This window comes from Rousettus aegyptiacus, unplaced genomic scaffold (assembly GCF_014176215.1).
Source record: "Rousettus aegyptiacus isolate mRouAeg1 unplaced genomic scaffold, mRouAeg1.p scaffold_m13_p_9, whole genome shotgun sequence".
NCBI classification, from domain to species: domain Eukaryota; kingdom Metazoa; phylum Chordata; class Mammalia; order Chiroptera; family Pteropodidae; genus Rousettus; species Rousettus aegyptiacus.
The window spans coordinates 73,940,310-74,001,257 of NW_023416312.1; the positions used below are offsets into that span (position 1 = coordinate 73,940,310).

The 60,948-nt window shown below is 39.1% G+C and overlaps 2 protein-coding genes across 2 annotated transcripts; one reads left to right on the top strand and one right to left on the bottom strand.

The window, feature by feature from the left end:
• Positions 1-29,694: 29,694 nt before the first annotated feature.
• Positions 29,695-35,700, top strand: LOC107508049 (rhox homeobox family member 2-like). Its single transcript, XM_016139573.2, has 4 exons — positions 29,695-29,797; positions 29,959-30,325; positions 31,398-31,443; positions 35,237-35,700. The coding sequence occupies exons 1-4, from the start codon at positions 29,716-29,718 to the stop codon at positions 35,561-35,563; spliced, it is 822 nt and encodes a 273-aa protein (XP_015995059.2). The 5' UTR covers positions 29,695-29,715; the 3' UTR covers positions 35,564-35,700.
• Positions 35,701-54,623: 18,923 nt separating this feature from the next.
• LOC107498716 (rhox homeobox family member 2) lies at positions 54,624-58,763 on the bottom strand. The gene is made up of 4 exons (XM_016122172.2): positions 58,543-58,763; positions 58,015-58,381; positions 57,466-57,511; positions 54,624-55,087 (listed from the first exon to the last, which is right to left on the bottom strand). Exons 1-4 carry the CDS (start codon positions 58,622-58,624, stop codon positions 54,761-54,763), a joined length of 822 nt encoding a protein of 273 aa, XP_015977658.1. The 5' UTR covers positions 58,625-58,763; the 3' UTR covers positions 54,624-54,760.
• Between the last annotated feature and the right edge of the window lie 2,185 nt (positions 58,764-60,948).

Below are 60,948 nucleotides of genomic sequence, written 5' to 3' on the forward strand. Positions count from 1 at the left end.
CCTCAAAAAAAAAAAACCAATGAGAACTTCTGGAGATGAAGAACACACTAAAGGATGAAAAATGAAATAGCAAGCTTGTGAAATAAAGTAGACCAAATGGAAGAAAGGATCAGTAATATCGAAGACAGAAATCTAGAAATAAATTGGAGGAAGAAGATAGAGGCCAAAGAATGAAAAATAATGAAAGAGAAATACAAGAACTAGCTGATACCATCAGGAGAGGAAACATAAGAAAAATTGGAATTCTTGAAGGGGAGGAAAAGGAGCAGGGATTAGAAAGCATTTTCAAACAAAGAGTCGATGAGTATTTCCCAAATCTAATGAATGAACTTGAGCTTGGAATGCAAGAGGTCAGCAGCACACCCAATGATCTCAACCCAAAAAGGCCTTCTGCAACACATTATATTAAAATTATAAAAAAAACAATAAACCCAAGGGAAGAGGATGGGGGGAGGGGGAGGTAAATGGGGTAAAAGGTGTCAAATGTGTGGTGGCAGAAAGAAATCTAACTATAAGAGGTGAATGCACAATGTAAATATATACATGCCTTACTGTTAAAATGTACAGCTGAAACTCCTCAGATTTTGTTAAGCAATATCAGTATAAAAAATTAATTAATTCATTAATTAATAATAAAATAATAGTAAAAAAAATAAAATAAAATACAACCTAATCCCAAAAATAAAGAAAAAAAATAAAAAACAATGACGAAGAAATATTTCTCAGGGCTGCCGGGGAAAAGAAGACAGAACCTATAAAGGAAAACCCATTAGGTTATTGTAGGACTTCTCAGCATAAACATTACGAGCCAGAAAAAAGTGGAATCAAATATTCAAACTATTAAATGAAAGGAACTAACTACCAGCCAAGAATAATGTATCCAGCAAAGCTCTCCTTTAGATATGAAGGAGAAATTAAGTCCTTTCCAGACATACAAAAATTGAGGTAATTCTACAGTACAAGGCCTACATTACAGGATATTCTGCAAGGGGTCAGCTAACCAAAAACAAAATGACACACACACACACACACACACACAAACACAAAACATAATTAGGAATAAAGCAACTAGCAGGCAGATAGAATCAGAGGAGTGCAACCCTTACTAAGAACAGGGCATTATAACTTTAAACAATAAGAAGAGATTTGCTATAGCAAGATAGTAATGAATGGTCAGCATATATAGGGACAAATTGAGATAACAATGACCGAAAAGGAGAGGATTCAAAGACCCACATTCACAAAGGGAAATGGAGATAAGGCATACTTAGAAGAAAATGGAATACTATACACACACGCACACACATACATATATATAATTAACCTCTATATATTCATAATGGTAACCACGCAACAATGACTCAGAACTGAATTATAGAACATAAAACAAGAAGGACCAGAGGGAAACCCCAAAAAATCCAACCAAAATAAAAGATAAACCACACAAGGACAAAGAAGCAATGGAAACATTGAGCTACCAGAAAACAAAACATAAAATGGCTATAAAAAGACCTCATATTTCAATAATCACCCTAAATGTAAATGGACTGAAATCAACAATAAAAAGGCACAGAGTTGCAGATTGGATTCAAAAAGAAAACCCAACCATATGCTGCTTCCAGGAGACACATCTTAATTCTAAAGAGAAATATAGACTCAAAGTGAAAGGGATTCAGAGAAAAATTGGAGTAGCAGTACTAATATCAGATGAAATAGACTTAAAAATAAAAAGGTAAAGAAAGATACTGAGGGACACTTCAAAAAAATAAAGGGAATCATGCACCAAGAAGACATAACACTTATTAATATCCGTGTTTCCAATCAGGGAGCCCTGACATATATATATATATATATATATATATATATATATATATATATATATATAGTTCTATTAGTAATATATATTACTAATAGAACTAAAGGGAGAAACAGACCAAAACAGTATCATAGTATGGGACCTAAATACGCTACTGTCAGATATGGACAGATCGTCCAAACAGAAAATCAATAAGGAAATAACATACTTAAATGACACATTAGACCAACTGGTCATAAATACATTTACAAGACCTTTCATCCCAAAACAGTTGCTTATATATTCTTCTCTAGTGCAGATGGAACATTATCAAGGACTGACCACATACTGGGACACAGAGATAGCCTCAACAAATAAAGAGGGTTGAAATCATACCAACCATATTCTCTGATCATAATGCTTTGAAGCCAGAGATCAACTGTAAAACAAAAGTGGGAAGAACCACAAATACATGGAGATTAAATAACATGTTACTGAAGAATGACTGGGTCAGAGAAGAAATAAAAAGAGAGATCAAGAGATACATAGAAATGAATGATAAACATAGTACAACATATCAAATCTTTTGGGGCACGGCAGAAGAGGTCATAAGGAGAAAGTTCATATCATTACAGGCCTATCTCCCAAAACACGAATGAGCCCAAATAAACAACCTAATGCTTCAACTTAAAAAACTGGAAAAGAAAGAACAAATGAAGCCTAAAGTCAGCAAGAGGAAAGAAATGATCAAAATTAGAACAGAAATAAATGAAATTGAAAACAACAATAATAATAAAAAAATAGAAACAATAAACACAACAAAGAGCTGGTTCTTTGAGAAGGTTAATAAAATTGACAAATCCCTGGATAGACTCAATAAAGAAAAAAGGGAAAGGATACAAATAAACAAAATCAGGGATGAAAGAGGGGAAACGATGACAGACACCAAAGAAATACAGAGGATCATAGAAGAATATATAAAAGTATGTAACACCAAATTTAATAACCTAGAATAAATGGACGAGTACTTAGAAATATACAACCTCCCTAGACTGAATCAAGAACAGGAAAATCTAAATAGATCAATCAACACTATGGAAATGGAAACAATCATTAAAAATCTACCAAAAAGTAAAACTCTAGATCCAGATGGCTTCAACAGTGAATTCTACTGAACATTCAAAGAAGATTTAATATCTATTCTCCTGAAGCTCTTCCAAAAAAATCAAAGAGGAGGCAATACTTCCCAACTCATTCTATGAGGCCAATATTACCCTGATACCAAAACTTGGTAAAGATAACTCAAAAAAAAAACCCTACAGATCAATATCTCTCATGAACACAGATGCAAAAATCCTAAATAAGATACCAGCGAACATAATACAGTAACATATTAAAAAGATTATATACCAAGATCCAATCAAAAAATGGGCAGAGGATCTGAACAAACACTTTTCCCAAGAAGACATACAAATGGCCAACAAACATGAAAAGTTGCTCAACATCGCTAGCTACTAGGGAAATGCAAATCAAAACTACAATGAGATACCATCTCACATCTGTTAGAATAGCTATAATCAACAGGACAGGCAATAACAAATGTTGGAGAGGATGCGGCAAAAAAAGGAACCCTCATACACTGCTGGTGGGACTGCAAATTGGTACAGCCACTATGGAAAACAGTGTGGAGGTTCCTCAAAAAACTAAGAATTGATCTACCATATGATCCAGCAATCCCACTACTGGGTATTTACCCCAAAGACTTAAAAAATCATATCCATAAAGATATTTGTACACCGATGTTCATAGCAGTATTATTCACTGTGGCCAGGACATGGAGGAACTGAAGTGTCCCATGATAGAAGATTGGCTAAAGAAGCAGTGGTACATATATACAATGGAATATTACTCAGACATAAGAAGAGATGAAATACTGCCATTTGCGACAACATGGATGGACCTTGAGACAATCATGCTAAGCTAAATAAGCCAGAGAGAAAAAGTTGAAAATCACATGATATCACTTATATGTGGGATATAAACCTAAAAGCAACAATTGAACAGGAGAAACAAGCAGAGACTCATGGACATGGACAATAGACTAGTAGTTACCAGAGGGAAAGGGGGAGTGGGGAGGTAGGGTAAAGAGGGTCAAACATGTGGTGACAGAAAGAAATCTAACTATGGGAGGTGAACACACAGTGTAAAAAAAATATATATATATATATATATATGTATATCTGTTAAAATGTACAGCTGAAATCTGATTTCATTAACCAATGTCACCATAAAAAAATTAAAAAATAAACAAATTAATTAAAAAGCACAGTTTAATCCATAGTTAATTTTTTTTCTTATTGCATATTACGGATATTATATGTTATATATGACTTTACATTCTAATACAGAATAATGAATGCATGAATGAATCAAATAAAAAGGGCACAATACAGAGAGAAGGGAATCTGTTTAAATGGTGTAGGTGGAAGAAAACAAAAAAAAAATCCCTCATTTATATCCAATAGTTTATTGTGTTAATTTTATCCAGAAATATTGCATGGGGCTAAATTAATGTGAATTCTTAATTCAACAGAATATGCAAGAACCAGTTTAGCACCCTGCAATATTTCTGTCTGATTCCCTATTGGAACTGAAATTTTGGTGTTACTGAGTGGGTCTATGGAACTTATGGGACATCCTTGCAAATTTCTTCTGTTTAGAATGATGAACTAGAACCTGGATGTTTCTTGGGGTGTTGGGACTGGGGACTGGACTAGAAACAATCATATTTTGAGCTGTCTCTTTGTCTTAACTTACTCTCCTTTATTGTTTTTCAATGCTGGTGAAATTCCTTAAGGTGACCTTTGATTTAAAAGGAGGGTGGGTGAGAGAGGAAAAGATAAAAGGCAGCTCTGTTGCTTGACCTTTTGATGGGGGCTGTGGAAGATATTAGGAATTCATTTTCATGTGAACCTGTTTTTTTCCTTTCTTTGTATCTTTTGTTTCATAAAGCCCAGCTAGCTAGAGTCACCTCCCACTGGCTATCTCCAAGTCCAGCTTACCCTCCTGCTCCCTGCCCCTGCAATACTCTGTACCTAGCCGTCGACATGGATTTCTTTCTTCTCCTAGGTCTCCAGGTTCTTTACTCACTTCTGATTTAAAAATGGCCTTTGCTTCACTCCTTCTTCTATAGTGTTCAAGGGTAATGAGACAGAGACTTTTCCTTGGTTTCTATCTTGTTTCCATTTCCCCCACCCCCAAACCAAGATTCTTAGGCCTGAAAAGAAAATCATGTCCCAAATCTGCATTTCTCATACAGGCCCTAATTTTATCTGGAGGATGAGCTTTGGAGGGAGCCTGCTGTACCAATATGGTCCCCCATGCCTGAATACTACCTTTTAAATCACTTGTTTCCCCTTGTTTATGAAACACAAAAGAGTGTGCTTCCAGAAAGTCATTTATATTCCTATTGGCATAAAGAAGGTTTCCAAGCTATTAGCCTGCTTTTCTAAAAAATTAATCCAGCATATGTACATAGCAGGCTGTTGTTCATGAGCTGTGCTGCCAGATGGCAGACTTGGCTTTGCAAGTAGATTGGAGGAAATGATGGCTGTGGTAGCAGAATCACATCAACCTTTTCTGAGATGGGTACAAACTGCAACACCCCCTCAAGGCTCTGATGTCCAGTTTACAAGAGTGAACACCAGAATAGTGCAAGCCTGGGGGGTGGGTGGCTTAGTGCTGAGGCTGAGTGAGAAACCATGAATCAACAGCACTTTGAAGCAAAGAGTTTTGGGCAGGATGGGGGTGGTAAGTGTTGAAGAGCTGAACCTGGGTGTACATAGAGTGAGTCTAGGCCAGAGGAGGGCATGACTACCCAGAGGATGGCCTTCTCTGGGATGAGTTCCACATACTTTCTCTTGCAGGCCACTCTACTACCCTGGGTTTGCATTCCCTCATCTGTAATATGAAGGGAATGAACTGAATGCTACCAAAGTCCCCTGAAATAGAGGGAGACTACCGTGGTACTTCACTTGGAAGAGCAGCATGAAATGATGAGACTGGTTCTCCAGCATTGCCAACCTTTTACTACAAGGCCCTCAAACATTTATCTCACTTGCCAAATTAAGATACCTTGTGCGAAGTTTCCAAAAAAGAAAATGAAAATATGACTCTTAAGAAAGATGATCTGACTAAGGCAAGGTCTCGCTCTCACTGGAACACCCTACCTTACTGCCTTGGCTTAATGGGAGGAAGCATAAGGCAAGTCTTAAATGAAGTTACAGCATGCAGTTTTCTTAGGATGAAGGGTAGGCACTGGGGATTGTGTTATCACAGCAACTGACTCCAAAGGTGTTCACTTCATTATTAAAGTATAGGAACGCTATGGATTTTTGAACCTTGATTTTGTATCCAGAAACTTTACTGTATTTGCTTATTGTTTCTAATAGTGTTCTTGTGGAGTCTTTAGTGTTTTCTATATAGAGAATCATGTCATCTGCAAATGGTGATGATTTGTCTCCTTCGTTTCCTATTTGGATGACTTTTATATCTTTCTCTTGTCTGATTGCACTTGCTAGGACCTCCAATGTTATATTAAATGACAGTGGCGCTAGTGGACAGTCTTGCCTTGTTCCTGATCTTAGAGGGAAGGTTTTTAGTTTTTCACTATTAAGTATAATGTTGGCTAAGGGTTTGTCATATATGTGGCCTTTATTATGTTAAGGTACTTTCCTTCGACATCGATTTTGTTAACTGTTTTGCTCATAAATAGATGCTGTACATTGTCAAAGGCTTTTTCTGCATCTATTTATATGATCATATGATTCTTATTTTTTAATTTGTTTATTTTATATATAATATTCATTGATTTGGGTATCTTGAACAATCTCTGTGCCTCTGGGATGAAGCCCACGTGATCATGGCATATAATCTTTTAAAAATGCACTGTATTCGGTTTGCTAGTTTCTTATTTAGGATTTTTTTTCCCTCTTTAATTCCACCCCTCTTCGCCCCTTCCCCACACTTCCACCCATGACCTATAGATGTTGCTATTTCTTCTTAAGAACTGGATCTCTGAAGGCAGGGTATCTCCTCCCACACGCTCATGACTTGCACTTGGGGCCTGGCACCCCTGGCACACTTGGGAGGCCTGGCGCACCTGGGGTATGGGACACAAACCCAGGACATTCTGCGTGGAAAGGAGATGTGCTAACCACTACACTATGGATTTTTGCATCTGTGTTCATGAGAGATATTTGTCTGTAATTTTTCTTTTTTTGTGTGTTATCTTTAGCAGGTTTTGATATCAGAGTAATATTGGCCTCCTAAAATGAGTTGTGAAGTATTGCCTCCTCTTCAATTTTTTGAAAAAGTTTAAGAAGAATAGGCATTAAATCTTCTTTGAATGTTTGATAGAATTCACTGGTGAAGCCATCTGAACTTTTACTTTTTGGTAGGCTTTTGATGATTGTTTCAATTTCCATACTGCTGATCTGTCTATTTAGATTTTCCAGTTCTTCTTGATTCAGTCTAGGAAGGTTGTATGTTTCTAAGTACAGGTCCATTCCGTCTAAGTTATTAAATTTGGAGTTATGTACTTTTTCATAGTATTCTTGTATGATCCTTTGTATTTCTGCAATGTCAGTCATAATTTCCACTCTGTAATCCCTGATTTATTTTTACTTGTGTCCTTTCCCTTTTTTTCTTTAGTGAGTCTAGCCAGGGGCTTGTCAGTTTTATTAACCTTCTCAAAGAACCAGCTCTTTGTTGCATTTATTTTTTCTGTCTTTTTTTGTTTTCAATTTCATTTATTTCTGCTCTAATTTTGATTATTTCTTTCCTTCTGCTGACTTTAGGCTTCACTTGTTTTTTTCTTTTCTAGCTTTTTAAGATGAAGTGTTAGGTTGTTTATTTGGGCTCATTCTTGTTTTTGCATGTAGGCCTGTAATGATATGAACTTTCTTCTTATGACCGCTTTTGCTGTGTCCCAAAAGTTTTGATATGTTGTACTATCATTATAATTCGTTTCTATGTATCTCTTGATCTCTCTTTTTATTTCTTCTCTGATCCAGTTATTCTTCAGTAGCAAGTTGTTTAATCTCCATGTATGTGTGGTTCTTCCTGCCTTTTTTTGCAGTTGATCTCTAGTTTCAAGGCACTATGATTAGAGAATGTGGTTGGTATGATTTCAGCCCTCTTATATTATTGAGGTTATCTCTGTGTCTCAGTGTGTGGCCAATCCTTGATAATGTTCCATGTGCACTAGAGAAGAATGTATAAGTAGCTGATTTGGGATGGAAGGCTCTGTCCATGTCAATTCTGTCCAGTTGTTTTAATGTGTCATTTAAGCATGTTATTTTATTATTGACTTTGTTTTTTGATGATCTGTTCATATCTGACAGTGGGGTATTTAGGTCCCCTACTACAGTGGTGTTTTGGTCTGTTTCTGCCTTTACTTTTGTTAGTAATTGCTTTACACATTTCAGGGCTCCCCACTTGAGAGCATAGATATTAATAAGTGTTATGTCTTCTTGGTGCATGATTCTCTTTATCATAATCAGTACCATTCTTTACCTTTTTTATTTTGAAGTCTATTTCATCTGATATTAGTACTGTTACTCCCGCTTTTCTGTGAATGTCATTTGCTTGAAATATCGCTTTCCACCCTTTCACTTTGAAACTATATTTGTCTTTGGAACTGAGATGTGTCTCCTGAAGGCAGCATGTGGTTGGGTTTTGTTTTTTGATCCATTCTGCACCTCTGTGCCTTTTGATTGTTGATTTCAGTCCATTTACATTTAGGGTGATTATTGAAATATGAAGTCTTCTTATAGTCATTTTGTCTTTTGCTTTCTGGTAGCTTGGTGTTTCCATTGCTTCCCTGTCCTTATGTTTCTGTTTTCTTTACTTTGGTTGGCTTTTGTGGGTTTTGCCTCTGGTTTTTCTTGTTTTATGTTATATACTTCACTTCTGAATCTTCTGTGTGTGGTTACCATTACAAATATGTACAAATATATATACATATATATATAGTCATCCATTTTCTTCTGTGCAGGCCTTATCTGCATTCCCCTTTGCATATATGGATCTTTGAATCCTCCCTTTTCAGTCATTGTAGTCTCAATTTGTCCCTACATATGCTGAACGTTCATTACTATCTTGCTATAGCAAATCTCTTCATATTGTTTAAGTTTATAATGCCCTGTTCTTAGTAAGGGTTGCGCTCCTCTCCTTCAATTTGCCTGATAGTCACTTTACTACTAATTATGTATTTTTTGCCATTGTTTTAGGTGAGCTGACCCTTTTTAGTATTTCCTGTAGTGAAGGCCTCATAGTGGAGAATTACCTCAATTTGTTTATGTCTGGAAAGGTTTTACTTCTCTTTCATATCTAAAAGAGAGCGTAGCTGGGTACATTTTTCTAGGCTGGTAGTTCCTTTCACTTAATATTTGATTACACTCCTTTCTGGCTTGTAAGGTCTGCGCTGAGAATTCCGAAAATGATCTATTGGGTTTTCCTTTATAAGTTATCATCTTCTTTTCCCTTGCTGCTTTGCGACTTCTGTTTTTGTCATTGATTTTTGATCATTTTAATACAATGTGTCTTGGTGAAGCCCTTTTTGGGTTGAGATAATTGGGCGTTGTGTTCACTTTTAGAATTCCAAGCTCCAGCTCATTCCTTAGATTTGGGAACTTCTTGTCAACTATTTATCTGAAAATGCTTTCTAGTCCCTGCTCCTTTTTCTCACCTTCAATAATGCCATTATTCTTATGTTTCCTCTCCTGATGGTATCAGCTAGTTCTTGTGTTTCTCCTTCATTATTTTAATTCTTTGGTTTCTCTCTTCTTCCTTCTGATTTATTTCTAGATTTCTGTCTTTGATATCACTGATTCTTTCCTCCATTTGGTCGACTCTATTTCCTAAGCTTGCTATTTCATTTTTTAACTCTCGTAGCATGTTCTTCATCTCTAGAAGTTCTCATTGGTTCTTTTTGAGCGTTTCTATCTCCTTGCTCTGCTCATCTAGGTGTTGTTGTTGTTGTTTTTTCAATTCCTGTCTTATTGATATGATACATTTCCGAACTCACTGAGTCTTTTCAGAAGTACCATCCTGAAATCTCTGGTATTTTCTATGTCTGTAAGTTTATTTTCTGGAGATTTTTCTCTTTCTTTCTGAGCTGCCTTGTCACCTTGGTTGTTCATAGTGTTTGATGGACTATTTCTCTGCCTGGGCATTAATGGAAGTGTATTCTGCTTCTTTTCTCCAAAAAGATTTATTACATAAAGGTCTTTCTTTAGTCTGTTGCAAAGAAGGTGCTTTTCTTTTGACTTCCAGTAGGTGACATCTAAACCTCTTGGATCCCTGCTTTATATAAAGCCTTAAAAATGCCTTTTTATTTTTTGATAGATATTTATTCACACTCGCTACCCTGAGTTTCAGTTCTTGTCAGTGTTAGCAACAGTTTTGGTAGCATTTGCTCAGATTCCCCTGGAGCTCCGCTGTGTTCAGTATGGGTGGGTATAGTTGTAGGGTCCCTCTGGATTGGGTTTGAGAGCTGCGGCTCAGGCCTAGTAAAAATAAACAGTTGTTTCTCTTCCGTCTCACTTCTTTGCCTTCTGCCCTGAGGCCTCGGCCCTACCACTGGCTACGCGGAGCTCAGCACTTTCCCAGGCAGTGCTGTTCAGGGAACTTGCCACACCTTCTCCACTCTCCCTCCTCCCAGATGTAGCTTTAGGAGCTGTGAGAGTCAACTTCTTTGTTTCTCCCAGTCCACTGCCCGACACCCAGGGTTCTGACCTGTGGTAGCTCTTATGAGCAGATCCCAAGCTCAGTCGTGCTGGTATTCAGTTTGAGTGTTTTTTGTTGAGCTTTAGATGTCCAGCTTATTGTTGTTTCAAGGCGAGAGATCTGGGAACATCTCTCACTCTGCCATGTTTCCAAAGATCCTTTGTATAGTATCTTGCACCTTCAAAAGTATATGCTTATTCCCAGCCAGCAGGCAGATAGTTAGTATTCAAACTAGCTACCAAAGGCACCAGAGAGATCTGCTTCCTCACTAACCTCCACCTATGCCTTACTGTTAAAGTGTACACCTGAAGTTCATTGGATTTTTAAAGATATGTCAAGATAAAAAATTAATTAATTTAAAAATAAATAAAATGATAGGGGAAATGAAAAAAATAAATGATTGACAGAAAAAAATAAAAATAAAAAAGAAGAAAAGTGTTTAACACTAGGAAATCAGAAATTTTAGTTTCTAAATCATCTGGTGAGAATGGCAATGGGCATACAAAGGAACATTATTGAATTTCCCCTACTCCCAACAAGGCCTGTGTTCTCTAGGTAGTAGTTAACATCCTTCTTTCTGCAGAGGCTCAACATTATACACAACCACTTTGGTCACATTAGACACCCACAAGTGAGAAATGTCAGAAAAGGAATAAAAATTAGTGGACACCATAGCAAAGAGTATGTTTTCCAAAGAAAACAGAGCCTCCCTTTACACTGAGAAACTATAAGCACTATGAAACTGATCTTTGATTAACTCCCATGAGAGGAAATTGATATCATCATGGCATCATCTCTGCAGTCATTGTGATCACTTTAAAGTATGACTGGTGTCCACAGTTAATCACTTTTAAAATTAAACTCCACAAAAAGAGCCTCACATTGCTAAAGATTATCCAAAAACAGAGGTTCAAGTGAAAGGAACTTAATGCTTTTTTAAAAATTAGACCTGGCCTCTTTATTCTCCTATCCTCATTTTTTTTTACTACCCTGGCAGTTTCCATCATGAGGAGAAGGTGGTTTAGGGTAGCAGGAGCAAAATAAAGTTATGACTGCTTCTTTACAATGAGTGATTATTCTGGAATACTGTTCAGAGACCATCCCCTTACTCTTTCTTTGAGTAGCATTAAACCAAAAACTTCCCTTTTTAGTGGTCAGCAGCACTATTTTGGGTTCTCTTAAGGATGATAGGCAACTTCTGGTCTGGTGTGGGGAGGGGATAAAGGGGAGAAGAGCCCTTTTCTGACCTTTATGGAGTCTCCTCTTGTGTTTCCTTGGAAGCAGCAGGACCTTCGGGCCAGAATGGTTCCTATTTCCCACTCTGCTCCACAAAAAGGGAGGGTGGTGAACAGAATTTTGAGCATGCTGGATGAATGTTTGGTAGCCCCCTTCCCATAAAACCCTGTGGATAGCCTCCTAAGAAGATTTTCTTAGAGTTCACTGCTCAGCCTGAACCTGTCAGCATGAATGGAGCTCACTCCTGTATGGAAACACATTATTCTCTTACTAAGGACTCACCCTATCCAATCTTGCACATATCTGTGCCCCCAAAGGGGCAGGGTGAGCATGGGGTGATGGAAATATTGATGGAGGAGGATATATGGGTCAGCGCAAACTCACCATGGACACTTGGGTAATTTCTATGATGTACAGGACCTACTGATAGTGATTCAGGGAGGTCATCTCATGAAAGGAGGCCTCCTTGTTATTCTGTTTAAATGGCACTTTTTAAACAATTCCCATAAGTCGCACAAGGTCGTTGCTATCGATCCATTGCCTGGTAACTTGATAAAGAAAGCTCCACATCCTGACATCTGACTATCAGCTATTTAGCTGGCTTCTGTCCCCTCCTCACTGGGAATAGTGTCACCTTGTTTGTTGGGGAATTTGGGCATGGTAAATAGTGGGCCTTATTTAAAGTCCAATTGAGGGGAACGGATCCTTATTTGAAAAGCCTATTTTCTGTGTGAAGTAAATAATAGGGAAAAAACATACCGGCTTTTTAGACCAAAGATTTTCTTCTAGGATGTCTAAGGGGTCATTAGTCCTCTGAAACTTCTTGAGAGTTAAAAAGGTGGCCTGGTAATGGAGGCCTAGTTATGGGGTCTCATGGAGTTTGCGGCCTATCTAGCTGGGGCATAAGAGTTGCTGAAACCTCCAGGCGTTGATATTTTAGCCTGTACTGTTAAGCACTGTTGAGACCAACTCAACCCAAATTAACTAAAACTCTCAAAAGAATCTTTGACCACCCAAAAGTTGTGAATTCTGTATGCTCTACCCTGCCCTACCCTATAAACCTTCCTCACTCAGGTCAACTCACTTCACTCTGGCTACAGTTCCAGGCCCGTGAACTCAGTCTGTGGTATTAGGATGCCAGTACTCAATGGTCTGCTTTGTCGGGCTTCTTTTCAGCCCATCACCAGATCTGTAGCTAATTTCCATCACTGAATTCACACAGGCACTCTGTAGCCAAGCTAATAAACCCATCCTGATTGTCTTTTCTTTTCTTTCTTTCTTTCTTTCTTTTTTTTTTTTGGAGAGGGGGGCAAATGTCACTTTGATACAACTTATGGTTTTCTTTGGTCACAAGTTGATCCCATGACCTACAAATTAGTCATCATTGCCTGTGAGAATGAAAAGTATTTGAAATTAGCACAGCTATGAATCTACCTGAAATGAGGGCCACCTTCCCGCGACCACATTCCACAAAACTCACCTCTTTAAAATAGTACCACCAAAATGGAAAGAAAAATCCTTAGACGTTAGAAATTCCTCAAGAGAATATTCACTTATGCATTTCATAGAGTCATAACATTGCATTTGTGTAGTATCTGAAAGGCCTATTTTGACTGTATGCAATTCTCTAAGCTTTTCATCCATCTTAGGTCAATTGATAATTTTTGCTTGTTTGTTTTATTCTTTAGACAAACTTCCAAAGCTTGTAAACTAACCACCTCCACCCCTGGTTCTTGCCATGTGACTATTCTAGCAATGTTCTCAGGTAGATAACCATATTCCAGAAAATTTAAATTTAGGGCTGCCACTCTCCACAGTGCCTTACCAAACACTTAAAAACAAAAGGAGAACCAGGTAATTGAATTTTGAAGCTATCGTCCCTCATCGGTCTCAGCTTAATTAAATACACATTAGTTATTCACGTAGTGTTTTATGGATAAGATACTCCATCACCCTAATATTTATAAATTCACTCATTTAGCTAAGAGCTTATGCTTGGTTTGAAATATTTTAGTCCAATACAACCTTCTTATAACCTGTTCCTCTGTGCATTCATTTGAATACTTCGAAAGTCAGGCTCGACACAGAAGTGCTCCTTCAAGGATACCAGTTTTAGAGGGAGTTGAACTTTATTGAATACACTAATGGAGCTTAGGGTAGGCCACCCCAAAATATGCCAAAGTGGCATATTGATTATTTTTAATTAATGTTACTTGAAAAACAGCTGGTGCAAGAAGAACACACTGGCCCTCCTCGATCTGTTACCCTGAAAGCAGGAAGTAAATCTCCCATATGAAAGATACCCTCCCTGCTCCAGGAGTTAAAGAGACATTGTTATCACCAGAGATAGGGAATTCAGGACCAAGAAGCCTATATGAACAAACCCTGTACATTCTTTACTAATTTACTACACCAAGCTGAAACTCTGCTTAGATTCTTCACTGATTAAACATCCAAGCCTAAGTTTCTTTGTCTTGTCAACTCTTTACAAATTTATTGTTTGTCTAAAAAATATAAAAGCTGCCTGCTTTGGACATTTCCTTAGGTCTATTTCTGTAAGACCTCTGTATGTACAAATTAAAATTTTTTTCTCATGTTAATCTCTCTTGTGTCAATTTACTTGTTAGACCAACCAAAAGAACTAAGAAGGGTAAGGGAGAAATTTCCCCTCTCCTCAAAAATATATGTATGCATGTATATATGTATATGTATATAGATATAAATATCTATATGTTTGTAAAAGTATATATATTTAATTTGTACATGGAATAGGAGATGGGGTTTATTTTTCTTTTCCTTTAATAAATCATGCTCTCTCTTTTAATGGGAAATAACCATAAGCTGGAGTTCACATATCCTATTTCCCCCCACAAAGACTCCTAAAGTCAAAACTTATTTGCCAACATAAAAAGACAACAAAAGACACCAACTTGAGGAGGTCCAGAGCACAAGTGTCCGAGTCCCAGAGCAGGTTTTAGAATGGCTGCCCTGACAACTGGCTTTTCTTTCAGGTTTACTGACCTGCACTTTGGCTTCAGTCACATCTATGTGTCTTGCAAGCTCCTGTCTGTGGGGAGAAAACCACATGTTTAGTGTTTAGTGTTTGGAGTTGTGAATTAAATGAAATATATGGATATACATTTTATGCTTGTTTTAAAATCTGCATTCTCTCCTCAAGATCCCTCCCACCACTAAATAAACTTCTCTGTCATTCCCAGCTCCAGGCTTGCTTTATAGATGGTTTCTCCCCTCAAAATTTAAGGTGGCATCAAAAACTCAGTAGCTAAGATAAATAATTTTAATGAAGTATTTAAAAATATAAATATTAGGAGGGAGGCAAGATGGCATAGAAGGTAGTGGCTGTGCACACTTCCTCTAGTGACCATACCAAATTTACAACAAAATTACAGAGCAACCAGAACATGGAGTCAACAGAGGTCTGGCCAAACAGAAGCCCTATAACTACCATCAAAATGGTAGGAGGGATGGAGACGTGAAACAGCTCAGTCCCCCAACCATATGTGACTATTGAGCTCCCCCACCTGAGGAGTGAGGAGTCCTGGCCACACACAGGGCTCCTCAGCCCAGGGTTCCAGAGCCAGGAAGAGAAGTCCCTACAACCTCTGGCTGTGAAAACCAATGGAGGTTATGGCTGAGTGAGAAGAAGGGCTGAGGGAATTGGAGACCATTCCTTTTAAAGGGTTTGAACCCAGCCTTACTCACTGCCGGACTCACCCAGCCTTCCTCACTGCCGGACTCGCTCTGAACTCCAGAACTGTGGTAGCTGCTCCAGGGGCACCAGGGACATACAGGGAGGTATTGAATTTCAGGTTTCAGGGTGAGAGCTCTAAAGACATCTTTCTCCCAGACACTGGTGCAGGCAGAAGCCATTATTTCTCCCCCACCCTAGCCTGCAAATGCAGGTGCCATGAAGCTGGATAACACAGGTCACTCCACCCAGAGGATTCCTTGAGATTCCACCTCTCCCTATTTGTAGCCCCACCCCCCACTCACTTCCAGTGATTTGTTCCATAGAAATGGGCTGTCTTGGCTCCTGCTTCAAACTTTCACAAAAACTCTTAAAGGCTCACAAAACCTAAAGAAGCAGAATCTGACCTTGGTGGACTCTGTACCTCTTGCTGAGCAGCCTCAGGCCCAGCACTAGTGGCAGGCAGCCTTGGTTTTGGACTTGACCCCTTGAAGCACATATAAGCCCAGCGCGGATGGCAGGCATATGTGGATTGCTTGGTGACTCTTACCAGGTGGCCCCAGAGGTTCACAGGCTGCCACTGAACTTGGCCTGCAGTTAGACCCCTGACTCCACCAGGACTGTGCCAAGGGGCCCCACAGCACACCTACTATATAAAGACACTCTACTAAGACCAGGACACTTAGGAGTCTTACCTAATACATAGAAACAAACACAGAGAGGTAGCCAAAATGGGGAAACAAAGAAGCATGTCCCACATGAAAGAACAGAACACAGCTCTAGAAAAAGAAGTCAACAAAATGGAGACGAGCAATATACAAGATGTAGAGTTCAAAACACTGGTTATAAGGGTGCTCAAGGAACTTAGGAGAAGAGTAGATGAACTCAGTGAGAACTTTAACAAAGAGATTGAAAACGGAAAAACGGAGATGGAAAACATAATGGGGAGCCAGTCAGCAATGAAGAATAGATTATCTGAGATGAAGAGTATATTAGAGGGTATCAACAGAGTGGATGAAGTGGAGGATCGAATCAGCGACTTAGAGGATGGCGTGGCAGAGGGCACCCAATAAGAACAGCAATGAGAAAAAAGAATCCCCCCAAATAAAGATAGTTTAAGAAGCCTCTGGGACGACATCAAGCATAACAATATTCATATAATTGGGGTACCAGAAAGAGAGGAGAGACAGCAGTGAATTGAAAACCTATTTGAAGGAATAATGACAAAAGACTTCCCTAACCTAGTGAAGGCAATAGACATACAACCCCAGGAAGTTCAGAGAATCCCAAACTAGATTAACCCAAAGAGGGCCACATCAAGACACATCATGATTAAAATGCCAAAGGTTAAATACAATAGAGAATCTTAAAAGCAGCAAGAAAAAAGCAATTAGTTACCTACAAGGGAGCTGCCATAAGACTGTCAGCTGATTTCTCAATAGAAACTTTACAGGGCAGAAGGGATTGGCACAAAATATTCAAAGTGATGAAAACACAAGACCTACCTACAACCAAGATTACTCTACCAAGGAAAGCTATTATTAGAATGGAAGGACAGATAAAGAGCTTCCCAGGCAAGAAAAAGATAAGGAGTTCATTATCACCAAGCCAGTGTTACAGGATATATATATATATATATATATATATATATATATATATATATATCTAAGAATGGCAATAACTACATATCTATCAATAAGTACTTCAAATGAAAAAGAATTAAATACTCCGATCAAAAGATAGGGTGGCTGAATGGATAAGAAAATAAGACCCTTACCTATGCTGACTACAAAAGACTGACTTCAGATTAAAAGACACACACAGACTAAAAGTAAGGGGATGGAAAAAGATATTTCATGATAGACATAGAGGGTATTGTGCTGAGTGAAATAAGTCAGATAGAGGAAGTCAAATGCCACGTGATTGTACGTAAATGTGGAATCTAAAGAGCAAAACAAACAAACAAACAAACTGATAGATACAGAGAACATTTTGAGGGTTACCAGATGGAAGGAGGGTTTAGGGGGTCAGTGAAAATGCAGGAAGGGATTAAGAAGTACAAACAGGTAGTTGCAAAATAGTCATGGAGATAGAAAGTACAGCCAATAATATTATAATAACTATATATGGTGTCATAGGGGCACTAGATTTACTGGGGTGATCACTGTGGGTTATATAGATATCTAATTACTATGTTGTATACCTGAAACTAATATAATATTGTATGCCAACTAAAATTGAATAATAAAGAATATTATTAAAGTATATAAATATTAATGCAAGAAAATCTATGATAAATAAATCATCAAAATTTTAAATAAAGAAAGAATTCAGAACTGCAGTTGCTTGACAGTACCTTATTCTCCTTACCCTGATTCCAAAAAATTTATTTAACAAAACAGGCCACAAGCATGGGCAATATAAAAAAAAATCAGACTGCATCGAAATCAAAAACTTCTGTGCATCGAAAGGACACAATCAGTAGAATGAAAAGGCAACCCACGGGATAGGAGAAAATGTTTGCAAATCTTATATCTGATAAGTTTATACACAGACTATAGTAAGAACCCTACAACTCAACAATAAGAAAGCAAACACTCAGATTAAAAAATGAGCAAAGGAGTTGAATAGACATTTCTCCAAAGATGATGTACAAATGGCTGCTAAGCATATGAAAAGATGTTCAACATCACTAATTAATCATTAAGGAAATGCAAATCAAAATCACATTGATACTGCCTCATCCAGTTCAGATGGCTGCTATCAAAAAACAAACAAACAAACAAACAAACAAAACTACAAAAAACCAAAAGAACAAAATACAAACAAACAAAAACCCCCAAATCAGAAAATAACTAACCTTGAGGAGGAGAAGGAGAAATTGGAAACTGTGCACTGTTTTTGGGAATATGAAATTGTACTCCCTTATTCCACTTGCATGACATTCTTGTATGGGTATTATACAATAGTTTTGGTTTTGCAGGATAAAGAGTTCTGGAAATGGATGGTGGTAATAGTTGCACAATAAAAAACGTACTTAATAGTTGCACAATAAAAAACTGTACATTTATGAACGACTAAGATAACAAATTTTATGTTACCTTTATTTTACCACCATAAAAAATTAGAAAAAAATTAACCTTATAAGGAATAAAAATGGGCAAAGGACTTGAATAAGCATATTAAAAGATGGTCAACATCAGTTAAAAGGAAGCGTATTAAAAGATGGTCAACATCATTAGTCAAAAAAGAATGCAAATCAAAACTATAAGATACCACTTCACATCCAGTGAGATAGCTCATATCATAAAAACAGAAAAGTACAAGTGTTGACAAGAATGTGGAGCAATTGGAATCCTTGTGACAGCTAGTGGAAATGTGAAGTGGTGCAGCCATTATGGAAAACAGTAGAGTAGTTGCTAGTTGCTCAAAAAGTTAAAAACAAAATTACCATATGATCCAGCAATTCCTGGGTGTTCACAAAATAATTAAAAACAGTAACTCCCAACTGATTTTGTGCACCCATGTTCACAGCAGCATTTTTCACAATAGCCAAAAGGTAGAGGCAACCCAAGTGCCCATTAATAAATGAATAGATAAACAAAATATTGTATTTACTTACATACAATAGGATATTATTCAGTCTTAAAAATAAGGAAATCCTATCACATGATACAACATGGATTAACTTTGAGGACATTATACTAAGTGAAATAAGTCAATCACACAAAAAACCACTATATGATTCCACTTACATGAGGCTTGTTAAACAAATTCATAGAAACAGAAAGTAGAAAGGTGGTTGCCAGGGCTTGAGGAATAACAAGTTGTTTACTGGGCATAGAGTTTTAGTTTTACAAAACGAAAAGAGTTGGAGATTGACTGCACGATATGAATGTACTTAACACTACTGAACTACACAGATAGCAAATTTTATCTTTAAGTATATTTTACCACAATTAAAAAAAAGACTACTGACCAGTAATCAGACTTGATTCAATTAAGGACTGTATGAAAATAGTTCCCTTGATACACAGAAGGCATCCTCCTCTCCAAACCCTGGAACACAAGTGGCTTTTTTGGCTTAAGAAGGGAAAGAGGAGGCCCTGGGAGAAAAAGTGCCTAGAAATAAACCTGAATCCCCTTGGAGAAATGGACTGGAGCATGCCACTTACCTTGTGTATTCAGTGTGTTCGAAAGTACTTTCCAGCTCTTACAGCTGCACTGGCGTGAACTTATTGTACTGGATTTGGGGCTGCCTGTTCTGCAGAGCTATTATAGCCACCACGTGAACCATCTCAGCCTGTTGTTGCCAGGTCTCCCAGTGGCCACCACCGCCCTCATGGTTCCCGTGGTCAATGTTGCCTTCCTGGTCGCCTTTGTGGTCGATGTTGCCTTCATGGTTCATGTCATCCATGAGGTCCAGATCTCCTTCCTCAACGTGGCCTTCTTTGGCTTCTGGTGCTACACCTTGCACAAATTCAGATCTTATTTCCACTTGGCATACTCCCAGGAAGTAGAAGTAGTTGTTCCTGGGTGGAGGCTCCATGGCTGAAGCGCAGCAAAAACCATGAGCATCCATAAACTGTGCTGGTTCGTAACAGAGCTGCAGAGGCTGAGGCCGGTTCTCTTTTTGGTGCCTGATGCGGGTTACAACTGGTCTGTGGTAAGTTCAATGCCTTTGTGCTCTCCTTTATACAATTTCTGTTGGCTTTTTTTTCACCTCCTTTTGCATTGGGTGGGACTTGCTTAGGTGAGAAAGCAGATGGGATGTGGCCAAAAACTAGGAGTACTATGGGAAAGAAGGTGTTGTTAGTGGGCATGGGTGTGTGGAATCGGAGTTCTAATTTAAAGCTCCACTTACTACTCTCAACTCTAGCAGAGTGTCTGCCCTGAGGAAGGGGCTATATTAGGTTATAAAAACCAATTTGGGGGTGAGAAGTGAGAAGGGAGAGAAAATGTAGGGTATGAGACCTCACACTAACTTCGGGAGCCCTTGTGGAAAAGTTTGAAGAATGTCTTATGGTCCAGCCCTCCACATTTGGCCCCTTGCACATGCCACAGGCTAGTAATTAAGCTGGAATGATTAACTAAGGAGTTTCTTGTTCTGAGTTTCTGCAAAGACACTGAAAACAGAGAAGGCCATGTTCCTTCCTCAGGATGCCAGGAGTGGGATCTCGGGGCTGGATTTGCACAGTATTCTGGGCAGATGCGTTCTGCAAGAAACCCAATGCACCCTTATAAGAAAGTTTAAGGATTTGAGTTTCAGTCATGAATCCATGACAAAGCGCAAATGTAGACCCCAGCCCAGTGCTTAGTGCACTCAAGAATGCTTGCATTGATTGCACGGGTTCTGTATACCACAGTGGAGTGTGCATCCTCTGCTTCCTTCCGCTCCAGCTTGTCTGGTTGCAGGAACTCTGTACAAGCTCAGGGTTCCCTGTGGTGGGCTCCAGCTATGAAACTAAGTGAGTTTCCACCTGTTCCCCCTGCTACCTCCTTCTTTCCTCCTCCTTCACTTTTTCTGGAAATATTGTCCTGATCACTGATCACTTGCTGAGGAAAAAAATTAAACTTTATTTATTGTGAAATAAAAGAGATCCAGCCCAGATTGAGAGCTGTATGGTTCTCCCTTCAAGATGTGTGTTGTACATACTCCATGAGGTGTTAATATGCTGGATGTTGAAAATAACTTCTAATAATGTGTCCTGTGCTTGGTATCATACATAATTTATCCTATTTTTACCATCACAAACATAACTGTCTTCGGCATCATTTATGAAAGTAATTAAACCATTTTTGTGGGCCCTTAAAGTTATAGGGCTTAGGCACATCACTGACTCCTAACGGATAAGTGCTCCCTACTTTGTTTTGGAAGGATGGCTAAGAAATAAGCTAGAAAATGGTGATTGATCAATTCTCTCCCCCCGCCCCACCACCCTCCCTCCCTTTCCCTCACCCTCCCTCTCTGCACATAGGTTTGTTTTGGATTCTCCCCACCCCATACCCAGGGTTAGATCCTCGTTTCCTACATGAAACTTCTTCTAGGAATATAGTGTGAGGACAGGGCCAAGGCAATGCTTGAGACACAAAAGTCTCCCTGATTTACAGCAAACATGGCACATGGTTTTATATCTAACTGTTGAGGATTGGTGTAGCTTTCCTCTTTTCAGAGGAAATATTGGCAGCAGTAAGGCTGTTTGTCACTCACAGATTTTTTTCAGCCCTGAAAGGTGATTGCAAAGATGGTGTGTCTGCTTTGCCAATGCTTGCTGTCAATCCAGGGATATAAAAACTTCTAAAGCCCACCTCTGGCCTTCAGTCTGGTTGTTTCAAATAAGTAGTCATTGATTTTCCTCCTTAATGTCTGTATGCCAATCAACACAGAGAGCTCTCTATTCTGCCAGCTGTGCCCAGTATCTGCAGTTGCATATTTTCTCTCTTGGTGTCCACCTCTATAGTACTTGGAAGCCCTTAGCCCTTCTTCACAAATACTGAGATCAGTGTTATTCATGTTTCATTTCTCATCCTCACTTTTGGACAATTTGAGAAAAGAGAGCAGAGATATTTTTTGCTGTGATATCTTAGCGTCTCCTCTTACTTCTTTTAAATTTATTTGTCCATATTTTGATTGATTGTAAACACTTAGCCCTGTGCTGGCGCACAGTAGGAGCAAAATAAATGGTGGATATTATCAGCTATCAGTTTTCAGAAATCTCATCCTGTTCCCTCCCATCCAGCTTTATTATTTTTTTATTTCACCTATCCCCCACCCCCTCCCTTTTGGCAACTATCAACTTGTTCTCTATAACTATGTATCTGTTTTTGTTTTGTTTATTCATTTGTTTTTATTTTTAGATTTCATATATAAGTTAAGTCATACCATATTTCTCTTTCTCTGTCTGACTTATTTCACCTAGCATAACACCCTCTAGGTCCATCCATGTTGTCACAAATGGCAAGATTTCATTCCTTTTTTTGCTGAGTAATATTTCAAGACACACACACATACACACGCGCACACACACACACACACACACACACACACACACACACATATATATATATATATTCTTTATTCATTCCTCCATCAATGGACACCTAGGTTGCTTCCATACTTTTGCTATTTTAAATAATGCTGCAGTGAACATAGGGTACATATATCTTTTTGAATTAGTGTTTTTATTTTCTTTGGATACATACCCAGAACCAGAAGTGGGCTTGGTCATATGGTAGTTCTATTTTTAATTTTTTGAGGAACCTCCATACTGTTTTCTAGAGCAGCTGCACTAATTTACAATCCTACCAATAGTTCCTGAGGGTTACCCTTTCTGTACATCCTTGTCAACACTTGTTGCTTGTTGTTTTTTTTGATGATAGCCATTCTGATAGGTGTGAGGTGATATCTCACTGTGGTTTTCATTTGCATTTCCCTGGTGATTAGTGATTTTGAACATCTTTTCATATGTATGTTGGTCAACTGTATGTCCTCTTTGGAGAAATGTTTTTTTACGTCCTCTGCCTATTTTTTAATAGAATTGCTTTTTTTTGGTGTTAAGCTGGAGGAGTTCCTTATATATTTTGGATTATCAGCCCTTTATTGGATGCATTATTTGAGGATATTTTCTCTCATTCAGTAGATTGACTTTTTGTTTTGTTGATAGTTTTCTTTGCTGTGCAAAAACTTTTTACTTTGTTGACTGATCCACTTTTAAAACAATGTCAAGGAATGACAATCCCACAGTCTCTCTCTGACTTTAACCAAGATGTTTCCTCCTCAGTCTGGCTCTTGGAGATTATGCAGGCCTCTCCTTCTCTTGGCTAGAGATTTTTTGTAATTCAGTTTTTAAATTTATTTTCATCACTTTTTCTTCATGATCCAGATATTTTTAAATGCAAAGAAAATGAACATCCCATCATATATCAGGGACTGGCCTTAACAAAAATTCCAGACCACAAATGAGTTATACAAATGAAAATATCAAATGGAGATACAGTTATCAAAAGTACCCAACATATTAAAAGTTCACATTTATTTGTTTAGAGCACATAAAAGTCAGCTTGCTAACCAATTGTGATTTTAAAGAACTATTGCAGAGATTTGAAGAAAATGGATTTATTAGTTGACTCATAAAGAGGTTAAAGAGCTTGAAACAAGTATTAAAAACAAAGAATGGTGTTAGGCTTTAAATATTACCAATTTTGGTAATAAAATTATTCATTTTTAATAAATGAAACAACAGAACTCAATACTGGTCCAACAGTCTTGTCTGTACTTTTCCTTTAAAGTGACAAACAGAATGCAAGTAATCAGAAAGCACTAGCAGGCATCAGTTAATCCAAGATACTAACTTCTTAGTTCCAAAGTACTTTCACAGAAAACCATTTGAGCAACGTGGGGGATGGGAGCAATTTATAATAACTGGAATTTCATGAGAGTGTGTGTATGCCAAGTCTCATGAAGCTATTTTTAAATTAATCCTTTACTTGATCACTTTTTTTTGTACTCAAATACTAGTTTTTCTTTGAATTTTTTCCTCAGAGTATAAAAAGTATGAAATATAAACAAGCTCTTGCATTTCACACTTAGAAGTGTACAATTCAAGCATTTTATAGCTATCTTCATACCTATAAATCCCATCAAATCTTGGATAATTCAATAATACACAAAATATCAAGGCACAGAAAGAACTGCAACCCACTTCTTTTTGTTACACATAAGATTGAAATATTCAAGATTAGTTCTTAGGAATCGTCCAGGTGGACTTGCAATTCCACAATTCTGTCAATCCATGCTCAAAATAAGTTTATTGAGCTTATAGGAGTTTTCTTCCTTAAAACAACAAAAACAAAAACCCACAAAATATTGCCTTTTCTACAATGCTATTAAGACTGTCCCCCATAGATCACTCAATTGCTATTGTCCAGAGTGGTATATCTTTGAAAATATCTGGGCATAAATATTTCACATATATTTCTATAACACTTGTGTAGTACTTACTATGCACCAGCCATTGTTCTAAATATTTTCCAAATATTTTTCTTCACTACAACACTAATTATGAAGGACTCCTAAGTGTTTTTAGCTGCACTAAGCACTAGGCTAAGCACTGGGCTGGAGTCTACACTTGTACTCTGATGTGGATTAATTACTAAAACTCTGGAGCACTTAAATTTTCTCAAGGAGCATATTGGATTTCTTGTAGAATGCATCTGACCACCCAGAGTGCTGGCCAAACTCAACCCCAAGTTCCCGCATGGAGGGCTTTGATTTCAGCATCATTGCAAATACTTAAAGCAAGCAGCCTCCAGTAAATCATTTCAGTTTAACTACTAGCCCCTTTGGTATTACTGGCTGCAGGATATGAAGGGCTGAGTCAAAAGATATCTCCAAACTTTCCTGCAAAGACTAGAGTGAGGTCTTCCCTCTTTTCTTCCCACAACCAAACCATCTTGTAAAATAAAACAAAGTCCCTTCTTCTGGGCAGGCACCCCACCAAGTCTGGAGTACTCAGCTGAACAGCGATGTAGACCCCTCATTTAGTACACTTGAACACAACTCAAAGACATAAGCACCCTTCTGCTTTCTAAACTCATGACTTCATTGTTCAGAAACCTTTCAGGGTCTTTGTAAAATCGTGTGTGTGTGTATACACACACACACACACACAAATATACATATATATATATTTATACTCTTAAGTAAATTGTTGTACAGTATTTGCATGGAGAAAATATATTAGCTCTTAGAATTATATGCACTAATAAGAAATGTTATAAAGAGAATGTCTGTAATCTTGTCAGCTTCAAACATTTTTAATATTTTTATATTTACCTATTTATAAATATGTTTAATACAAATATATTAAATACATATTTGTGAATAACATATTAAATATTTATGATATAAATGTATTGCAAATTATATTAATGTTATATTTACTTTATCATTATGTATTATGTTTAAATCATTTATATATTTAATATTTGCATATTTTATAATTCAATAAATATAGCTAATATGTACACATTTATTATATATAATTTATAATTATAAATACATAAAATATAAAAACATTTAAAATTTTTTGAAGCTGACAAGATTTATTAAAGTCATTCTCTTTATAACATTTATTAGTGCACATGATTCTAACAGCAAATATATTTTCATCATTATTAAAAACTGTATAAAGTTTATATTTATATTTTATATAGTTGTGCAATATTTTATATTTTGTATATTTATAAAAAATATTTCATATAACATATGCACACACCAGCAGGCCCCACCTACAGCAACAGGTGGTGACAAAGCCAATAGCCCTCATCAAATAAGTAGTACTGAAGTTGACGTGCTGTCACAGAAACCAGACACCCAAGAAGATCCAACCACGAATTGCCATGGGCCCGAGTCTGCAGAGATACACAGCTACACTGACAGCGCTGAGGACAAGGAGCCTCTGCTGGGTGGAGCTGTGATAACACCTGCTACGTGGGAGTCAGCAAGGACCTGGAGGAACTGCATGCTCAGTGCCTGGACAGGGACAGGCGCTTCAGTGAACTCCAGAAAACAAACTTTCTGTGGGAGAGCGGAGTGGACAGGACTCCGAGTACCTGTCTTTGCTGTTCTCAGTTCTTGGGCCCTTGGTCTCCTCCTGCCCTTGAATCCCACAATGCCCTGATCACTCTATTTGCCTTTCCTCCTTTCTTGATAGGAATCCTCTTGTGATCTCCATGATTGCATTAGAGAGAAGAAGAAAATATGGTTGAAACTAGGAAAGGAGCAACAGCATCAGCAGCACCAGCAAACAGCCAAGTTGGCCCTGGGACCTCTGGCCCCATGGACAAAGTGAACCTCAAGGGCAGGCTCTGGAGCCCAGGCAGCCTGGGGACAGGGGGCAGACCCGCTACCAAATCTCTTCCCACCCCCTCATCCCCAACCTCCTTGGTGAAAGCAGCAGGTTCAAGCAGCTGGTGTTTTTTCAGACCTCATTCACTCTCTCTTCCCTCCTTTTCTGAGGTAAAGGCCAAATAGGAGTCTCAAAGCCACTGAGGCCTGCCTGCCCTTAAGCACCAGGGTGGAGGCAATATCTCTTGGGCACTGAGGTAAATATTTTCATGCAGCATTAAAATGAATCAAGCGGGGGAAACTTGAGCCTGATGCTAGGTTTTTGTAAACAGTCTTTGATTGGAATCAGGGTGGTGATCAGAATGAGAAGAGTAAGGCATGAATGCTCATGCAAGTGAAGTGTCAGGGCCTGTCTGTATTTAAAATTCGATTACTTGTTCATAATAATAATTAATTTTGATTTTTTAAAAATTGTGCATAAAGTATTATTTATGTGGAATCCCTATATGCAAATTCTAGCTCATGGGAATTGCCCATTACCAGAGGGAGCATAATTTCTTAAAGGGAAAAAAAATAGTACCGAACTACTTCTAGTCCTTGTATACAAATAAATAAATATACTTGGATAATAATGAAAGTAATACATAAATATTATATATGTAAATATATATACGTGGAAGGAGTTCTGTGTGGAGACTAATAGATGGGAATAATAGCAACATCTATGTCATAGAACTGATGAGAGAAATAAATGACATAACATATGTAAGTATCTAACACAATGTCTAGCCACAGAGGAAACCTTCAAATATGTTCACTACTGTAACTCCATAATATATCCTATCACAATGGTTTAACCTGTGGCATATGTGGCATAATGGAAAGAGGCTTGATTAGGAATCAGGCACTTTGGTTCTTTTAGAGATACACACTGAAATATTTATAGGAATACTGTTATTTATAACAACATGGATGAATTTAAAGGACATTACGCTAAATGAAATTAGTCATAGACAAAAACAAAGTATTCTGTGAAATGATTATTTTTATTTTTGCTAATAGTAGTAGCAGTAACAGTCACCTTATTTTACAGTTGGTAAACTGAAGCTTGGAATGATGATGAGCCTTGCTCAGTGTCACGTGACAACAATACAGGGCCGAAGTTCTCGCTATGAGGAGGAAACTAGAAGAGCAATGCTTTGCGACGAAACCAGATTCAGGTATTCTAACTCCAAAGCCTGGCTTCTTTACTAAATCCCTGGTCTTCTGTATTTTGGAGGAGGGAGCGGTTAGTGTCATCACGTACCCCTTCATTATCTGATGAAAGGTGCACACACTCTTAAAATTACAGTACGTTCAGATTTTACATTCAAGTTCAGAGACTCTCAGTCTTCATGATGGCCAAACACGGCCTCCAAATCAGGAACCCCATATCTGAACAATGTGCCCCATTCCAAAACCGCAATGAACTCAGCCAGGTGCCACCTTAGAGATTCTCCCCCTCTACTCCACATCCTAAGACACTGCTTTCATTAAGTCACTGCCCCTGACCAAAACCTTTACAGTTAACCATGCCCAATGCTGGCATTCTAACTTCTTCCATAAGTTTGACACGAACCCACCTTTTAAACTCTATTTCTCACCTGCTATAGTGTTATCTTCATGATTCATGTCCAGCTCTCTCTCAAGGACACATTTTACATATACTCTCTTTCCTGGCCAGCCTGAGTGTGATGGGGTTCCCTGAGAAAAGCTTGCACTTGGTCCCTCGTGGGGCTGTTAACACTATTTCTTTTAACTGGGATTCCTTGCACAGCCTGCTCAACATCTGCCAATGTCTGACCCATCCTGTGAGGTGCAAAGGACACCCTATTACCCAAAAAAATCAACTTTGTTTCTACCACTGCCTACCAAGAACTGTCTTTAAAGGTTTGACTTCTGACCCACTACCTTTGGGCTGTGTAACCTTGGGCAAGTCACTGAGCCTCCTTGAGCCTCCATTTCTTTGGTTAGGAATTAAAGAGAGTGACGGCTATAAGACTGATTAACCAGGCCATGGTGCACAGTGAGCACCCATATGGTGTCACTGGCATGAACAAGCAGAACTATGTGCCGCTCCACAGGCTCTCATATCCACTCAGGGTCTACACTCCATGTCTGGCATCTTCAGTCGCAGTGTAGGTTCATGTACAGACTGACCCTACACAGTCCTGACTCCTTAACTCCAGCATCACCTCAAGTTGTCTCAGCCTTCACCATAGGCCTTACTTGCATGATTTCATATAAATTCACAACACCAACAAGCAGGTACCATCATGATCTCCATTCTATAGATGTAGCAACTGAAGCACAGAGAGGTTAGCTAACTTGCCCAGGGTCTGAAAGCAAGTCACCAGTGGAGCTGGACAGTCTGCCTCCATACTGTGGGGGCTCCTGCTCTTAGATAGGCCAGTCTGCCTCCCCAGATTGTGAGAACCTACAGCACAAAGGCCAAGTTGTCCTTCATGTCCTTACCCACATTGCTACCCTGTACATGCAGCAGCCATTGTTTGAACCACATGTATGTACAAAAAGAAATGGCAGGAACATTATTTTCACAAGAAAACATGCTCTCTTCATTGCCAATACTTAGATGATAACCATCTTTATCTCCTCTCATGGGCCCGTATTAAAAATAGTTACTAAAAAGATGGAAGTAGAAAATAGGAGTGGTCATTTATAAAGATTTAAAAAATCATACCTATTAATTTTCACAACTCCATGAGTTAGATACTATTGTTATCTCCATTTTGCAGACAAGCAAACTAAGGCTAAGAGAGAATAAGCAACTCAGGTTAGCCAGGTAGTAAGTGGTCAGTAAGCAAGGTTTCTGATGTCAGTAGTTTGGCTCCAGAAAGAGCTAACCTGAGGAGGAAACTACTTGGTCAGAGTCATACAAAGCCTGTCCAATTTCCATCTGTGATCATCTTTTTGAAAGTAAATTGGTCAACTAAACATTTTTTAACTGTTTCCTTACCCATTCTCTGTGAACAAGAAGCAGGGAGCATTTATCCATTAGGTACATTACATGAGGTGATACACTTAGGCACCATGATCTCACGCATGCTCACTACCAAAGTCCTTCTGACAGGTAGACCTTCCTTTTGACCGCCAACCGCCTGCCGCATGCGCACCTCAAAAGGCTCACCCCCACCCCACCAGGACCTGGCGATAAACTCAGGGAGGGCGTTTAATCAGACACACTGTAGCCTGACTAGACTTTAGAAGAACTTTGAAGGAGCTAGGCGGCACTGCAGAATCTGTGGAAGCCAAAGCCCCATAGACAGCCCTCAGGACATGAAGCCTCAGCGCCAGCGAAGCCAGGATGTCACTGGTTTCCTCAGCCTGGGAGTCGATGAGGAGCGGGAAAATCTGCATGGTTAGTGCTGGTCATGACACGTGCCTCAGCCGATTCCAAGAAACCAACGTTCCCTGGGAGAGGCGAGCAGACAGGACACCCCTTGCAGCCAGCCCCTCACCCCTCCTCACAGCTTGGGCTACAATGCCCTGATCTTTGTCTTTGGGTTTCTTCCTTTTCAGAAGCGAAGCCTGTGGAGATGTCGCTAATCAGAGAGGGGGGAGAAGAGGAAAAGGGTATACAGCCCAAACCTGAGCAGGGAGCAGCATCAGCAGGAGAAAAAGAAGAAGCCGAAGAAGGCAGTTACGGTGGCCCGGATGGCCCAGGCACCCCAGGCGCCATGAATGACGAAAACCACGAGGCCAGCGGCGATAGTGGCGGAGAACCCGGAGAGCAGAGGCAGGAAGAACAGCCCCTCCAGGCCGTTGCCCAGCGTCGACAGCCATGGGACAGGCAGCAGGTGGTCCAGTGCCCCATGTTCACCCAGGTCCAGGTGCAGGAGCTAGAGCACATTTTCCGCCACAACGCCTATCCCAACTTGTTTATGAGGTAAGTGAACTGCCAGGATATGGCGCCTTTTCCAGCGAACACGTGGCGCGTGTCCAGAGTGGCAGTTGGTGTTCTCACAGGTCTGTCACCTTTTGAACAAAAAGCCACCTGGAGGATTTGAGGCCTGGCAGGGGGCGGCTCTCCTGCAATTCGGTTCAGGGTAACAGCTATGCCTTTGGGACTCAAAGTAAATTGTATGCAGTATTTAAATGAATCAAACTGGGAAACTTCAGCAGGCACCTGTTATTTTCAGTAACTTTCTATTAGAACCAAGGCAGGGAGGGATAAGGATGAGAAGCCTGAGGGAGGCATGGTGGAGCAAATCAGAGTAGGATCCTACCTTAATTTAAAATGTTGATAAATCTGTTTATCAGAAACTATTTTTGCATTGATTTTTATATTTTTAAATGCTGCATTTGAAAATTATTCATCTTGGCTAGTGATTTTTCTGCATCCCTTTAATTTTGTTCTTGAGAGCAAACTGTCTCTAAAGCAAGCCTCAGCTAGGTTTTACAGAATAGTGGGGGGCGGGACGGTGACAGTGATTAAAAATTTGAAAATAAGCGCAAACAATGAACAACAGAGTTTGTGTTGTTCTTTAGCATTAGTACATTTGGGAATGTACTCCATCCTGTACATCATAGATATAGATAGATAGATAGATAGATAGATAGATAGATAGATAGGTAGATAGATAGATATAGGCCAATAAAGCTATTTTTAAGCATCTAATTTAATCTATAAAATGGTTAAGAGCAATGGTTGAAAGTTGGTAGAGATGTTTCCTCAGTCAGAGATTTTTAGTCATTTTGAAGTTGGTAATACTAAAAAAACTAAATTAGAATTTCATATGTTCTTGGGAACCGTGCCTCCATGAGACTTGTTTTTTTAGAAATCCTTTGTCAACTGAATTTCCTGAAACAGCGTGAATTTTTCTAGTACAGAAATTGGTTCATGAAAATAATCACTGACGTTTCCCTGAAAAAAATTTGAATAAGAAAGAAATAACATCTTATATTTAACTTACATCCACATCTCTGAATATTGAACATGTGTGGTTTTCTCTCCTCAGACAGGAGATTGCGAGACGTATGAATGTGCCTGAAGCTAGAGTGCAGGTCAGTAAATCTTTTTTTTTTTTAAACCATTTGGCAGGGCAGCCATTCTAAAACCTACTTCAGGACTTGCAGAACTTTGTCCTGGACATTCCCAAGTTGGTGTGTTTTTATTGCCTTTTCCATGATTGAAAAATAAGTTTGGGGTCTTAGTAGGTGGAAAATAGGATGAATAAACTCTAGTTTTTGGAAATTACCCATTATCAGAGGGAACATGATTTCCAAATTGGAAAATTACTATAGTATACTATTTCTTGTATACAGAGATATGTGTATGTATGTATATATACATACACACACACTTTCGTGTGTGTGTGTGTGTGTGTGTATATATATATATATATACACCTTTGTATAAATTATACCTATATATACTTATATATTATTATATATCTATTATACACACACAACACCTCAACTCCTAACATTGGTGTCATTGAGATAACACTTCCATTTGAGGTCACATTGGGATTAAGTGTGAAGTGGAAATTATTCAAATTAATGTACCAAAGAGTTAAATTTTAGTAAATTATTTAAAGTCGTGCAAAAGCTCATTGCAAAAGGGATGAATTTGTAAATATTTAGGCATTGGAAGGAGGGAATATTTTACACATTAGAACACAACAGATGAGCAGCTGATGTCTGTTTAGTTAGGCTGAGACTAATGGGAAGAATAGTCCCCCAAGTCCAGGTGCCTAACCCTTCTGCTGTTGTTTTTAAGTGTTTGGTGTAGTGGTGAAGAGAACTGTAGCCCTAAATTTTAATTTTCTGGAATATTTTGATAGGTCAACCTGAAAACATTGCTAACTTAGTAGATTGTGCATTATGATGGATATGGGAAGGGGAATTGCAACCTTTGAAATATGTCTAATAAAGAAACAAATGAAAACAACAATTTCAAACAGAGTTCCACCAACCTAAGAAAGGTAGAAGTGTTAGGCAAGCATAATATCAAGTCAAACATATGCTTTGGGGTTACCACACACATTCAAATTTTGGAAACTACCAAATGCACTAGGGAATATTCTCTTGAGGAATTTCTAATACCTAAGAGATTTTTTTCCTCTTTTTCTGTGGTCCTATTTTGAAGAGATGGGTTGTGTGGAATTTCTTGGTAGTGGGGGGTGACTCTTAGTTCAGGCTGGATTCTTACCTGTGGTAGTTTGAAATACTTTTTCATTTGCTCAGTCAGTGATGACTAGCTTACAGGTCAATGGATCAAGAGGTGATTTCTGAGACCGTAATAAAATCTAAGTTGTATCAAAGAATAATTTGGGGGAAAAAGGGGAGAAGGAAAGAAAGAAAAAAAATCAAGATGGGTTTATTAGCTTTGCTGCAGAGTGTGTGTGAGCACAGTGATGGAAACGGGATGCAGATCTGGTGGTGGGCTGTCCGAAAGGCAGCCGGACCAAGCAGGCCACCAAGTGTTGGCATCCTAAGGCCATGGGCTGGGCTGGTAGTGAGGGCTGGCCAGGGTTTGAGAGGACTAGGCCTCTGCTTTTTTTCTACAGGCAAAACCAGTTCAGAGGAAAATAAACGCTTCAGTCTTGATGACTTCCTTTCCCACTCCATGGATTTGCATAGTGTGCTCTGAAGGGAAAAGGAGCCACAAGCAACAAATAAGAAAATTTCCTTATCAATTTTTAAATTCTATGACATGAATTCCTCTAAGAAATTTTCCCCAGTTTTGTTGAGATATAATTGATATACAGCATTGTGTAAGTTTCAGGTGTACAACATAGTAATTTGACTTCAACATATTGTGAAGTGATTACCACAAGTTTAGTTTATATCCATCATGCCACATAGATACAAACAAAAAAATTAAAAAAATGTTTTTTTTCCCTGTGATAACTCATAAGACTTACTCGCTTAACAACTTTCACATATACCATAGAGGAGTGTCAATGAAGTTATCATGTTGTACATTACATCCCCAAGAGTTATCTTATAACTGGAACTTTGTACCTTTTGACTAGCTTCCTCTAACTCCTCTCTACCCAAAGTCACTGCAAATCTGATCTTTTACTATTAGTTTTTTGTTTTTTTGTTTTTTTCAGATTCCACATATAAGTGAGATCGTACAACATTTGTCCAAAGAAAATTTTAATGGAGGTTCTACCCAATCTATTTTAAAATACTGTAAGACTTGTTTTATGAAACCAGCACTTGAAATATGGAAATCCTATATGCCTAAACCTCGGATAGCCCAATTTGAGTTTTAGTTGTATTTATGCAGATTTGACCATGGGTACACTTGGAACTCCACCCAAATGAGCTTGATTACACTGGCTTTTTTAGACGACATATTCTTGCAGCAGAAGGACCCAATCTAAAATGAATAAGGGAAAACGAGGCCTCAGGCAGCTAGAGAAAGCTCTTAGAGAAGAACCACTTAAAACAGTGGTCCCCAACCTTTATTGCACCAGGGAATAGTGCTCCAAAGAGAATGTAATGCCTGATGATCTGAGGTGAAATTAAGGCAGCGATGATGCTCGTGCTCAGGAGTGGCTGCAAATACAGATGAAGCTTCACTCCCTCTCCTGCTGCTCACCTCAAACTGTGTGGCCCAGTTTCTAAAGGCCACAGACCAGTACCAATCTGCATCCCAAAGGCGGAGGACCCCTGACTTAAAATATGCCATTTGGAAACCTCCAAAGAAACTTAAATACTATGTAAAGCCCATTAACTAGGAAACTGAGAAGACAAGGAAGTCTAACTGACAATTCTGTTTGTTCAGTTGCAAAAATAGTTGGCAGATATTTAGGGAGGAGTCGTTCTGTGACCCTCTCACCCACATGGTTGTGACTCTCTTCCTAAAATGCCTGTTCCACCTCCTTGCCTTAAGAATGAAGGGTAACGTGGAGATCTCCTGATGGAATAGCAGGGCTTAGGGGAAACTACCGTGCTGGACAGCTGCAGCTCCAGTCCAGGGTCCTGGAACTGTAGCCAGAGCAGAGTGAGCTGACCTGGTCCTGAGTGAGGAAGGATTGAAGGGTGGAGCCAGGTGGAGCATGCAGAATTGACAGCAGTGACAATTATTCTTATTATTATTATTATTAATTATTATTATTATTATTATTATTACTTTGCCTCTTTACCTTCAAACACTTGGCTGGGTAAGGATTTTAAGAGTTTTAGTAAATTTGGACTGAGTTAGTCTAAACATCCGTTACCTCAAAAGCCTAAAATATTAAGGCAGTGTCCAGGGCTTCATCTATACTTGTGTCCCAGCAAACAAGTCACGAACTCCCTGGGCCTCCATGACCAAGCCTCCATCACAATACCATCTTTTTAACTATTAAGAGGTTTCAGATGATGAATAACCCTTTAGGCATCCCTGCAGGAAAGATTTTGGTTAAAAATCCAACAGGCTCCTGTTGATTCTTTACACTGAAGATGACCTTTTCAAAATGGGGCCTGTTTCCCTCAGCATTTTTTTTAGAAGGCACCCACTTTTTACTATGTTCTGCTTCCCCAGAGGACGCAGACATACCAAGCATAGCAATGACAGCAGGCACAGAGAGCAATTCCTCAGCTCCACCTGCATCTAAGAGTGGGAACAGGTAATATTAAAGGTGGGAGGGGAGAGAAAACAATAAGCACATAGTTGGTGCTCACTGTGGGTGAACTGAAGGGAAGATACTTTAGCAAGAAGGAAATAGTCTTCTCTGGCGCAGTTTAAAATCTTAAGGGCATAGAGAATTGCTTACTGTGCTGCTATTTTATTTTTTTTTTCATGCATGACATCAAATGCTATTGTACTAAAGCAATCCCTTTTTCTCTCCAATTGAAGGTTTGGTTTAAGAATAGGAGAGCCAAGTGGAGGAGACATCAGAGGGCATTAATGTTCAGAAACATGCCCCCCGTGGTCCTGGGCCCCCCAGTCTTCATACCCTCGCGTAGACCATTCAATGCCATCTTTATTCCTCAGCCAGTTTGGATATGGGTTCTGGAGCCGCTGCCGCTGGGGCTGCCTCTGCTGCCCATGCCGCCCTTTCCTCCTCTGTTGTTGCCTCCTCCGCCCTTGTTTCTTGCACCTTTGCCACCCTGGGGCCTGCCCCCACATGGCTGGGCCTGGTTCCATACCACCAGTGGTCCTTTTATAGCCCCCATTTTCTAAGCAGTAGTCTCTGTGAAATTGTTTTTTTCAAAGGCTTTCGAGCCAGATTCAAATTCTGCAAACCTTACCACCAATAAAGTTCACCAATACCTGCTCAGTGCATTAAATAAAAGTACAAAGTCACTGACCCACTATTTTACAGCACATTTTTGTATTCTCAATAAAGTTGTGAATTCTCTGTATGTTTGTTTTGTGTGTCACGTTGGGTTAGTAAATTTGATGGAAATTGCTAAGAAAATGTCATTGGAAACAAACAGGCCCACCTTGCCCCCAGCACCTCAGTCCCTCCAGCCCCCTCCCCCCAACCCCCACCCATTCTCCACTGGGACCATGTAGATATGCAAGACACAGTGGGGTGAGTCCCTAAGGAGAGAACGGTGTGTTTCAAGGCAGGCCAGAGCCCCATCGGGGTGACAGCTCAGGCACAACAGAGGACTCTAAGGGGAATTTCCTAAGAGGCTACTCACAGGGCTTTAATGGAGAAGTGGGAGCCGGGCATTCATCCGGTACTCTCCAAGTTCCGTTCACTCCTTCCCTTTTGTGCAGGGGACGTGGGGATAGAAACCGTTCTAGCAGGAGGGTCCTACCTCTTCAAAGGTAACAGAAGAAGAGGCTCCCTCTAGGCCAGCATGAGGCCCTGCTCCCTTCTCCCCCATCCCTAGACCTGGAGGGCATATTATTACTGCTCCTTTCCCAGCTCAGAGCTGACAATCATGCCTTCAAGTGTATTTTGTCACCTTCAGCAACCTTGAGAGAACCCTGCTTCCAGCTAATTCGACACCGAAAGGGAACCTCTTAATTTAGAGCTGTCCGAAGCAAGGAGAGGGTCCCCTAGCAATGATCCACAATAATCACTGCATTTAAAAGGAGCGGGTAGACCTTGGCTTTGTCCATGCTGCCTTCTTCGCGTGGAATTGTCAGGATAGAAAACACACGCATTACATACAGATACGTATATATGACATGGTATGCTCTCTATATCATACAATATGCGACATACAAACACGCCCAGAAAACACCCGCAACACAAGCAGAATTGGCTGTTATTAAAACGGCCTTTCCGTGAAATACATCTTGTGGCCCGTCGTCCTTGCCTTCAGTTACTTCAAGTTCAAGGCTGGGAAAGGACGTGGCTTCCTATCCACCTCCAACTTGGGGAGGGGGAGGGGCTCATGCGGAACCGAAGCAGTGTACCTGTTTGCCTGGCCGTTTTGTTTACACTGACACACACAACACTTCTGGTTGCCAGAACAACCCAGCCAGCCCTGGGGAAGAGTTTTGCGGATGGACCAAAACTGTTCCCTCGGTTCCTTCAGGTCTGGGCGGGGTGGGGGTGGGGGCCCGCAGCCGATCCGAGATCGGGGTCCCCTCCTTCTCAGGCGGCAGCAGTGGTTCCAGTGCCTTGCCTCGGGATCGGAGAAGCATAGCCTTACTCTGAAGATCCCCAAGCCTAGCAAAGCCGTCCGCCGCACGCGCGGCCGCCGCTCTCGCTCACATTCTTCCCTCAGTCCTGAGACCTGAACGGCCTCAGCCTCAGTTGTGGAGCCTCAGCCCTGGCTCCCAAAACCAATCCTACAGCTTCCGCTCAGCAAGGTGTCACTCTCAAGAGCAGTCTGAAGCACCATATTTGCGTCTGACTCCAGGATCCGTCTGTAAATAGCATTTTTTTTTTTTCGAAATCACTTCCTGGTATGTTCTTGGATGGAGATCATGCTACTCTTTTTCGTCATGCATTTAAATCGTGTCAGGCGCTAGGGGGAAACTGGCTACTTTTAAGTATAACATCTGGCTTCATTGGTCCTCTGCCTTTGATTGTCTCATGACTATCCTAATGGATTTAACTACCACGAGACCTGAGATGGAATGGTGCCATGCCGTGGGTCATGTTTTTAGTGCTTAAAGTCTTGCCTGCGTTATCTGCATTAATCTCCGTACATTATAAAACTTAAGTCCAAACCTAGCATTGGTTTTAAGCTCTAGCTGCTCTTGAAATCTGGACGTTAGAGCGTATTTTCCTACACGGAAAATGTATCATCGGGCTTCCCACAATTCGAAATTTGAAGCAAATTTCGGAGTGAATAAAAAATAAAAGGGCTAATTACCCAAGTTTAGATTTGGCTCCGAGGGCTTTTCTTCTCAATATTTATTTTACTGTCATCAGTTGCATCCAACGGGACAACAATTGGTGCCCAAACAACAACAACGACAACAAAAATCTAGATTTTAATAAGACTAGGATTGGATTGGGGGAACACCGACATATAAACGAGGCTTAGGACATTCAAATTGATATGCCTTGTCCCACAACTTATTCCACCTGTGCCCATTTGTCGCGCCCCTTCCATGATATATCATTAAAAAAAAACTGCAGTAAAATACAGCTAGCATAAAATTACCTATTTTAAAGTGCACTGTTCAGTGGCATTGAATATGTTCACAGTGTTCTGCCACCACCGCCACCATCTAGTTTCAAAACATATTTATCATCCCAAAATGAAACCCCTTATTCATTTAGCAGTCATTTCCCATTCTTCCCTCCTTCAGCCCTGGCACCCACTAATCCGCTTTCTCTCTCTATGGATTTGCCTATTCCGAATATTTAATATTTCTGGAATCATACAATATGTGACCTTTTGTGCCTGGCCTCTTTCACTTAGCATGTTTTCTGAGGTTCATCCGCAATCCACCAGGTATTAGTACTTTTTATTTTTTTCTCGAGTTGAATAATACTCCGTCGTATGGATATGCCACGTTTTGTTTAGTCCTTTCTCAGTTGGTGGACATTTGGGTTACTTCCACCTTTTAGCTGTTGTGAATAGTGCTGCCGTTTACATTTATCTACAGTTATTTGTTTGAATACCCATTTTCAATTCTTTTCAGTGTATATGTAGACGTGGGAGTGCTGGGCCGTAGGGTTTAAATTCCTGGGGAACTGCCAAATACAGCAATTTGCACTATTTTCCATTCACCTAGCAATGAATGAGGGTTCCGATTTCTCCACATCCTCACCAACACTTATTACATTCCATTTTTTTTTTATTACAGACATCCTAGTGGGTGTGAGGTGATATCTCTCATTGTGGTTTTGATTTGCATTTCCCTAATGATTAATGATATTGAGCCTCTTTTCATGCTTGTTGGCCATTTTTACATATTCTTTTTTTTAAAATGTATTTAAAAAGTATAATTGACATACAATATTATATTGGTTTCAGGTGTACACCACAGAGATTAGACATTCATATACTTTATGAAGTGATCACCGTGATAAACCTAGTGCCCGCCTGGCACCATACATAGTTATTACAACATTATTGTTTAAAACTTTTGTTTACTTCTGACTTTAAAGGGAATTTTTCTAACAAACATTAACCACCATGTAAAGTATATTGTATGCTGTGAAATTTGGGTAGACACCCTCCATCAGGTTTGGGAAGTTCTTTCTATAATGAATTTGCTAAGAATTTTTACCATGAATTAAATTTTATCAAATGTTTTCTCTGCATCCATTGGGATGATGCTTTTTCCCCCTTAATATATAAATGTGGTAAATTATATTAATAAATTTTGTAATGTTCTAGTATTGTAGCCTGGGATACAACACCCAAACAGATCATAAATATTCATTCTAATGCGTTACTGGATTTAATTTATGATTTAATTTTTTTATTATTTCGTTTAGGATTTTTACATCTGTAGTTGTGAGAGATACGTCTACAATTTTCTTTTCCTATTTATTCTTGCCTGGTTTTAGTATCAAAATTCTGGCAGCATCACAAAATTTGTTGTGGTCATTCTTTCTTTTTCTGTTCTCTGAAATAGACTGGGCAAGATTACAATTAACTTTTTTCTGAACTGTTTGTCAGAATTAGCTTATAAACCTCCCTGGCGCGCATGTGTTTTGTTTTGTTTCCGCAGATATACTTTAAACTAATTCAATGTTGTAAAAATAGCTATAGCGCTCTAATTAAATTTTCTATTTCTTCTTGAGTCAGTTTGGTAATTTTCATTTTCCTAGGGAACTAGTCATTTCATATAAGTCTTCAAATTTGGTTGCATGAATTTTATAGCATTCTCTTAGTTTTGAAAGAATTCTATTACGTATGTAATGATTCTCCCTTTCAATTTCTGTCAGTTTTATTAGTGTTTACAAAGCATCAGCTTTTTTTCTTGATAATTTCTACTGTAAATTTGTTTTCCTTTTTTTTTCCCCCACCTCTCCCTCAGCCCCACCCCTTCCCCTCTGGCAACCATCAGTTTGTTCTCTGCATCTATGGGTCTCTTTTTGGTTTGGTTTGGTTTGGTTTATTCAAATGTTTTGTTTTGATTTTAGATTCCACAAATAAGTGAAGTCATACGCTATTTGTCTTTCTCTGTCCGACTTACTTCACCTAGCATAATGTCCTCTAGGTCCATTCATGTTGTCCCAAATGGCAAGATTTCATTCTTTTCTTATTGGTGAATAATATTCCAATGTATACACATATACATACCACATCTTCTTTATGCATTCATCCATTGATAGACATCTAGGTTGCTTCCATATCTTGGTTATTGCAAGGAATGCTGCAATGAACGTAGGTGTGCACATATCTTTTCTAATTAGTGTTTTGGATTTCTTCGAATAAATACCCAGAAGTGGAATTTCTAGGTCACAAGGTAGTTCTAGTTTTAATTTTTTCCCCCTCTTTAATTCCCAACCCCCACTTCCACCCCTGACCTATGGATGTTGCCGTTTCCCCTTAAGAACTGGATCTCTGAAGGCAGGGCGTCTCCTCCCACACGTTCGCAGCGTGCACCCGGGGCCTGGCACCCCCGGCACACTCGGCACACTCGAGGAGCCTGGTGCACCCGGGGCCTGGCGCACTCGGGGTATGGTCTGTGGTTCCACCTGGAGCGCGAACCTAGGACTGCTGCGTGTAAAGCGTGTGTGCTAACAACTACACTATGGAGCCAACCCCTAGTTTTAATTTTTTTTTTTTTGAGGAACCGCCATACTGTTTTCCATAGTGGCTGTACCAATTTGTATTTGCGCCAATGGTGAGTGAGGGTTCCCTTTTCTCCACATCCTCTCCAACACTTTTGTGTTTGTTGACTTTTCGATGATAGCCATTCTGACAGGTGTGAGGTGGTTTTCTCATTGTGGTTTTCATTTCCATTTCCCTGATGATTAGTAACATTGAGCATATCTTCATGTGTCTGTTGGCCAACATTTCTCCTTGGACAAATGTCTATTCAGGTCCTCTGCTCATTTTTTAATCAGACTGTTTCGTTGTTGTTGTTGGGCTGTATGAGTTCCTCGTGTATTTATATATTAAACCCTTATCAGATATATCTTCTCCCATTCACTGTGTTCTCTTTTTATTTTGTTAATGGTTTCCTTTCCTATACCGAAACTTTTTAGTTTGATGCAGTCCCACTTGTTTATTTTTGCCTTTGTTGCTCATGACTGAGGAGACATATCCAAGAGGATATTGGTAAGACTGATGTCAAAGAATTTACTGCATATGTTTTCTTCTGGAAGTTTTACTGTTTCAGGTCTTATATTTAAGTCTTTAATCCCTTTTGAGTTTATTTTGTATATGGTATATAAAAAAAGTGGTCTAGTTTGTGTGTGCGTGTGTGTGTGTCTGTGTGTGTGTGTGTATCTGTCCAGCTTTCCCAACATTATTTATTGAAGAGAGTGTTGTTTTCCTATTGTATATTCTTGCCTCCTTTGTTCTATATTAATTGACTATATACGCGAGAGTTTATTTCCCTCGCTATTCTGGTCCATTTTTCTGTGTGTCTGTTTTTATGCCAGTACCATGCCGTTTTGTTTATGATATCTTTGTAGTGTAGTTTAAAACCAGGGAGCGTGATACCTCCAACTTTGTTCTTTTTTTTTCCTCAAGATTGCTGTGGCTCTTCGAAGTCTTTTGTGGTTCTGTATAAATTTTAGTATCATTCATTTTAGTTCTGTGAAAATGCCATCGGTGTTTTGATGGGGATTGCATTGAACCTATAGATTGCTTTGGGTAGTATGGACATATTAATGATGTTAATTCTTCTTATCCATATCACTGTATGTGCTTCCATTTATTTGTATCTTCTTCACTTTCTTCAGTGTCTTACAGTTTTCTGGTTGCAGGTCTTTCACCTCTTTGGTTAAATGGGTTCCCAGGTATTTTGTCCTTTTTGATGCAATTGTAAATGGGACTTTTAAAATTTTTTCTCTTTCTGTTAGTTCACTATTGTATAAAAAATGCAGCTGATGTCTGAATGTTAATTTTGTATCTTGAAAAACTTAATTCATTTATTAGTTCTGATAGTTTTTTTTGTGAATCTTTAGAGTTCTCTCTGTATATATCCTATCACCTGAAATAGCGACAGTTTTACTTCTTCCTTTCCAATTTGGATGTCTTTTATTTCTTTTTCTTGTCTGATTGCTGTGGCTAGGACCTCCAATACTATGTTGAATAGAAATGGTGAGAGTGGGCAATGTTGTCTTGCTCCTGATGTTAGAGAAAAAAGCTTTCAGCTTTTCACCATTGAGTAATGTTGGCTGTGGGTTTGTCATATATGGCCTTTATTATGTTGAGGTATGTTCCCCCTATTCCCACTTTGCTGAGAGTTTTTATCATAGTTGCTAGACTTTGTCAGTTTTTCTTACATCTATTGATATCATCATATGATTTTTATCTTTCGTTTTGTTTACGTGGTTTATCCTAATTCATTTTCAGATATTGAACCAACCTTGCATCTCAGGAATAAATTCCATGTGATCATGGTGTATGATCTTTTAATGCATTGGTGAATTCAGTTTGCTCTTATTTTGTTGAAGGTTTTTACATCTATGTTTATTAGGTAATGCTGGCCATGTAGAATAAGTTTAGGAGCTTTCCCTCATCTTCAAGTTTTAGGAATAGTTTGAGATCTGTAAGTATTAATTCTTCTTTAACAGTTTGGTAGAGTTCACCTATGAAGCCATCTGGTCCAGGACTTTTGTTTGGTGGAAGGTTTTTGATCACTGATTTGATGTCATCGGTCTGTTCAGATTTTGTTTCTTCCTGATTCACTCATTGAAGATTGTATAGCTCTAGAAATGTATCCATTTAGTCCTGGTTGTCCAATTTGTTAGCATATAATGGTTTGCAGAATTTTCTTTTAATCTTTTGTATTTCTGTGTTGTCAGCTGTCACTTCTCTTTCACTTCTGAATTTACTTATTCGTACATATTCTTTGAGAAAAAAATGTGTCTAAATATTTTGCCTATTTTTAATTTGGTGTTATATCTTTACACTGCTGAGTTGTAAGGGTTCTTTATGTATTCTGGAAACTAGACTCTTATCAGGTAAATGATTTGTAAATATTTTATTCCATTCTGTAGATTGTCTTTCAGTTTCTTCGTAGTGTCCTTTTAGGTACAAGTTTTGTTTTGTTTTGTTTTTAATTTTTGATGAAGTTCAGTTTATCTCATTTTTCTTTTATTGTTTATGCTTTTGGTATCATATCAAAAAATCCATTGCTAAATCTAAGATTATGAGTTTTTCCCTCTTTTCTCCTAAGATTTTTATAATTTTAATTCTTTGTTTAGATACGTGTTTAATTTTGAGTTAATTTTTGTATATGATGTGAGTTAAGTTTCCAACTTAGTTCTTTAACATAAAGATATTCAGTCGTCCAGCATTTGTTGAAGAGATAATTATGTCTTGGTACCCTTATCCAAAATCAATTGGCTATAGATGTATGAATTTATTTCTAGTTTATCAGTTCTATTCTGTCGATCTATATGTCTCCCCTATGCCTGTACAACAAACACTGTCTTGATTACTGCAGCTTTGTAGTAATGTTTCAAATTTAGAAATCTGGATACTACAACTTTTGATTTTCTTTTTAAAGATCGTTTTGGCTATTTGGATTCCTTTATAAGTCCATATGATTTAGGAGTTTTGTTCCTTGCATTTTTTTTGTTGGAAACCGGCCATTCTGAATATTAGAATGTGGCACTTTGGAAATCACATTTTCTCCCCTCTTGTAGGTTTGTTGTTTCCCCTTGTTTATGTTGCTGATGTTTGCTCATTTAGTGATTTTCTTAATATTTTTGTAACATCTGTATTCTTTGTCATGCATAACCACTGAAGTCTTTGTTCTAGTAGCCTAGTGGCCAGCTAGTATTTTGAAATAGTTATCATAAATTCCTGGATTCAAAAATGAAAATAGAAAAAGTAAGAAACATAATACTCTCCCGGTGTTTGGAGACTGTCTCCGTGATGACATTCCTTCACTGCTTAGCCAGACTATTTACAGCTGTGTCTTATCCTTAACTTACTGCTTGAGCAGAGTCTGAGAACCATCTAGAAGTGAAAGCTTGTCCTCTCAGCTGTTTCCTGAGCATAGCCTTCTTGATTCCTGTGTATACACAAGAGCTTTTAAAAGCCCTTATTCTTCCACGTATCTCTTTTCTCAACCTTGTTCTTCCCAGGCTTTTTGGTTGTCTATTGCTTGTCCTGACCGTCGTCTCTTACCCCAGCATGCTGTGGCCAGTATTTATGCCTTTAAATGCTTTGGGAAAAAGCTTCCCAGGCAGCTACCTCAACCTAGAGTTCATCATAGTTGCACAAAACAAAGGCAACCCATTTTGCCATCCCTTGAGGGAGCTGCCAGAGTGGGTGAGACCCAGAACCACAATTCTATAGAATAAGGTCCATATTGCTCCCTCTAGCCTGGAGAATGCAGGCTTCCATCCTCAAGACCGCCATAGGTTTGAGGTGTGAGGGATTGTATGGAGGCAATTTAAAACACCAAAGCGTTCTCTTACTACAAAGAAGATTCTTTTATCAGCAAACCTTCTCTAGTTGTGAATTTTTTACTGACTCCCAACATTCGACAAAAGTTGATTCTGCCTCTTTAATTTTTGTTTATTCATTTGTTTCATCTTTGTTTTATATTACACATATGAATGAAATCATACAGTGAACATAATGTAATACACACACAGATGTCAGATATAATTTTTAAAATTTATTGAGGTAACATTGGTTAATAACATTATATAAATTTCAGGTGTACATTATAATTTGGCATCTGTATACTCTATTGTGTGTTCACCACGAAAAGTCTAGGTGCCATCTGTTATCATACATTTCACCCCCTTCATCCATTTCATCCTCCTCCCACCCCTTTCTCTAGTAGCCACCATTCTGTTGTCTGTATCTATGAGTTTGTTTTTGTTTATGTTTGTTTGTTTGTGAATTTTTGGTTCCTATTCTATGTAGGAGTGAAATCACATGGTTTTTGTCCTTTTCCGTGTGACTTCTTTCACTTAGTATAATACCCTCAAGATTCATCCATGTTATTGCAAATGGGCATATTTCACTTTTTATGTCTGAGTTGCAGTCCTAATACATTATAGACTATCTGGAGACATTTTTGTTAATCATAACTGAAGACATGTATAGAAACTACTCCTTGAATAAAGTTTTTTTTTCTGAGAAGTGAAGGAGAGCTATTAGGGAGTAGCCGGAAAGAGAATGCAAGATCAAGAGGATTTTTTTTAATTATTGAAGAGATTTAAATATGTTATATGCAGAGGTAAAAGAAACAGTTAAAAAAGAGGTTGAAGATAAAGGGGACATAAAATAGTGGAGTAGAGAACTCCAAGGCTCCATCTCTCCTCTAAAGGAACTATTGAGCTAAACTTCTCAGAATCGACTTTTTAGGGGCTTTTTTAAAAATTGAGGTAACATTGGTTTATAACATGTAAGTTTCAGATGTTCAAAATTATAATTCAAATCCATCAAAAGATGAGTGGATAAAGAGGTGTGAAATATATGTATTAGGACTGCAACTCAGACATAAAAAGTGAAATATGCCCATTTGCAATAACATGGATGAATCTTGAGGGTATTATACTAAGTGAAAGAAGTCACACGGAAAAGGACAAAAACCATGTGATTTCACTCCTACATAGAATAGGAACCAAAAATTCACAAACAAACAAACATAAACAAAAACAAACTCATAGATACAGACAACAGAATGGTGGCTACTAGAGAAAGGGGTGGGAGGAGGATGAAATGGATGAAGGGGGTGAAATGTATGATAACAGATGGCACCTAGACTTTTCGTGGTGAACACACAATAGAGTATACAGATGCCAAATTATAATGTACACCTGAAATTTATATAATGTTATTAACCAATGTTACCTCAATAAATTTTAAAAATTATATCTGACATCTGTGTGTGTATTACATTATGTTCACTGTATGATTTCATTCATATGTGTAATATAAAACAAAGATGAAACAAATGAATAAACAAAAATTAAAGAGGCAGAATCAACTTTTGTCGAATGTTGGGAGTCAGTAAAAAATTCACAACTAGAGAAGGTTTGCTGATAAAAGAATCTTCTTTGTAGTAAGAGAACGCTTTGGTGTTTTAAATTGCCTCCATACAATCCCTCACACCTCAAACCTATGGCGGTCTTGAGGATGGAAGCCTGCATTCTCCAGGCTAGAGGGAGCAATATGGACCTTATTCTATAGAATTGTGGTTCTGGGTCTCACCCACTCTGGCAGCTCCCTCAAGGGATGGCAAAATGGGTTGCCTTTGTTTTGTGCAACTATGATGAACTCTAGGTTGAGGTAGCTGCCTGGGAAGCTTTTTCCCAAAGCATTTAAAGGCATAAATACTGGCCACAGCATGCTGGGGTAAGAGACGACGGTCAGGACAAGCAATAGACAACCAAAAAGCCTGGGAAGAACAAGGTTGAGAAAAGAGATACGTGGAAGAATAAGGGCTTTTAAAAGCTCTTGTGTATACACAGGAATCAAGAAGGCTATGCTCAGGAAACAGCTGAGAGGACAAGCTTTCACTTCTAGATGGTTCTCAGACTCTGCTCAAGCAGTAAGTTAAGGATAAGACACAGCTGTAAATAGTCTGGCTAAGCAGTGAAGGAATGTCATCACGGAGACAGTCTCCAAACACCGGGAGAGTATTATGTTTCTTACTTTTTCTATTTTCATTTTTGAATCCAGGAATTTATGATAACTATTTCAAAATACTAGCTGGCCACTAGGCTACTAGAACAAAGACTTCAGTGGTTATGCATGACAAAGAATACAGATGTTACAAAAATATTAAGAAAATCACTAAATGAGCAAACATCAGCAACATAAACAAGGGGAAACAACAAACCTACAAGAGGGGAGAAAATGTGATTTCCAAAGTGCCACATTCTAATATTCAGAATGGCCGGTTTCCAACAAAAAAAATGCAAGGAACAAAACTCCTAAATCATATGGACTTATAAAGGAATCCAAATAGCCAAAACGATCTTTAAAAAGAAAATCAAAAGTTGTAGTATCCAGATTTCTAAATTTGAAACATTACTACAAAGCTGCAGTAATCAAGACAGTGTTTGTTGTACAGGCATAGGGGAGACATATAGATCGACAGAATAGAACTGATAAACTAGAAATAAATTCATACATCTATAGCCAATTGATTTTGGATAAGGGTACCAAGACATAATTATCTCTTCAACAAATGCTGGACGACTGAATATCTTTATGTTAAAGAACTAAGTTGGAAACTTAACTCACATCATATACAAAAATTAACTCAAAATTAAACACGTATCTAAACAAAGAATTAAAATTATAAAAATCTTAGGAGAAAAGAGGGAAAAACTCATAATCTTAGATTTAGCAATGGATTTTTTGATATGATACCAAAAGCATAAACAATAAAAGAAAAATGAGATAAACTGAACTTCATCAAAAATTAAAAACAAAACAAAACAAAACTTGTACCTAAAAGGACACTACGAAGAAACTGAAAGACAATCTACAGAATGGAATAAAATATTTACAAATCATTTACCTGATAAGAGTCTAGTTTCCAGAATACATAAAGAACCCTTACAACTCAGCAGTGTAAAGATATAACACCAAATTAAAAATAGGCAAAATATTTAGACACATTTTTTTCTCAAAGAATATGTACGAATAAGTAAATTCAGAAGTGAAAGAGAAGTGACAGCTGACAACACAGAAATACAAAAGATTAAAAGAAAATTCTGCAAACCATTATATGCTAACAAATTGGACAACCAGGACTAAATGGATACATTTCTAGAGCTATACAATCTTCAATGAGTGAATCAGGAAGAAACAAAATCTGAACAGACCGATGACATCAAATCAGTGATCAAAAACCTTCCACCAAACAAAAGTCCTGGACCAGATGGCTTCATAGGTGAACTCTACCAAACTGTTAAAGAAGAATTAATACTTACAGATCTCAAACTATTCCTAAAACTTGAAGATGAGGGAAAGCTCCTAAACTTATTCTACATGGCCAGCATTACCTAATAAACATAGATGTAAAAACCTTCAACAAAATAAGAGCAAACTGAATTCACCAATGCATTAAAAGATCATACACCATGATCACATGGAATTTATTCCTGAGATGCAAGGTTGGTTCAATATCTGAAAATGAATTAGGATAAACCACGTAAACAAAACGAAAGATAAAAATCATATGATGATATCAATAGATGTAAGAAAAACTGACAAAGTCTAGCAACTATGATAAAAACTCTCAGCAAAGTGGGAATAGGGGGAACATACCTCAACATAATAAAGGCCATATATGACAAACCCACAGCCAACATTACTCAATGGTGAAAAGCTGAAAGCTTTTTTCTCTAACATCAGGAGCAAGACAACATTGCCCACTCTCACCATTTCTATTCAACATAGTATTGGAGGTCCTAGCCACAGCAATCAGACAAGAAAAAGAAATAAAAGACATCCAAATTGGAAAGGAAGAAGTAAAACTGTCGCTATTTCAGGTGATAGGATATATACAGAGAGAACTCTAAAGATTCACAAAAAAAACTATCAGAACTAATAAATGAATTAAGTTTTTCAAGATACAAAATTAACATTCAGACATCAGCTGCATTTTTTATACAATAGTGAACTAACAGAAAGAGAAAAAATTTTAAAAGTCCCATTTACAATTGCATCAAAAAGGACAAAATACCTGGGAACCCATTTAACCAAAGAGGTGAAAGACCTGCAACCAGAAAACTGTAAGACACTGAAGAAAGTGAAGAAGATACAAATAAATGGAAGCACATACAGTGATATGGATAAGAAGAATTAACATCATTAATATGTCCATACTACCCAAAGCAATCTATAGGTTCAATGCAATCCCCATCAAAACACCGATGGCATTTTCACAGAACTAAAATGAATGATACTAAAATTTATACAGAACCACAAAAGACTTCGAAGAGCCACAGCAATCTTGAGGAAAAAAAAAGAACAAAGTTGGAGGTATCACGCTCCCTGGTTTTAAACTACACTACAAAGATATCATAAACAAAACGGCATGGTACTGGCATAAAAACAGACACACAGAAAAATGGACCAGAATAGCGAGGGAAATAAACTCTCGCGTATATAGTCAATTAATATAGAACAAAGGAGGCAAGAATATACAATAGGAAAACAACACTCTCTTCAATAAATAATGTTGGGAAAGCTGGACAGATACACACACACACACAGACACACACACACGCACACACAAACTAGACCACTTTTTTTATATACCATATACAAAATAAACTCAAAAGGGATTAAAGACTTAAATATAAGACCTGAAACAGTAAAACTTCCAGAAGAAAACATATGCAGTAAATTCTTTGACATCAGTCTTACCAATATCCTCTTGGATATGTCTCCTCAGGCATGAGCAACAAAGGCAAAAATAAACAAGTGGGACTGCATCAAACTAAAAAGTTTCGGTATAGGAAAGGAAACCATTAACAAAATAAAAAGAGAACACAGTGAATGGGAGAAGATATATCTGATAAGGGTTTAATATATAAATACACGAGGAACTCATACAGCCCAACAACAACAACGAAACAGTCTGATTAAAAAATGAGCAGAGGACCTGAATAGACATTTGTCCAAGGAGAAATGTTGGCCAACAGACACATGAAGATATGCTCAATGTTACTAATCATCAGGGAAATGGAAATGAAAACCACAATGAGAAAACCACCTCACACCTGTCAGAATGGCTATCATCGAAAAGTCAACAAACACAAAAGTGTTGGAGAGGATGTGGAGAAAAGGGAACCCTCACTCACCATTGGCGCAAATACAAATTGGTACAGCCACTATGGAAAACAGTATGGCGGTTCCTCAAAAAAAAAAAATTAAAACTAGGGGTTGGCTCCATAGTGTAGTTGTTAGCACACACGCTTTACACGCAGCAGTCCTAGGTTCGCGCTCCAGGTGGAACCACAGACCATACCCCGAGTGCGCCAGGCCCCGGGTGCACCAGGCTCCTCGAGTGTGCCGAGTGTGCCGGGGGTGCCAGGCCCCGGGTGCACGCTGCGAACGTGTGGGAGGAGACGCCCTGCCTTCAGAGATCCAGTTCTTAAGGGGAAACGGCAACATCCATAGGTCAGGGGTGGAAGTGGGGGTTGGGAATTAAAGAGGGGGAAAAAATTAAAACTAGAACTACCTTGTGACCTAGAAATTCCACTTCTGGGTATTTATTCGAAGAAATCCAAAACACTAATTAGAAAAGATATGTGCACACCTACGTTCATTGCAGCATTCCTGCAATAACCAAGATATGGAAGCAACCTAGATGTCTATCAATGGATGAATGCATAAAGAAGATGTGGTATGTATATGTGTATACATTGGAATATTATTCACCAATAAGAAAAGAATGAAATCTTGCCATTTGGGACAACATGAATGGACCTAGAGGACATTATGCTAGGTGAAGTAAGTCGGACAGAGAAAGACAAATAGCGTATGACTTCACTTATTTGTGGAATCTAAAATCAAAACAAAACATTTGAATAAACCAAACCAAACCAAACCAAAAAGAGACCCATAGATGCAGAGAACAAACTGATGGTTGCCAGAGGGGAAGGGGTGGGGCTGAGGGAGAGGTGGGGGAAAAAAAAAGGAAAACAAATTTACAGTAGAAATTATCAAGAAAAAAAGCTGATGCTTTGTAAACACTAATAAAACTGACAGAAATTGAAAGGGAGAATCATTACATACGTAATAGAATTCTTTCAAAACTAAGAGAATGCTATAAAATTCATGCAACCAAATTTGAAGACTTATATGAAATGACTAGTTCCCTAGGAAAATGAAAATTACCAAACTGACTCAAGAAGAAATAGAAAATTTAATTAGAGCGCTATAGCTATTTTTACAACATTGAATTAGTTTAAAGTATATCTGCGGAAACAAAACAAAACACATGCGCGCCAGGGAGGTTTATAAGCTAATTCTGACAAACAGTTCAGAAAAAAGTTAATTGTAATCTTGCCCAGTCTATTTCAGAGAACAGAAAAAGAAAGAATGACCACAACAAATTTTGTGATGCTGCCAGAATTTTGATACTAAAACCAGGCAAGAATAAATAGGAAAAGAAAATTGTAGACGTATCTCTCACAACTACAGATGTAAAAATCCTAAACGAAATAATAAAAAAATTAAATCATAAATTAAATCCAGTAACGCATTAGAATGAATATTTATGATCTGTTTGGGTGTTGTATCCCAGGCTACAATACTAGAACATTACAAAATTTATTAATATAATTTACCACATTTATATATTAAGGGGGAAAAAGCATCATCCCAATGGATGCAGAGAAAACATTTGATAAAATTTAATTCATGGTAAAAATTCTTAGCAAATTCATTATAGAAAGAACTTCCCAAACCTGATGGAGGGTGTCTACCCAAATTTCACAGCATACAATATACTTTACATGGTGGTTAATGTTTGTTAGAAAAATTCCCTTTAAAGTCAGAAGTAAACAAAAGTTTTAAACAATAATGTTGTAATAACTATGTATGGTGCCAGGCGGGCACTAGGTTTATCACGGTGATCACTTCATAAAGTATATGAATGTCTAATCTCTGTGGTGTACACCTGAAACCAATATAATATTGTATGTCAATTATACTTTTTAAATACATTTTAAAAAAAAGAATATGTAAAAATGGCCAACAAGCATGAAAAGAGGCTCAATATCATTAATCATTAGGGAAATGCAAATCAAAACCACAATGAGAGATATCACCTCACACCCACTAGGATGTCTGTAATAAAAAAAAAATGGAATGTAATAAGTGTTGGTGAGGATGTGGAGAAATCGGAACCCTCATTCATTGCTAGGTGAATGGAAAATAGTGCAAATTGCTGTATTTGGCAGTTCCCCAGGAATTTAAACCCTACGGCCCAGCACTCCCACGTCTACATATACACTGAAAAGAATTGAAAATGGGTATTCAAACAAATAACTGTAGATAAATGTAAACGGCAGCACTATTCACAACAGCTAAAAGGTGGAAGTAACCCAAATGTCCACCAACTGAGAAAGGACTAAACAAAACGTGGCATATCCATACGACGGAGTATTATTCAACTCGAGAAAAAAATAAAAAGTACTAATACCTGGTGGATTGCGGATGAACCTCAGAAAACATGCTAAGTGAAAGAGGCCAGGCACAAAAGGTCACATATTGTATGATTCCAGAAATATTAAATATTCGGAATAGGCAAATCCATAGAGAGAGAAAGCGGATTAGTGGGTGCCAGGGCTGAAGGAGGGAAGAATGGGAAATGACTGCTAAATGAATAAGGGGTTTCATTTTGGGATGATAAATATGTTTTGAAACTAGATGGTGGCGGTGGTGGCAGAACACTGTGAACATATTCAATGCCACTGAACAGTGCACTTTAAAATAGGTAATTTTATGCTAGCTGTATTTTACTGCAGTTTTTTTTAATGATATATCATGGAAGGGGCGCGACAAATGGGCACAGGTGGAATAAGTTGTGGGACAAGGCATATCAATTTGAATGTCCTAAGCCTCGTTTATATGTCGGTGTTCCCCCAATCCAATCCTAGTCTTATTAAAATCTAGATTTTTGTTGTCGTTGTTGTTGTTTGGGCACCAATTGTTGTCCCGTTGGATGCAACTGATGACAGTAAAATAAATATTGAGAAGAAAAGCCCTCGGAGCCAAATCTAAACTTGGGTAATTAGCCCTTTTATTTTTTATTCACTCCGAAATTTGCTTCAAATTTCGAATTGTGGGAAGCCCGATGATACATTTTCCGTGTAGGAAAATACGCTCTAACGTCCAGATTTCAAGAGCAGCTAGAGCTTAAAACCAATGCTAGGTTTGGACTTAAGTTTTATAATGTACGGAGATTAATGCAGATAACGCAGGCAAGACTTTAAGCACTAAAAACATGACCCACGGCATGGCACCATTCCATCTCAGGTCTCGTGGTAGTTAAATCCATTAGGATAGTCATGAGACAATCAAAGGCAGAGGACCAATGAAGCCAGATGTTATACTTAAAAGTAGCCAGTTTCCCCCTAGCGCCTGACACGATTTAAATGCATGACGAAAAAGAGTAGCATGATCTCCATCCAAGAACATACCAGGAAGTGATTTCGAAAAAAAAAAAATGCTATTTACAGACGGATCCTGGAGTCAGACGCAAATATGGTGCTTCAGACTGCTCTTGAGAGTGACACCTTGCTGAGCGGAAGCTGTAGGATTGGTTTTGGGAGCCAGGGCTGAGGCTCCACAACTGAGGCTGAGGCCGTTCAGGTCTCAGGACTGAGGGAAGAATGTGAGCGAGAGCGGCGGCCGCGCGTGCGGCGGACGGCTTTGCTAGGCTTGGGGATCTTCAGAGTAAGGCTATGCTTCTCCGATCCCGAGGCAAGGCACTGGAACCACTGCTGCCGCCTGAGAAGGAGGGGACCCCGATCTCGGATCGGCTGCGGGCCCCCACCCCCACCCCGCCCAGACCTGAAGGAACCGAGGGAACAGTTTTGGTCCATCCGCAAAACTCTTCCCCAGGGCTGGCTGGGTTGTTCTGGCAACCAGAAGTGTTGTGTGTGTCAGTGTAAACAAAACGGCCAGGCAAACAGGTACACTGCTTCGGTTCCGCATGAGCCCCTCCCCCTCCCCAAGTTGGAGGTGGATAGGAAGCCACGTCCTTTCCCAGCCTTGAACTTGAAGTAACTGAAGGCAAGGACGACGGGCCACAAGATGTATTTCACGGAAAGGCCGTTTTAATAACAGCCAATTCTGCTTGTGTTGCGGGTGTTTTCTGGGCGTGTTTGTATGTCGCATATTGTATGATATAGAGAGCATACCATGTCATATATACGTATCTGTATGTAATGCGTGTGTTTTCTATCCTGACAATTCCACGCGAAGAAGGCAGCATGGACAAAGCCAAGGTCTACCCGCTCCTTTTAAATGCAGTGATTATTGTGGATCATTGCTAGGGGACCCTCTCCTTGCTTCGGACAGCTCTAAATTAAGAGGTTCCCTTTCGGTGTCGAATTAGCTGGAAGCAGGGTTCTCTCAAGGTTGCTGAAGGTGACAAAATACACTTGAAGGCATGATTGTCAGCTCTGAGCTGGGAAAGGAGCAGTAATAACATGCCCTCCAGGTCTAGGGATGGGGGAGAAGGGAGCAGGGCCTCATGCTGGCCTAGAGGGAGCCTCTTCTTCTGTTACCTTTGAAGAGGTAGGACCCTCCTGCTAGAACGGTTTCTATCCCCACGTCCCCTGCACAAAAGGGAAGGAGTGAACGGAACTTGGAGAGTACCGGATGAATGCCCGGCTCCCACTTCTCCATTAAAGCCCTGTGAGTAGCCTCTTAGGAAATTCCCCTTAGAGTCCTCTGTTGTGCCTGAGCTGTCACCCCGATGGGGCTCTGGCCTGCCTTGAAACACACCGTTCTCTCCTTAGGGACTCACCCCACTGTGTCTTGCATATCTACATGGTCCCAGTGGAGAATGGGTGGGGGTTGGGGGAGGGGGCTGGAGGGACTGAGGTGCTGGGGGCAAGGTGGGCCTGTTTGTTTCCAATGACATTTTCTTAGCAATTTCCATCAAATTTACTAACCCAACGTGACACACAAAACAAACATACAGAGAATTCACAACTTTATTGAGAATACAAAAATGTGCTGTAAAATAGTGGGTCAGTGACTTTGTACTTTTATTTAATGCACTGAGCAGGTATTGGTGAACTTTATTGGTGGTAAGGTTTGCAGAATTTGAATCTGGCTCGAAAGCCTTTGAAAAAAACAATTTCACAGAGACTACTGCTTAGAAAATGGGGGCTATAAAAGGACCACTGGTGGTATGGAACCAGGCCCAGCCATGTGGGGGCAGGCCCCAGGGTGGCAAAGGTGCAAGAAACAAGGGCGGAGGAGGCAACAACAGAGGAGGAAAGGGCGGCATGGGCAGCAGAGGCAGCCCCAGCGGCAGCGGCTCCAGAACCCATATCCAAACTGGCTGAGGAATAAAGATGGCATTGAATGGTCTACGCGAGGGTATGAAGACTGGGGGGCCCAGGACCACGGGGGGCATGTTTCTGAACATTAATGCCCTCTGATGTCTCCTCCACTTGGCTCTCCTATTCTTAAACCAAACCTTCAATTGGAGAGAAAAAGGGATTGCTTTAGTACAATAGCATTTGATGTCATGCATGAAAAAAAAAATAAAATAGCAGCACAGTAAGCAATTCTCTATGCCCTTAAGATTTTAAACTGCGCCAGAGAAGACTATTTCCTTCTTGCTAAAGTATCTTCCCTTCAGTTCACCCACAGTGAGCACCAACTATGTGCTTATTGTTTTCTCTCCCCTCCCACCTTTAATATTACCTGTTCCCACTCTTAGATGCAGGTGGAGCTGAGGAATTGCTCTCTGTGCCTGCTGTCATTGCTATGCTTGGTATGTCTGCGTCCTCTGGGGAAGCAGAACATAGTAAAAAGTGGGTGCCTTCTAAAAAAAAATGCTGAGGGAAACAGGCCCCATTTTGAAAAGGTCATCTTCAGTGTAAAGAATCAACAGGAGCCTGTTGGATTTTTAACCAAAATCTTTCCTGCAGGGATGCCTAAAGGGTTATTCATCATCTGAAACCTCTTAATAGTTAAAAAGATGGTATTGTGATGGAGGCTTGGTCATGGAGGCCCAGGGAGTTCGTGACTTGTTTGCTGGGACACAAGTATAGATGAAGCCCTGGACACTGCCTTAATATTTTAGGCTTTTGAGGTAACGGATGTTTAGACTAACTCAGTCCAAATTTACTAAAACTCTTAAAATCCTTACCCAGCCAAGTGTTTGAAGGTAAAGAGGCAAAGTAATAATAATAATAATAATTAATAATAATAATAATAATAATAATAATTGTCACTGCTGTCAATTCTGCATGCTCCACCCGGCTCCACCCTTCTATCCTTCCTCACTCAGGACCAGGTCAGCTCACTCTGCTCTGGCTACAGTTCCAGGACCCTGGACTGGAGCTGCAGCTGTCCAGCACGGTAGTTTCCCCTAAGCCCTGCTATTCCATCAGGAGATCTCCACGTTACCCTTCATTCTTAAGGCAAGGAGGTGGAACAGGCATTTTAGGAAGAGAGTCACAACCATGTGGGTGAGAGGGTCACAGAACGACTCCTCCCTAAATATCTGCCAACTATTTTTGCAACCGAACAAACAGAATTGTCAGTTAGACTTCCTTGTCTTCTCAGTGTCCTAGTTAATGGGCTTTACATAGTATTTAAGTTCTTCTGGAGGTTCTCAAAAGGCATACTTCAGGTGACATTAGGGGCTTTCTGTCGGTCCCTGAGCCCTCATTTTCCAATTTCATCTTAGGTTTTGGCTTTCTTTTTGGGGCTGCTTTTATGGATACCCCAGTGTAGTCACATACGCTCTTGTAGGACAGCTAATAAACGCATTCTGATTTTTTTCTTTCTTCCTTAACCTTATTTAAAAAGATATATGTGTGTGTGCTTATGTGTATGTAACTTATTTAGTTCTATGGACTCAAATAATGAGTTTCTGTGACATGAGCTACAAATTCGTCATCAGTTCCTGAGCAAAGGAGGAAGTATGTTAAACAGGTAAGCATCTTGCTGACAGCTACCATTGATATCATAAATCAAGTTCTGAAAACCAGTCCTTTCAGAATCTTACTGTGTAAAGGGAAGAAAAAAATCCTTATATATTAGAAATTGCTGAAGAATATTTATGTATGCACTTGGTAATTTCTTAATGTTGAATTTGTGCAGTATCTCCAAGGCATATACTGACAGTATACAATTCTCCTATAGTCCTTCCACCTTTTTAGGTCAGTAGAATTTTATTCAAATTTATTTTTTTTGTCTTTTGGTTTCATTTTTAAGACAAATTTCCAAAGGTTGCAAACCTTTCCTCCAACTCCACCAAAATGAACAACCTACTATTTTTGCAATGTATTCAGGCAGCACATCAAAAAATTCCAGAAAATTAAAATTTAGGGCTGAAACTCTCTACATTCCTTTATCAAACATGTAAAAACAACAGCAAGGGAAACAGGCACTTGAAATTTTAAGCTCTATCTCCCTCCCATAAGTCTCAGCTTAATTAAACATATATTAGTTGCTTATCTGCTTCGTTCTGAGTGTGAATTATTCCCTTACCCCAATGCCTAAATATTTATAAATTCATCGTTTATGCAGAGTTTATGCTTGGCTTTAAATATTTTAAATAATTTAGTATAATTGAACCCTCTTTATCCAAGCTCTTTGGTGCATTAATTTGAATAATTCCCAAGTGTTTGAGGACAGTTAACTTTATGGAGGGGGGAGAGAGAAGAGGAAGAGAGTGAGGGAGGGAGTGAGAGATTGTGGTTTATCCTGGCCCCCTAACATGGAAAAGACAATAAAAACACACCAATTTGAGAATGTCTAGAACACAGTCCTAGTGTCCAAGTCCTGAAGCAGGTTTTAGAATGGCTGCCCTGCCCAATAGCTTTATTGAGGTTTACTGACCTGCACTCTGGCTTCAGGCATATCTATGCGTCTTGCAATCTGCTGTCTGTGGGGGTAGTGCAGGAGAGAATTGCATATGTTCAGCATTAGACATTGAGTATTAAATGAAACATAAAATGTACATTTCATGCTATTTTAAAAGTTTTATCCAATGAACTTTCTTACCTATCCCCCATGGCTAGCTTTAGGGATAATTGTATCTCAAGCACAAAGGTAAATAAAAATTTAGTAATAAATTAAAGGATATTTCAATGTGTATTTAAATTAATGTAAATATAATCCATGAAGAAGAGATTTTCAAAATTTTAAATAAAGGTATGATCCAACCTTGCATTTCTTTCCCCATGTCTAAGTACTCACCTTATCCCTGCCCTGGTTCCGAAAGAATGTTTTTTATATAAAAAGCAAATGGACAATTTCCTAATTTGATTTATTGATTACTGCATGAAATTTTTACCTTGATTCCCAAAGGCAGAGCCCTCACCCCATCCTAGATCTCAAGTTCAAGGGCACCCCCCACCCCCCGCCAACCACGAGCAATCTGTTTACCTCATAAACAAGTTGGGATAGGCGTTGCGACAGAAAATGCGCTCTAGCTCCTGCGCCTGGACCTGGGTGAACATGGGGCGCTGGACCACCTGCTGCCTGTCCCATGGCTGTCGACGCTGGGCAACGGCCTGGAGGGGCTGTTCTTCCTGCCTCTGCTCTCCGGGTTCTCCGCCACTATCGCCGCTGGCCTCGTGGTTTTCGTCATTCATGGCGCCTGGGGTGCCTGGGCCATCCGGGCCACCGTAACTGCCTTCTTCGGCTTCTTCTTTTTCTCCTGCTGATGCTGCTCCCTGCTCAGGTTTGGGCTGTATACCCTTTTCCTCTTCTCCCCCCTCTCTGATTAGCGACATCTCCACAGGCTTCGCTTCTGAAAAGGAAGAAACCCAAAGACAAAGATCAGGGCATTGTAGCCCAAGCTGTGAGGAGGGGTGAGGGGCTGGCTGCAAGGGGTGTCCTGTCTGCTCGCCTCTCCCAGGGAACGTTGGTTTCTTGGAATCGGCTGAGGCACGTGTCATGACCAGCACTAACCATGCAGATTTTCCCGCTCCTCATCGACTCCCAGGCTGAGGAAACCAGTGACATCCTGGCTTCGCTGGCGCTGAGGCTTCATGTCCTGAGGGCTGTCTATGGGGCTTTGGCTTCCACAGATTCTGCAGTGCCGCCTAGCTCCTTCAAAGTTCTTCTGGAGTTTAGTCGGGTTACAATGTGTTTGGTTAGAAGCCTTCCTTCGGTTTATCACCACATCCCGGGTGTGTGTGGCCCCCCCTGTGCGTCCGCTGAGGTTCACCTGAGGTAAGGGGTTGGCCTCGAGGATATTCTCGCGAGAAGAACGTTAGTAGGGAGCATGCGTGAGAATATGACTCGAGGCTCCAAGTTGCAACTTAAACTACTCTGGAAGTGGTGGAGTGTCTTTCTAGAAGAAGGGACTGTGCTGGGTTGGGCAAGCCGATTTGTGAGGGGTAAGAGGCAGACCTCGCACTAGCTCTGGAGATCTCCATATCCAGCCATGGTGGTCAGGAGAGAGAATGCAATAAATTGTGTCCTTGAGAGAGAGCTGGACATGAATCATGAAGATAACACTATAGCAGGTGAGAAATAGAGTTTAAAAGGTGGGTTCGTGTCAAACTTATGGAAGAAGTTAGAATGCCAGCATTGGGTATGGTTAACTGTAAAGGTTTTGGTCAGGGGCAGTGACTTAATGAAAGCAGTGTCTTAGGATGTGGAGTAGAGGGGGAGAATCTCTAAGGTGGCACCTGGCTGAGTTCATTGCGGTTTTGGAATGGGGCACATTGTTCAGATATGGGGTTCCTGATTTGGAGGCCGTGTTTGGCCATCATGAAGACTGAGAGTCTCTGAACTTGAATGTAAAATCTGAACGTACTGTAATTTTAAGAGTGTGTGCACCTTTCATCAGATAATGAAGGGGTACGTGATGACACTAACCGCTCCCTCCTCCAAAATACAGAAGACCAGGGATTTAGTAAAGAAGCCAGGCTTTGGAGTTAGAATACCTGAATCTGGTTTCGTCGCAAAGCATTGCTCTTCTAGTTTCCTCCTCATAGCGAGAACTTCGGCCCTGTATTGTTGTCACGTGACACTGAGCAAGGCTCATCATCATTCCAAGCTTCAGTTTACCAACTGTAAAATAAGGTGACTGTTACTGCTACTACTATTAGCAAAAATAAAAATAATCATTTCACAGAATACTTTGTTTTTGTCTATGACTAATTTCATTTAGCATAATGTCCTCTAGATGCGTCCATGTTGTTGCAAATGACAGGATTTTTTTTCTCATGGATTGAATATATATACATATCACATCTTTATCATTTCATCCACTGATGGAAACTTAGGTTGTTTCTATGTCTTGCTATTCAGAGAATTCTCACAAAGCTAAAACAAAATATAAAAAGATACTTTATTAATTTTCACTGAGTAAAAATATAAGGGGTAGTTTTTATTATTGTCCTTTGTGTTAAGGGGTTTGATTTTTTATTTTTAAAAATTCCTTTTATCATGAAAATTTCAAAATACACAAATGTATTCTTTCTAGAATACTGTAATGGAACCCCTATAAAAGTTTTCACCCAGATTCAATATTTATCAAGATTTTACCAAATTGTCTTCATCTTTCTCCTTCCCTCTTTCCCTTTCTTCCTTTTTTCCTCTTATTTTCTTCCCCTTCCCACTCATTCTCTTCTTTTTACTGTATTTAAAAGAAATTCGAGATATTTTTTTTTATCCCTACATCTTTGTGTGTACATGCCCATTCTAAAAAGTATACTTTTTTCCTACATCACTACAATGCTACCCAGGTACCTGAATGGTAATAATAATCCCTTGGTATCGGCACCCAGTCTCCTGTATTCAGAACTCCCTGGTTGCCTCAAAAGTGATTTTTCATAGTTGCTACTTTTAGAACTTAAGTTTTGCCGTGTCTACACTGGTAAAATAAGAGAAACTCTCTTGGGGGGGGGAGGCTATTTGCATATCTACACCTTAGAAAAGAGCTGGTGGTTGTGACAATAAAAGTGATTCAATTTTTTCGTTCACTGCTTTATTTTAGGACACCATGGGTCCTTCAGGTTTATTCTAGGAAGCTGAATCATTTGCACACTAAATCCACATCCACACCCTGGGACTGTACATCCCTTACTGGCCTCCCACAAATAGATCCCAGGAGTTAAGGGTAAAATTCCATAATTTTTCTTTAAATCATGCCTGATTAGATTAGACTATTATGTCCAGAATCACTGCTGTTCATGGCTCCATGTGGTGAAGCATGAAGCAGATGCCACCTCAGAGAGTGTCTTTACCTGAGGCAGCTCAAGCCTCAAAGGACTGCTCCCTGCTACTGCATTCTGGACAGGAATTCTTCAGAGGGGAACATTACTTGACATTCTTTATCCTTGCTAGGACTGGGAAAAATTATTT

Coding starts and splice junctions, on each gene's coding strand:
- LOC107508049 (XM_016139573.2), top strand. CDS start 29,716: ATGAAGCCTCAGCGCCAGCGAAGCCAGGATGTCACTGGTTTCCTCAGC. Junction 29,798..29,958: donor GGAGCGGGAAAATCTGCATG/GTTAGTGCTGGT, acceptor CTTCCTTTTCAG/AAGCGAAGCCTGTGGAGATG. Junction 31,444..35,236: donor TGCCTGAAGCTAGAGTGCAG/GTCAGTAAATCT, acceptor CTCCAATTGAAG/GTTTGGTTTAAGAATAGGAG.
- LOC107498716 (XM_016122172.2), bottom strand. CDS start 58,624: ATGAAGCCTCAGCGCCAGCGAAGCCAGGATGTCACTGGTTTCCTCAGC. Junction 58,382..58,542: donor GGAGCGGGAAAATCTGCATG/GTTAGTGCTGGT, acceptor CTTCCTTTTCAG/AAGCGAAGCCTGTGGAGATG. Junction 55,088..57,465: donor TGCCTGAAGCCAGAGTGCAG/GTCAGTAAACCT, acceptor CTCCAATTGAAG/GTTTGGTTTAAGAATAGGAG.